Below are 72089 nucleotides of genomic sequence, written 5' to 3'. Positions count from 1 at the left end.
AACTTATTATTTATGAAAATGACCCAGGTTCAAAATCTATAATGAAAATGACCTGAAATCTACAGTGTTGGGCAGTGTCGGCATCTGATGGCCAGCACCAAAGTGAATCATCATGTAATCATTGTTTGTTGATTGGTTCGGGGATAAAAAAATGTTTTTTTTTGTGCTAACACTACAATGGGCGACACCCTTATGTATTTTTTGTAAAATATGGGTATTTCTTAGTTCAAAAAAATATTTTTTATTAGGTATCAGCGTCTAGGTGGTTGGCACAAAAAAATTTCAATATTTTGGTGTCGGCACCCATGGTAGGTAAAAAACATTTTTTTGATCCCATGTTTCTTGAAGGCAGGACCCATGTAAGAAAAAAAAAATTTGGTGTCAGCCTTCCCTCTAATGGCACTTGGGGTTCTGTCAAAAAATTTATTTTTTTCATGTCAGGCATCCCTATGCTGACACTAGTGTTAAAAAAAAAATTTGGTCCCGACTTTCTCGTTGCTGACACCAATATGCTATATATATCAACCGTGGTTAAGCATTGGTTTTCAGAAAGTGGTAACAAAGAATTTTTTTTCCTTTTTAAATTGTCTTCATGAAGAGATAAGTGAGAGGGAGAGAACAAAGGGAAAAAAAATCTAAGTCTTGAGAAATGGGGAGAAGTTGAAAGAATGTTTTATTTGTTTGGGGAGTGTACCATTACCTGGAGATTTCATTTATGTATTGATAGTTATGCGATAACGAGGTTGAAGTATATACTATCTTGAGTACCACAAAGGTTATGTTGTCAAGGGGTGGAGGTGCCAATTATGGATTACACGAGTTGGTGGCATTCTTTGCCGACTGAACCTTGTATCACGAAAACCCTAAACTTGGTGCACGAGATTCTCGATGGAGCCAATTGAAGCTCATATCAGTGTTGTGTGGTCAGAAGCTCAGATAAGAGAACTTATAGTGATTTCTGCATAATTAATAATAAAATTAAGCAACAGTGGTGTATTTGATTGAGGGCATCTGGACCTAGTCTTACAAAATGCACTGTTGTGTCATCGGATTCATGATGGATCGAAATTAAGAAAATTTGAATTTTATGAGATTTTCAATGAACCTGCTTCAAGTAGAAGATGAATGAATTGAAGAAAATACTTTTTTAAAATACATTAGCAACTGTGTAGTATGATTAATCCAAGTTTAGTTAGTATTACTGTACCTGGAGAATTTTCGTAAATTATGAAATTAATTGGGTTAGTTTTGTAAAAAACTGACCATAGTAGAGGTAAATATGTTTTCAAGCAATTTTTAATGTAAATATTAGTATGATAAAAAAATAAAGGAATTTTTTTTTAAATTAGAAGAAAATTTATTGTTCTTAAGTTCAAAAATTTTATCTGCAGTCGAACTGATATAAAATCAAGAATAATAAAAGAGGCTGGGATGCAATGTTTTAAAAATTGAAAAAAACGGTTAGAAAATTAATCATAAACATATGTTTTTATTTTTATAAGTATGAACCATAATCATAAACACATATTCAAGTAATTAAAAATAAATTAATAAAAAAGTGCTAATAATTTAGGAATGAAAAACTTAACTAAAAATAATCAAACTAAAATATAGTATTATAATAGAAGAATTTGATATTAAACCATGCTAAATCGATCTATTAAGTGAATTTTAAAAAATTAAAGTATTATAAAAAAAAAAAGTTGTATCACTTTAAAAAGAGGAGTTGTAGCTACATGACCGTCCGATCACATCAGGCATCAGGTGGTAGGCTAGTGTCAGCAGGTTGACGCCCGATGTGACCGGACGGTCACGCGGCTACTATTCCTTTTTTTTCTTCTTCATTCCCTTTATAGAGTTCCACTGGTCCCTACTTCCACTGTTAGGATTTTAACCCGATTAAGTAACGAACAAGAAAATAGCAGAATAAGTTGAGAAATTGAACACACAAATTTAATGTGGAAAAACTCCTCCAAAGAGGATAAAAAACTATGGGCAAAGATAATTTTACTATAATGGCAAAAGAACGAAGAGTACAAGAGATGGAGATAAAAACTAAACCCCGAAAACCCGAAAACAAAGAACCCACAAAACGTAAACACAAAATTCTCTAAATGTGTTATGAGTTCTAATCTCTAATGGGTGTATTTTCTAAGGTTGTAAAAGAGCCTATTTATAGGCTAAATTCATAGATCAAATAATAATAAAATAATCTAAACTAATCAGTGTTTGATTGAAACAAGTAAACAGAGTTTAACTAAAAGACTATTTTTCAAATTTGACTGAAAATAGGAGTCATATTTAACAAATTTCCACCTTGACTCATATTTCCACAACGCCATCTTTACCAAAGCCCGCCACGAGCCTATCTTGAACTATGCAGGGAATTAACTGAGTCGAATTTGTGCTTAGAAACTGGAAGACTTCTAGCCTTCGACTTGTACACTGCCAAATCAAAACTAACCCGGGTCTGATTTTCACGAACACAGTGCCCTAACTTTTCAAAACCTACATCCAAAAGAGAACCTCTCTTCAACGAAATAGTCATACCTTTTTCCCTCCTATGACCAAGTTGCCTCCGCTCAAAACAAGTTGACTTCAACTCCGTAACGGACGAGGGACGTCCGATTTCACCGGTCACTATATAACCTTCCAGAATATAAAGACTGCCGGTTCTTTTACCTTTTAACAAAACGAGAGCTCCACGGGATACTTTAATACCGCTTGAATCGATGTTGATTTTGCATCCTTTCAAGTCTAAAATACTTAAGGAGATGAGATTCTTTCGTAAATCAGGTACATACCTGACATCTGAGAGTGTCCTAATCATCCCATCGTGCATCTTAATTTTAACAGTACCAATACCAATTACCTTACTAGATGAATCGTTTCCCATGCGCACAACTCCACCTTCAATCTAACTGTATGTGGAGAACCATTCTCTATTGGGACACATGTGGAAAGAACATCTTGAATCTAGGATCCACTCGGACGTGAGCTTGGTGTTATCACTTGTTGACACTAACAAGAAATCATCCTTATTTTCATCCGCCAAATTAGCACCAGCTACATCTTCCTCGTTACTCTCAGCAACTTTTTTATTTCGCAGTTTATAATAATCTCTTTGACGTGACCTAACTTTTTACAATAGCGACACCTTTTATCTAGTTTCTTTGATGCTACCAAAACGGAAGCTTGCCTATCTGTCTTACTATCCAAATGAAGCTTATTGTCGAGTTTGTCTCTACTCAACAAATGACCCTTCACATCTTCGAACGAGAGTTTGTCTCTGCCATAAATCAAGGTCTCCTTGAAAGACTTGTATGAAGGGGGTAAAGAGCACAATAATAGCATAGCCAGATCTTCATCGTCAATATGAACCTCAACATTCTTTAAATCATTTAAAAGAGTAATGAATTGACTGAAGTGATCTCTAAGAAGCTCACATTCGTTCATGCGAAACGTAAATAGACGTCGTTTCAACACTAAACGGTTAGCCAGAGACTTAGTCGCATAAAGAGTTTCTAACCTTTTCCACAAGGCAGATGAGGTCTTCTTCATCAATACCTCCTGCAATACCGTATTCGTGAGGCACAACTGGATTGCAGATAAAGCCTTTTCATCAAGCTCTTCCCATTCTGTTTTATTTAGATTCTCAGGCTTTTTCTTGATAACAACCTTTTTCAAGCCTGATTGAACTAGAATTGCAATCATCTGAACTTGCCACAGATTAAAATTTGTCTCACCATCGAACTTCTCAATTTCAAACCTTGTTGTTTCCATCTCTGAACAGGCTGATCTATGAAAATTGAACTAGCTCTGATACCACTTGTTAGGATTTTAACCCGATTAAGTAACGAACAAGAAAATAACAGAATAAGTTGAGAAATTGAACACACAAATTTAACGTGGAAAAACCCCTCCAAAGAGGATAAAAAACTATGGGCAAAGATAATTTTACTATAATGGCAAAAGAACGAAGAGTACAAAAGATGGAGATAAAAACTAAACCCCGAAAACCCGAAAATAAAGAACCCATAAAACGTAAACATAAAATTCTCTAAATGTGTTATGAGTTCTAATCTCTAATGGGTGTATTTTCTAAGGTTGTAAAAGAGCCTATTTATTGGCTAAATTCATAGATCAAATAATAATAAAATAATCTAAACTAATCAGTGTTTGATTGAAACAAGTAAACAGAGTTTAACTAAAAGACTATTTTTCAAATTTGACTGAAAATAGGAGTCATATTTAACATCCACCACCACATTGGTTGATCCACTCCCCCCTCATCAGAATTTTTTTTTTGAATTATTTTTTGTGTTTTAAGTTTCAAGTGTTAAGGTAAGTTAATATGTTTAATATAACAATTCATTTAATTATATGTTGTTAATTTCAATGGTGATTGATAATGCTATTATTAATTATGCAGAAATCGTAATGAGTTCTCTTATCTAAGCTTCTGACCACACAGTGCTGATGATTAACTAGCCGGTAAAATGAAAAAAATCACTATATTGTCAAAATTTTAATTATAAGTTGACAGTTTATTACAATATTTACTACTTAGCTAATGAATATTTGTTTTTGTTTTTCGCTTTAATTTGCACTCTATCACGTTTTCCCTAGCTTTTATGTTTACAATTTAATGCCTGTCAATTTATAGTCAAACAATTTAGCCCTTATTTATTTTTTTTCTTTTTTATTCTTTAATTAGTTCTGTTATCTTACTTTATTATCCTTAGATTAAGATTGACTGAACTGGAAATTTGATATATTTCAATTTGGATTCATACAAGCACTTGAATATTCAATTAAAACCATTTATTTTATTTTTTAAAAAATGTTGTTTGAGTCGGTTTTTAAATAATAAAAATGATTATTCATTACTTGTGAATATTCAAGTGGTCAAAATTAACAAATATCGATTTTATTATGTGTAGTACCGAGTCTTGAGGCCTCGACTCTATGATCCGGGATATATTTCTGACAATCGGATTATACCATACTTGGATGTCGTCAGATTTGGCACAACAACATTCATTCGGATGTTCTACTTGAGGTCAGACTTAATACATGCCCTTGTTCAGCGATAACGCCCAAAGACCCACACTTTCCATTTGACGTGCGGGGATTCTATGATTGCACTAGAGGAAGTATCGATTTAACTCAGGCTCCCAGTTGGTGGAGTTGCAGCAATGAACCAAGTGGCCGATCCTTGGAGCCTTTGCTACCAACTGCTTGGATGCACCCTCGATGGTGAGGAAGGAAGATTAACCAGTTTAAGACTTTCATGGTTCAAAGAAAATTTTGAAATGTTATCAAGCAGTCCCACTGAGTCTAAGCTTATGTACGCTGCTCGAGCGTATATTTTGCAATTAGTAGGTGAGGTACTAATGTCGAACTCAAACCAAAATAGAGTCCACATTCTGTACTTGTCCTTAATTACAAATCTTAACAATGTTCAGACCTATAGTTGGCGCTCAGCAGTATTAGCGATGTTGTACCGCGAGGTTTATCGAGAAACAAAGCATGACACGTAAGATACAAGCGGTTGCCTTATTCTGTTGCAGTCTTGGGCTCTGTACAGGATGTTATTTCTGGCACTAGTGAGTCACCAACCACCTGCGTGGCCACTTGTAAATAGGTAAAAAAAAATATGAAAAGTTGGTCGTAATATAAATTTATTTTATGTGTGCGCACATGCTAAAAATTGCTATTTATTTTCAGATGGGTGACGACTCTAGGAATCGAGAGGTTTGAGACAGTGGTTGTATACCGACAAATGATTGAGGCATATTTTGGGGACCAAGTAAAACATTTTTTTTTTGAATTACAATATTTCAAATAGATTTATCTAATTTGACAATGTTATTTGCCTTATTTAACTATATAAATTATCCATACTGTACAGTTTGTGTGGATGTCATTTTCAGGGGAAGACGTTACAACTGTCATTCTAGTGTGGAACCACCAGCAACAACTTGTGTGGACTACCAATACACCGTTGATTGATTTTTCAATGGTGGAGTGGCACAATATTGATCGAGTGTTGCGACAATTTAGGTGCGTGCAACATGTCCCAGACGATCCACAAAGCTTCGACAATGTCCACTGTGTGAAAAATAGGGAAAACACGACAAGAATTGGGCAGTCGAACATCAACAATATATTGCATTGTGGAACGCCTAGTTTGAAAGGCAACCTTGGATGTAGTGTTGTATGTTTAACTGTAGGCCTTTGGTCAAGTACCAACATTGGTACATGGAGAATGAGTTGTCATATATATTTGGTGGTCAATTTATGGTAGTCCCGCCACACATGCGCTGACAAAGAGTGTCATATCCTAAAAAAATGGGGTTAGTTGATTCAGGATTTGTGAAACTGAGAGTGGTCACACTCTGATTTATAAGGTTATTATTGTGCATTTATTAAATAAGAAAGTTATTGGTCGAATGGTTAAGTGTTAGTGAATTTTCCTTGAAACCTAGGTTCAAATCTCTTCTCTTGCATCAAATTTATTTTGTGCAATTTTTCTCCAAACCCTCACAAGTGTCATGCCTTGTTTTAAGAATAAATGTTCTAAGAGTTTAAACAAAATTGAATATCTAGCCCAGCTGTTAAGTAATGTAGTTATCCCTAGAGATCTTAGGTTCAAGCTCTCATCCTCCCATTTAATTATTTTTGGCAAACTATGGTAAAGTCACACCCCAAAATATATATATACGGTTAAGAAATAAAATTAAGTAAGAAATGAGTTTCAGGCTCAACTGCTAAATGTTCATACCCTTTCCTAGAGGTCCAAGGTTCAAATCCTTCCCCTCTCATTATTTTTAATTTTTCGACAAACCCTTAATTCTAACCTTAATTACCACCCTTTTGTTCCTAATTTGGGTAAACTTCATGTACCACCCCTAGGTGTTACACTCCAAAAATGACGGATCCAAAAAGGTAAGTGAGGTATGCATATTAACTGTTTTAGCGCACTAGGTAGCATAATTTTCCCTCCCGTTGGCTTGCTGGTGAATTAGAGTATTGGTGCATACTAGCGTTAAAGTATCCACCTGTTGGCGGTATCTAAGGACTTAATTACAGGGTATCTTCAAGTGAAGAAAGAATACGCACAAGAAAGGGTACACTTGAGGAAGAGTACGCCCCATGATAAACCGTAAATTATACATATTTTTCCCCATGTTTAATGCATTTTATGGATGATTTCTCATTAGAATTAGTGAATTTGATGCTCCTAATGCTTTACTTTCATATTTTATACTTAGGAGAGTGAAAGGAATGAGAAACGGGCCAAAAATAAAGAAAATGGGCCAAAGTACAAAATCAACACTGTCTGGACCTCCTCACACGGGCATACCACACAGCCGTGTCAATTTGGTAGGCTCAAACACGGCCTGAAGTAATAGAACACGGGCGTGTCCCTGCAGAGCCCAAGTTGAGTCCAATTCGGAAAAGGCCAATTTTAAAGGTTTTTAGGCATTCCAAAGCCTATAAATACACACTAGAGGAGGAGAAAAGGGGGGACGGAGAAGAGGGGTAAGGAATTACCCCAAGGAAGCCGATTGATCCATCTCAGAAGTCGGATTCAACATCAAGACTGAAGATCTCTCCTCAATTCCCCTTCAGGAGTTTTGGGTTTTCTTTATGTTTTGTATTCTTTATTCTTCTGAGATGTTTTCTTATTTAGTTATAAACTAAATCCCCTAAATACCTAAGGGGAATGAAACCTAAGATGAATCTTGTTATTATTTTCTGAATTGTATGATAAATATTTAACTTGTTCTTAATTATGTGTTCTTAATTCTTGTTTTGATATCCCAGGATACTGATTCAAGACACGCTCTTATTCAGAGGAGGAATAGACCCTGTCTAAGAGTAAATTTTCCATAATCAAGCGGAGTTGATTGTGCGCCTAGAAATAGGGTAACAAGATTTTGCCGGATTAGGGTGAAACCTAATAAAAGGATCCATAGATCGAGTTAATGCAACCCTAGAGTGTTAATTAGAGAAAAGTCTCAGTTATTCAATCTAGGGATTAGACGTTATTAGTCTTGAATAGGGATAATAACATAACTTAGGGATTTCTACGGAACAAGTTGAATGAATAAATCACCCGATTCGGAACCAGAATAACAAGTACAGTCTAGGTGGATTTTTCCTTAGGTATTGTCTCAAGTCAATCGATTTTCCCAAAAGCAATTCCCCAATTCTTTTCTCTGTGCGTTCTTAGTTTAAATAATTAGTTAATTAAAACAAATCCCTTTTATTCTTTGGCTAGATAATAAAAAGATAGTTATTACTAGTACTTTTGGTCCCCATGGGTACGATATCCCGGTCTTGCCATTACTATACTATTGTTCGACATATTATAAATATTTATTACTTGTTAAGAATCACGCGATCAAGTTTTTGGCACCGTTGCCGGGGAACTGAAATATTAGGAACACTAAATTTCTATTACTTTAGCCATTTATTTTTCTTGCAATTTTATTTTATTTTATTATTTATTAATTTACTTTTTCTCTCTCTTGGTAGGCTTTTATAGTTTATGACTAGAAGAAACCCATCAGGACCACTACTTTTTTACGAAGAAATCGATCGTACAGTTCGTAGAAATCAAAGAGAAATAAAGCTAGTTTATGATACACGGAGAATGAACGAGAAGACGATACTCAATCCCCAACCGAAGAGATGGCCGAAAATCCAGGCGATCAGCTGCCCCCTGCAATTGCAGCTAATCAAAATCCTGCTCCACGTACTATGTATGATTATGCTAAACCTTCTTTAACAGTAACTTAGCCTAGTATAGTTAGACATACTATTGCTGTGAATAATTTTGAACTAAAACCTGACACAATTCAGATGATACAGCAGTTTGTTCAGTTTGATGGTTTTCAGGATGAGGATCCTAACACGCACTTGGTGTATTTTCTTGAATTTTGCGATACATTCAAAATCAATGGCGTTTCTGATGATGCCATTCGTCTTTGTTTATTTCCCTTTTCACTGAGAAACAAAGCTAAACAATGGTTGAACTCTTTACCACGAGAGTCTATCACTACTTGGGAACAAATGACCGAAAAATTTTTACTAAAATATTTTCTGCCAGCTAAAACGGCTAAATTGCGTAATGATATCTCTTCTTTTGTGCAAATGAATTTAGAAACACTTTACGATGCATGGGAGAGATACAAGGACTTATTGAGAAGGTGCCCTCACCATGGGTTACCGCTTTGGCCGCAAGTTCAAACATTCTACAATGGTGTGAATCCCTCGACAAGACAAATGATTGACGCAGCTGATGGCGGAACCATCAACAATAAAACACCGAAATATGCCTATGAATTCATAGAGGAGATGTCACTGAACAACTATCAGTGGCCAGTTATGAGGACAAAGCCAACGAAAACAGCCGGCGTCTATAACATCGATTCAGTCACCATGCTCTCTAATCAGGTAGAACTTCTAAATAAAAAGATTGACGATTACTTGGTTCTACGCAGGTACATCCAATAATGAGGTGTGACTCAAGCGGAAGAGGTGTGCATACAGAATATCAATCCTTCAATCCCATAACCAAAGAGGAACAACTCAACTATATGGGTAATAATAACTTTAGATCTCAAAATAACCCATACAGTAACACTTATAATGCAGGTTGGAGGAACCACCCAAATTTTTCCTGGAGAGGTCAAGAGAATCAAAAGCCACAAAATTATCAGGGTTTTCAACAGCCACCTTATCAACAAGAGAAGAAACCAAACCTTGAAGAGATGCTTTCTAAATTCATCTCGGTGTCAGAAACCCGTTTCCAAAATACCGAGATAGCACTTAAGAATCAATAAGCATCGATCCAAGGACTCGAAACTCAGATAGGCCAGCTGTCCAAACTAATCTCCGAACGACCACAAGGTAACTTACTAAGTAATATTGAACCTAATCCGAGGGAACACCTCAATGTAATTAGTGCCCAAGATAAGGAAAGATTCCTTACACCTGAACCAGAATTACAGCAAGACAACACGATAAACAAAGGACGAGAAGAGGTAAACAATAATGATCCCAAATAGGTAAGTACAAATCATGAACCTCGTGTGCCTTATCCTAAAGCGATAACGAAAGACAAAACAGAAGAACAATTCGATAAGTTTGTCAAACTCTTAAAGAAATTACATATTAACTTACCCTTTATTGAAGTTCTTTCGCAGATGCCCAACTCAGCAAAATTTTTAAAGGAACTTCTGAGCAATAAAAGGAAATTAGACGCTACATCATCTGCGGAACTCAATGCAGTCTGTTCAGCTATTCTAAAGAATGAGCTACATAACAAATTAAAAGATCCAGGGACTTTTACAATTCCTTGTTTAATTGGTAGTCTATCTGTGAAAAATGCTTTAGCTCATCTAGGAGCAAGTATAAATGTTATGCCGTATAAAATGTTTAAACGATGCGGTCTCGGTAAACCCAAACAGACTAGGATGAGCATACAATTGGCTGACAAAACAGTTAGATTTCCTATGGGTATTATTGAAGGCATTCTCGTTAAAATTGATAAATTTATTTACCCAGTAGACTTCGTTGTCTTAGATATTGATGAGGATAACGAGGTACCTCTAATTTTAGGACGACCATTTTTAGCAACTACCAGAACCATTATTAATGTAGGCACAGTAGAGCTAACACTTCGTGCAGGTGACGACGCAGTAACACTCCAAGCACGCGACTTAGTCAAAACCTCTACGACTCAAGATAATGCTATAAAAACAGTCGATGATAAAACTAATATTCAATTGTCCTTGCAGGAACTTCCTCGAACAAAGACAACAGAGACAGTTCGCTACTATCATGAAGAGGACAAAGACATCCATGAAGAACGAAGACTATGGATAGAGGAGCTAGACGAATGACGAGAACACAAACCGAGAACACATGATAAATCAAAACTACACAAAAACAAGCCCGATACCTCTCCTAATCAACTTCAGGTCGGCGATACAGTCTTACTAGATGCCGTTGATCCTCACATTGTCACTACCACACCAAATGAGGAAATCCCTCTTACGGTACTTAATATTTTTCCATTCGGTACAATGGAGGTGAGTCATCCCAAGTTCGGCACTTTTAAGGTAAATAACACCCGTTAAAACCTTATTTCAAAATTGACAGCAGGAACGAAGAGTATGAACTCCTCAAACCACCATGATCATTCAACAGAGAGGTAAGTCGAGCTTAGACTATAAATAAGCGCTTCTCGGGAGGCAACCCGAGCATTAACAAATTTTGATATCTTTATTTTTAACTTCTCACACTTCGAATCAATTAACTTAGTCTTTGAATTGCAAGGCTTTTCAGCACACACGGCCTGACACACGGGCGTACCTAAAGCCGTGGCCAAACAGGGGAAAAGAGACGGTCGTGTGATACGGCCGTGTTGAAGCAGGACATGATTTCCCCAAAACACGGGGTGTGATAAATCCCCACGGCCGTGCTACATGGCCGTGGGTGAACTTGATAGGAAAAACACGGGCGTGGGGATAGAAAACCACGGGCGTACCAGGGACAAGGCTCTATTCTATTTCTTCGACACGAGCGTGTGTGCCATTCAGCCGTGTACAATAATACACAGGCGTGCTACCATAAAACACGGGCGTGGGAGAAGCGAACAAAGCTAGGCACGATCGTGCGACATGGCTGTGTTTGACACACGCCCAGGACACACGGGTGTGTGATAGTAGCCGGGCACGACCTAACTCACAAAATTCGAAAAACACGGGCTCACCCTCAAAGTACACGGGCATGGCCCTAGGCCGCGTGACCCTCCCCTATATAAACAAACCGCTGTTCATCTTCTTCCTCCTTTCACAACCCTAGCCAAAATCTACCCTCCCCCAACCCCTAATCTCTATTCTGGCCACCATTCCCCAGATTCTCACTTCCCCAACCCCTAAACCACCCTCAAATCCACTCCTCTTGCATTAATCCCTATTTTCCCCACCCTATACCCTCTATTTTCCCACCACACGGCTTCCTCTCCGCGTCACACACCCGTGTTGGCCACCACACGCCCGTACACCGCCTTACGATAGCCTTTGGTTCACTTTCTCAACCTTATTTTTTCAATTTGTGTTGCTACATTAGTATTCTACATGCTTTGCATAAATATTGTTACTATTACAAATATGTTTTAGACAAGTTAGGAATTTTCTTTAGAATTTTCTATATTTGACTTGTTTAAGCTACTAAATAACATATACTAATTTTAGGCCTATTGCTTAACTATTGATGTATCTTGGATTTTATCAATGCTCATGTATTTTCAGGTACATTATGTCGTCATCAAGAGGCAAGAAGGCTGCGGTCCCTTCCTCAAAGAGACGTAGGGGACCGAGTTCTTCCTCGGTACGTGCTATAGCCGAAGTTCAGCACCCGTTCCTTGAATTTCCGCAAGCTTCACATGAGGAGTTATTTTAGATAATACGTGCACGACCCATCACCATAGGTCGCTGCATCGACTGGGCTACCATAGAGCAAGTCCAGCTTACTGATGCCATCCGCGCCCTCCTGTCCACAAACCTATGGGAACGGTTCTTCACTATTATCGAGCTCACTTATTTAGAGCTAACTTTAGAGTTATGCTCTCCTTTTCATTTACAGGTGGTGATGACGAACAATAATGACCCAGGCATCATTCACTTCCGATTAGGTGGTCTAGTTCGTGCGATAAGTGTCCTAGAGTTTGGAGTTGCTCTGGGACTTTACACCGATGAGTTTATAGAGGAGGAGGACATGAATGCACTACCACGCAATATCTACATCTCCCCCTCCTTGTGTTGGAAGGCTTTGGCAACACTCTCTTCTAACTACGACCCCAACCGCTCGAAGGCCTCAGCTTTCCCCTCTTCCCTATGATATCTCTATGCCATATTGGCACACACCTTGACCGGAAAGAGTGAGAGCACTGGTGTTGTCAACACCCATAATGCCTACTATTTATGGTGCATGGCGAATGCACACGTGACTGACTTGGCCTACTTCATTGCTTTCGCCATTCGCCATCAGACCGAACGACATAGGAAGGGAGTGATCTCCATCGGCCCCTACATGACGCGCCTTGCCAGACACTTCAGCCTCCTCAACATCGCGGCACAGTCATCAGCGCTTACCCTGATAGGTCAGATATCCCCACAGGGCATCACGACTATGTTACACAAGAGGATGATAGAGCGCCAACGTGGGACCGATCCTCCTCAATACCATCTCTCGCATGCCATTGACTAGGAGGATCTTGAGGACATCCCTGATGATGTTCCCCCATAGCATGAGGAGCCTTCCACCTCGCCACTTAAAGAACGACCAGTTCATGTGGCTGCTTCATTGCCACATCTTTCCGACCGACTCACTTACTTCGAGCAGCATTGCACTACGCAGTTCGAGATGATTCACGAGCGAGATCGACGACGGGACCGACAGATGGACGATATGCAGGCCATGATGCAGCAGCTGTGCCAGCACTTTCACATTTCCACTCCAGCACCACCACCTGAGGGCCCCACCGACGAGGATCATTGAATCCTCCTATTTTTTATTTATTCTTATTTTATTTTATTTATTTTATTTTTATTTTTCTTTTGATTTTTATTTTCATTTTCATTTCAATTTTATTATTTTATTTTAAAAGACATATCTATATAAGTAAATTTTACTTTTTTTCTATTTTCTGGTATTTCTAACAAGTAATTCCACTACGCTCTCTTCCATACCAACTCTTAATAAGCTCTTCATGATTCTACGGACTTTCAAGCAAAGCCACTAGGAATATTTTACAGAATAAGGAAACAAAAGGGAAATAATACCTCACGAGTGCCATGTTCAACGACCCAATTTCTTTATCTAACCAAGAACAATGGCAGCTACCACTTTCCCCGAACACTCCATCCTCAGAATCAAGCTTCATATCCATATAACAGGGAGTTTCACCTCCTTTCCTCTTATGATTTTCTTTATTTTGAATAACCTATCTCTGTACATTGAGGGCAATGTACATATTAAGTGTGGGGGGCTGAACATGAAACCTAACTTTTTGCATTATTCTCAAATCCCTGAATTTGGTCTTGTGCTTAAGTGATTTTCTCATAATATTGATAGAATGAATTCTGATTGATCTATAATTATTATTGATATGTCGTGAATTAGACCAAGGGAATTATGCATGATTATTTGATTATAGGACCTTAAAGAATCGAGCATGATAAGTTGATATTTTGAGAAATAAAATTTTTAGACTATTTCTCCTAAATTGAGGTATTATCTTGAAATCCTAAGTATACAGAAATGACATCAAAAAGCCAAATTTTTGGTGAGATTTTTGAGCCTTTTGAGCATATAGCTTTCTTTCTTGCTCACTTCTTTTGTGGTTTGAGTGTGTCAACATTGAATTGTTATTCTAAAACTTACTTCGATTATACATGTCGAGATCACACGTATGATTTGATATACTGAGATGATAAAGGCACTCAGAATTTAACCCATTTACTCCATAAAAAGCCTTCCCACATAATTAAACCCTTAGCGAACCCTCTTTGAGCCTACTAACCTTTTTCTTTTTTGATTAACCCTTATCATTAACCTATTAACCCATTGTTATTGAAATCCTCTTACTTAATTTACCTTTTTATCGAGATTAAATTTAATATTATTACCTCACTATGTTCCCATTTTTTGTTACTGAATCATGAAGTATGATTTCTGTATTGTATTAACTTGATTTGTTCTTAAAAAAAATGTAATTCTCAGTAAGCTAAAGTTGTCATGAACTCATGTAAAATAGTTCTAGATATTTGTTTGTGGTTCAGTAATTAAGTTTTTGATAGTGGAGTAACATATTGAAATTATCTCGATTCTAACCCCTGTTCTTCAGCTTGTATCCATACCTGTAACCTAAACCCTATTACAACCATGCAAAGACCTTTTGATTAGTATATCATATCATTTGTAAGTGGTGGAGATTTGATTTTCATACAAGCCTATGGTAATAACTTTTCATGTTAGACAATCGAGTGCTTAATCTTGAACCTTAAACACTTTGAGTGATTTGAGTGAATCTTTAATGAGGATGTCATCTCGTGTATATTTAGGACTAAAGTTAATTACTTAGAGGAAGGCGATTAATTATGAATTTATTATCAAAATATTCGATTTAGATTGTTTGAGGCTTTTAATGCCCCTATAGTTAAATTCTCACTGTATGATTTTCCGTGGAATAGTTTGTAACATTATCAATACTGATCATATGATTGAAAAAAATGAATTCTAGTAGTAAATGAGAGTTTTGCTTGAGGACAAGCAAATGCTTAAGTGTGGGGGTATTTGATAAACGCCAAATTATACATAGTTTTACCCCCCAAATACTTAGCATATTTATGTATGTTTACTACTAGATTTGTGGATTTTGGTGCTCTTAATCTGGTTATTTCATGTTTTGTACTCAGGAGAGCACCAAGAGTCAAAAGGAGCCAAAAGCGAGCTAAAAAGGGACAAAACGGACCAAATCAATAAGATCACACGGCCTAAGCCTTACCACACGGGCTGCTCACACGCCCGTGTCCTCTGAGGGTGTCGACTAAGGCTCTCACGATTCACACGGCCTGGCCACTGACCCATACGGCCGTGTGCAATTTAACGGATCAAACACGGCCTGGCAAACATGTCACACGGCCGTGGCACACGGGCGTGTCCCTTTTTCAAAGAGTTGTATTTTATATAGAAAAGGGTACTTAGGGAGGAAGAAAGCTAATCTAAAGCCTATATAAACACCCTAAGTGTGACCTAATAAAGGGGCCTCTTCCAGAACTTTTCGGGAATACAGAACCACACACCAAGAATTACTTGATGGAATCCAGACAATCCATCCCAAAAGCCGGAGCTACTCCAAGACTGAAGATTTCTTTCAAAATTCCTTCAGGGGTTTTAGAGTTTTCTTCATGTTTTGTTATTTTTATACTTTTGAGATGTACTCTTATTTTATTATGAACTAAACCCCTTAGATACCTAAGGGGGATAAAGCCTATGATGGATCTTGTTATTATTATCTGAACTGTATGATAAATACTTGATTTGTTCTTAATTATGTGTTCTTAATGCTTGAGTTAATATTTCGGGTATTAATTCATGATTTGATGTGCTTATGCAGAGGAGGAATAGACCCTGCCTAAGAGTAGATTTGGCATAATTAAGCGGAGCTAATCGAACGCCTAGAAATAGGGTTACGAGATTTTTTCGGATTAGGGTGAAACCTAATATGGTAGTCCATAGAGTGATTTACTGCTTCCTTAGGGGTTTTAATTAAGAAAGAAATTTCGATTAAATCAACTGAGGGTTAGACATTATTAGTCTCAAAAGGGATAATAACATAGGTTAGGGAGTCTCATGGATCAAGTCAAGTGAGTAAATTGTCCGGTTTAGAGTCAGATAACAAGTGAAATCTAGGTGGATTCCTCCTTGGGTGTCGTCTTTATCAATTGCTTCTCTTCAAGTCTTTTTCCAAATTTTCTCTTCGCTTTAATTAAATTAGTTAATTAGTTTAGATAATTAGTTTAATAAAAAAATCCTTTTATTCCTAGGATAGATAATAAAAAGATAGTTATTACTGGTACTTTTGGTTCCCTTGGGTACGATATCTCGGTCCTGCCGTTACTATACTATTGTTCGATAGGTGCACTTGCCTTTTCGTCGTGATAATAGTTAGTCTATGTTTGATCTTCATTATAAATATTTATTACTTGTTACGAATCACGCGATCAATAATTAATGAATTATTTTTATTAACCAATCTTGGTGGCAAACCAAATTGAGCCTTTTTGGCGAGTTACCTGTAAAGCCTTTAAGACGAGTTATTTGTGAAGCCCTTGTGGAAAATTATCTAAAAAACTTATATGACATATTATTTGGGAAGCCTTGGTGGTGAGGTTATCTTGGAAACCTTTGTGGCAAGTCATCTGGAAAACTTGTAAGACGAATTCTGTAACGCCTAAGTGGCGATTTATGAGTTCGCCTTTAGGGAAAAATCTGCGTATGCCTTTCAGGCATTTTTTGAACGAGTTTTCGGTAGTATGTTCAACTAGTGAAATAACCATTGCAATTCACCAGGATAGAAAGCTTGGCGTATTCAAAATCATGGGTGGTGTAAATGTCTACCAAACCTGGGAATTCTCACATTATGTATTGAAGCCATTTGGGATTCTTTTGGATGATCTAAAATATTGCATTTATCGGAATAAGTTCGTTGTTTGGATCTATTTGAAAATATGGCGTGACTTGCATTCTGACAGCCACCAGAACCAGCATAAGAATTTGCCAAGAGAGTGTCTATATGTATATCATTCTAAGGAATGTACCCAACCTCTATCTTCAAAGAGATTATGAAAAAGGATTCGTAATATGGTGTGAAATCTGTGATCCGCCAATCGAGCTGAATGTGCATAAGGGGGTCAAGCGCGGAGGTTGGCGTATAGTTATCCGCCAGGAATCAAAAATGTATCCACTAAGGTCTAAAAGGAAGTCCAGAATCCTTAAGCCGAGGAATTCAACAACATCATTTAAAGGTAATATTGGTTGGGACTCACTAAATTTCATTGAACTTACAAACATCTATTTGTAATGCAGGTTCTTAGAATTGAACCAGTGCGCCAAGATGGACCAAGCCAAGAATGCTCCAAGGTGGCAACACGAAGAGCGATATTATGCATACAGAAGGACATTTTTGGGAATATGGAAAATAGCACTCTATGCCATGATTAAGTATGGTTTAACAAATTTAAGTTGTAATGTCTTATATTTCTTTCGAGAATCTATTATAATTAATAAACGTTTCCTTCAAATATTTTGACTTAGAATAGAAAATAAATAAATAAGAAGTATGGTTTAAGTTGTAATGTCTTATACTGTTTCTCAGTATGGTTTTCACCAGTTGTAAATTTTTTGTTAAATATTTAAGTATTGTGGTATCCTATATTCGGGTCCAATAAATCAGATTGGGTATGGGGTGTTACACTAGGAATTTAACCAATTCTTTCTTAATTAGAATTAATATATTTTCCTTTCTCAAAGTTCCAATAGAATTAGAATTCCACTATCTCTTTCTATTATTTTCCTAATTAGATTTTCATATTGTCCCTTTTCAAATCCTCATAGAATTTTCTCTCCATCTTTTTATTTTTTCTATTTTTCTATTTTTTCCTTTTTTTTACACCATATTTTCATCTTAATTGTGGTTGACTATCTTGTTTTCCCAAATCAAATCATCCACGTTCAATTATTTTTTATCGATTTTGTAATTTCTATGAATAGCTTTCATATCCTTACCAAGAAATGGTAAGTACACCTCGTTTCGGTGATTGGATCTCATATTTCCGTAATATTACTATTTGATGCTAATCTTTCATTTGACTAATCAATATTTTTTGGATCTTGTCAAATCTTTTGCAAATATTGCCAATCTGGACACAAATTGTTAATTTGTGTGTAATGTCGATTACAGGACCTAATTCAGGTGCATCGGACTAGAATCAAGCGTAAGGAACGTCAACCAAACCCCTGGTGAAAGGTGTGTGTCTTTTCGAAGTGAATTGGTGGTGACCATGTGTAGGATTAGGGCAACATGGTCTCCTGCACGAGCATGTGGACACACGACCATGTGCCCCTACAAACCCTAGGCTAGTTCGTGAACCAAATGACTACAGCTATTTCACATGGCCTACCACACGGTCATGTCCTTCTTCTAAGGTTGTTTTAGCATTTGACACATGGCCACAATCTGTTACACAGCTTGGTCACATGACCGTATAACCCTTTCACACGGCCACGAGACCCTTACACGGTCGTGTGACCCCTGTTTTACAGTTTTACCAAAAAATTTATTATATGTGCAGTTTAGTCCTTGTATATTCCTTAAATTGTTTATAGAGTTTTTATTCACTCAATTAAGTCTCTGATATTGTGTTTATTTTGGAATCTATAAATTAATGACTAAAGTGCTATTGTATATAGTATGAAAAGTGAACATTACATGCCTATTGTCAATGTGATACCGATAAACTGTTAATGTCAATATTGTTACCGCCCTACTGAGTACATGTTATGCATGACATTGCCAATGTTGAATTGAATACATGTTAAGCATGTCCACTGCTAGTGTTGAACTGAATACATGTTAGGCATATCTACTGTTCTTGCATTGTTTTGTTACAAAGCATGTTATATTGCATTGCATGGTGTGGGACAATATGTATAGAGGAAGGATGGCAGTTTATCTACAAATGTTTTATCTAAAAATACTAGTGGTTTACCCATAATTTTTACAACAACGTGGCAGTTTATCTGAAAATCAGCAGTGGTTTATCCACAACCTAGTGTGTACGGATAGATGAGTTCAGGGGAACTTCCATTGAGGTGTGTAACAGAGTTGGGTAAGATTTTTCTTTTGATATACTGAAACTGCATTTTCATTCATAAGCATGTGTATACAAAACTGTGAATGTTGAAATACTATAGTGACGTGTTGATTTATAAAACTGTTATTGTGACTTTCTATACGAATGTGATTGTTTTAAAGAGTTATTATTTTGTATGATTTATCTACTATTTTACATCGATTTTCTTGTAATTGGACTCACAATGAGCTTCTTAAGCTTACTCCCCCTTTAATTTCCATCTTACAAATAACCCACCAGGTTAGGACGAGGACAAGGCATCCGGGAGGTCTTGGCTTAGAAAATTAATTTTTAAAAAGTTCTTTAGATTTGTTATTTGCAATTTTCGTTACGTAGAAAACTATATTGTTTCATTTAAATTGTGGCATGGGACATAAGTTCGGGTTTATTTGGCATGCATGACATTTATTTTGATTTAGGTTATTGAAATATGGATTACTAATTAATCATGCATAAAAATTTGGTTTCTATTAAACTTATGTTAAATATCACTTTTTCTGTTGCATAGTTACGTAAATGAGATTTGAAAAACATATAATAAGTGAAATTGACTTTTACTAAGTGAACCTTAAATTCTATTATTTTTGGGAAAATTATATCTTTTAGTAAAATAGAAAATAACACTCTAAGTTTTTCTTAAAAAATAAGCAAATGCTTTAAACAATGGTTTTATAAACCCTGATCGTTATTAGGCCATTTCAATGGCCAATATAATCTTTTGAATTTAGACTTCTCATCTAGGTCGGGTTGAGGGGGTTACAAGGAGGCTCGAGTCAAGCATGTTGTAGCCGAAGGCAATAGTCTCGTGTAACCCAACCTGTCGTGATGCCAGTTCCCGAGACCCAACATTCAGCCTCACATGGAAACTCATATCATCTAGAGATGGGCGGTTGCAGTTCTAGTCATCAATAGCAACAACCACCTTTGATCAAAGGATATCTTTGACTTGGCACCTCCATATTCACAATACCCCACCACCCCATTGATTCGACATATGATTTTACCTGTTTCTTGAATACATCTCAAGGAACATTAGATGTTGAGTGTGTCAGCCTGAGTGCGTATGATTTGGACAAATAAGATGCACCCTAATGCTGACGAAGGCCGCCGTAATGTTACACATCAGGGACAATGCTCAAGTCTCGTATAATTTGTGGTATAAGTAAAATTCAGTTGATAATTTTTTTGTAACTTTTTTTTGTACTTGTAAAATTGAGTGGAATGGGAAAAATATTTCTTCGATGCTAAATAAATATTATAAAAATATTAAATAATATTTTGAAAAATGGTAAACAAATGTTATATGAGTAAAACAAATATTCCTTAATATGATAAACAAATATTATATGAGTAAAACAAATATTCTTTAACATGGTAAACAAATATCTTACGAGTAAAAAATTTATTTCTTAATATGGTAAACAAGTATTATACTGAGTATAAAAATTTTTTCTTAACATGCTAGACAAATTTTATACTTAATATTATACCAATATTGAAACAATATTTCATCAATTGATAAAAAATTTATATTTAATAGAAACAAAATATTTCTTAAGACGCTAAACAAATATTTTGCAAATACTAAAAAAATTTTCATCAACTGCTAAAAAAATATTATACAAATATGGAAAAAATATTTCTTCATATGCTAAACAAAAATTATACGAATATGATTTACGACAAATTGATGTGGCAAATTAGGCTTTCTCAGCATACTTAAAGAGCTTGTTTTCAAGCAAACTAGCGTCTTTCACATAGTTTTTTTTGCAATTTTTATATTTTTAGTTAATAAGTAAAAATGTCTCGTTTTTACTCATTTTATGACTCAATTTGGCCAATAGTTCCATTGAGGGGTCAAACGTGTGATTGAGTGGTGCATGTTGGAGGTTGAAAACGAGCGAAATGGGACCAAAAGAAAGGGTATCGTGATATCCACACCTTCGAATCACAATACCTCCAATAGTGTAGAAGATTGAAGACACCCTTCAGTGACATCGCAATATCCTTTTTGGGTATTGCGATATCCACCATTCAAAGAAGACCCCAAAGCTTGACACGGCCCAATATGTCGCAATATCCTCTTTTTAGTATCGTGACATCAACATCGTCAGGGGAACAAACTTGGACAAAAAGGGTAGTCTTTGTCCACTTTGTCCACCAATCACCCAAGGCTCGTGTAAGGGCATTTTTGGCAATGAAAACTCATCAGAAGTCAGCTTAAAAGAACCAATTTTGGCTGAGAAGGAGAGACACACACATTAGCTTAGTTTTAGGTTTAGTTTTTTCTTAGTTTTTCTGCATTTTTTCTAAGGTTTTCATTTTCTCTTCTTTTTTAGTTTAGATTTTATTTTTCTGCATTTACTTCTTATTCTTGGTGTTCTTAGTGTTATTTAAGTTAGTTATCACGGTAGCTTACAATTATCTGTAGCTTACAATTATTTACACTTTCAGTCCTCGTGTGTTGGTTGTAAGACATTTTTAGCTTTACTTTAATTTATTTTAATTTCTTTAAATTTAAATTTGTTAAAGTTAGTTCCTTTTATGTTATTTGCTTTAGATTTTCTTGTTGAATGCTTTAGTTTCATGTTCTTTAAGTTTTCTTGCGTAAAAATTCCAACTTTTATATTTTTTAAGCTTTAGTTTAATAGTTGTTTTGTTTTTCATTTCCATGTTCATCCTCTTTATTTTTAGCATGAGTAGCTAAACCTAAAAGGGGGTTGTTTGATGGAGATATGGGTAAGCTAATTTTTGGACCAATGACTAAATTGTAATAAATTAGACTAAATCGAATAGACTTAAAAACTTAGGAACTGACGCCCCTAAGGGAATATCTAAGCAAGTGAGATCAAAAAGTAATCTTGTTGTGCACCCGTTCATTAGTCCTGGATTAACCGGTAAGATCGATAGATAAATCAAAACTAATTCGTTTAAGTTGGTAAATTTGAGATCAAAAGATAAATGGAGCCACTTAGTAATTTAAGTCCCTTGTTCGAGAACCGGTGAGCCACATCGAAATCAACCAACCACCACTAGTCATTTATTTGGTTAATTTCTTAGTTTCGTACTCTTTACAACTTAGTCCCTAGATTAGCATGATTAATTTTATTCCATAAATTGCTTGTTATGATTTGTCGTATTATAAAATCGTATCGGTAGTCGCTTAGACTCTCTTGAGTACACTATATATCACTTAATCTCCATCTTCTTTGGGTATGATCCTTAGAATACTCTAATGTTCCATTGTAACACTACAAATATTACAACTGACTTGTACGCATGGAGTAAAATCATGCTTTAAAATTTATTTTATAAAATTGTTGTTTTATGCGCACGCACGCAAAGCCGGTCAAAATACAAATATGTTAGGAACACAAAAAAAAATTAATAAAAAAATCACAAATAATAAATTAATCGTAACTAATTAAAAATTATAGAACTTGGTACTCATTGTAACATCGGGTACATCATTCTAGCTTCTCCCCAACTGAGAAGATTGACCGGCATGGCAAGTACGATGTGGGAAAGTGTTCTGACTGTGGCCAATTGTTTTGAATGGTCTGCAACGGTTAGTTTTAATCGTTTTCGTGATGTTCACGTCATCACGAATCCTTACCACTTGCAATCGACCTTTGGGTACCCTACGTAGTCCAGAGTCTAATGGCAACTCGAATGCAAGTAGAGGCACTTCCTAATTCGAGACATTTGGCAATACGGGAAATTCATTCCCCCAAACACGCAATGTACATTCTAGCATGTAGACTTCGTCGATGTATTGTTCAACATTCAGATTGGCGGACGCACACGCTGCGTGGACATGTACACATGGATATCGAAAGGTCTGGAACTTCCCACACTCGTAGCGAATGTTTCAAAGATCAAATCCATATGACCTAGTCGGTACCCTCGCGTGACTCGCGTGACAGTCAATGTACTTTTGCACCTAAAAAGTTTCTATCTCCTGGGAATACAGTTCTACATTTATCGACTGTGCCTTCCAAGTGTTGATTTCCATAGCCTTCCTAATCTCATCCACGTACACGTGCCTGGCCTCTATCTATTTCACTTGTCTCAAACCCATTTTTCACATCAATGTCACTAGCCTATAGAACGTTGCTAATAAAACAGATGAAATTGGAAAATGAGGTATACGCTTTAAGATGGAGTTAACCGCCTCTACAAGGTTGGTCATTATATAAACATATCGATACTCATCATCGTAACATTAAGCCTATTGTCACGGCTCCATACTACTCAACCACTATCGGAAAGAAGCCGGTCCCCTCACCATTTCAACCTCAAGTTTGGCCAGCCTTTACTTGAATCGGCGTGGTTCTAGCTCGTACCCTGCATATGAATTTCGATATGATAGTGTTTCAAAATATTAAAAATATTAGAAACAGGAATAAAAATAAAATATTTGAAAATATCTACAAATAAATTTAGAAATGAGATTTTTTACCCATGTTCATGATTTCTCTGCGCCAGTCTTTATTTCTGCACTCCTTGTGGATGTTTACAACGATGTGCCGAATACAGTAGATGGTCCTCCACGGAACCCTGGAATGCCTAATCGTAGCAAGTAGTCCCTTCGATCTATCACAAATAATGTTAATGTTATCTTGCCTCACAACATGCCTCCGTAAGTTCTTCAGGAAAAATTGCCATGATTCAAAGTTTTTGGACTTCATGATGGTGAAAGCAATCGACAATATGTTTTGGTTATCAACCTTAAATCATGAGTATTTGCGTATATTTACCATAAAGCCAGATACCATCAACTTACACCAATGGCTTGTAGTGGGAGAATGCCCTAACACATGGATCGTACATCCAAAACAATTGGTGGAAAACTTGTCTTCTCAGTTGTATTTCATCGTTTGGGCCTTTTGAAAGGTCGTATTTACAAATCAACCACGAATGTTGGCATATACTCCTGCATCACGACTATCCACCCTTGAAGTTCGTTGTATGACACATCCCAGTCACTATGCAATTACTTCATCTCCATTTGTTTCACCCATTATGCTTTTCACCTTATAATTGAATCGAACTTACATATCAGGACTAAGGACTGATGCAGGAATGGTGGAAATGTCTTTTACCAGAGATACGATGTAGATTATTTTTCCATCTAGTTTGCGATGGTCTTACGTCATACGTACAACCATACATGTATGGGGCTCTTATAAGTTTTTCATTATCCATATTTGAGTCCTCAACATTAATGTAGCTCGAACTTACCAATTGCATCCGCATTCAACCCTCCAACATTCCTCAACATATACAGACGATGCCGATGATACTTTGTAGTCCACCAACTCAAATACACAATCCGCCTTATTATCAAACTGTTGGCTTATGAACAACTCTCTAAACTCCAAATTGCCCCAATCAGGTAAGTATGTACTATATCTGGATATTTGGGAAACTCACGTGCTAGCATCGCATCGAGGTCTACACTTAATATGTAGGCCCCAAGAACATTTTGTATAACTATACCACGACTCGTGTTCTTGACCGAAGGGGTGTACATTTTGACCCTCTATCGCGTCTTCATCATTAATATCTTCTAGAACCTCATCCAAATCGGGGTCACTAAATTCCTAAACATCATGGTAGGATTGACCTTCATTATCGAACCCTTCATCACCAGCTGCTATAGTGCCCAACATCTCTAGATGTATCTTTAGACAAGGACCTGAGATTGGCTTATTATATGAACATCCATCGTAGTTTAAATTTTTGGGCGTTTACGATGTCCCTCCATAGCCCGACTAATCTTCCCAACAGACATTAAGATCAAAGTCAAATCCATGATGTTGACTTACTAGAAAGACAATTTGAATGGGTTCAGGATTGGTTAACTCTGTGAAAAAACTCAACTGGTCAGGAGAGCAATAAATTGTGATCATTGTGGCTACATCTTCATCAAGTTCCATATATGATAATTCAATGGATCTGTTGAAATTGGAAATTTGTAGAACAATCTTGACATCTGCTTCCCACAACAGGTAGCTATCGTTGTTGTAACACCTCTAACTCGTCTCTGTCACTGATTAGAGTTACAAAGTATTATAATACAATTCAGAACATTCAGAACATTTGATTTCAAATAGAACATTTATTCAATTGTAATTATAACAATCATTTACACATTTCATTTAGAACATACAATACACTTACGAGCCTTAAATCAACTCTACACGGCCCTAAAAACAGTTTGGGAGCAATTTGAAACAAAACAAAAATTTTGGAAAAACTTGAAAGTTTTGGAAATAAGAGTCACACGGCCGTATGACATAGCCCAAACCATGTGGACATTTGAAGTAGGGATACACGACCGTGTTCCAGCCTGTTTGCCCGTATGTCCACCTGTGTGTGCATTCAAAAAAAGGCTACAAGGTCCTGTCGTAGGTTGTGTGCCAGATCATGTGACAAACTAATTTGAGACATACGGCCATGTCGTAGACCGTGTAAAACCTGCACCTAAAATATAAATGACATATGGTTGTGTGGCGTGGCCGTCTGACAGCCTGTGTCCCAGGCCGTATGCTCCATTTTTAACGTCAAAAACAAGCCATTATATACCCAATTCTTGCACACCAAGACACACTATTCCCACATAAATTCATATGACCAAAACACCATCAAACACACTTCAAAACATACCAAATAAACAATTTTATAATACATAACCAATATGCTAACAAAGGGCACCACAAGTACAATTCAAATTTAATCATATTCAACATATCAATCATGCCAAATAACCATTCAAGAACATGCCATTCTAACATAAGATATACACTATTAACAGAGCATGCATAAGGGTCCAAATTCACATATTTATATCCTCATATGCATACCACAACCAACAACATTAATCACCACAATCTTGGCACAATTCAAAATAAGCCAAAATGCTAAAATAATCTTTTAACCCTATTACGTGCTAAAGCTCGTTATATATCATTTAATCTAAATGTTTATCCATTGTACCCTCATTGGTACCACAAGTTAAGATCCAAATAAACCAAAATACTAATTAAGCTTTACATCAATAAACACATCTCATACTTCAATTTACACAAAACGTAACCATAATGTTTATGACATATATATATCAAAATCCTATTTACGTGCCACTAATAACCAAACCAAAGTGAACAGATAATTACTGATCAAGTTGTCGGATAGTGCGATCTCCAAAGCCAATCCAATATACAGCTTGTATCTGACGATCTAAGAGGAAGAAAAACCAAAACAAGGTAAGCTTGCGTAAAGCTTAGTAAGTTCGAAATAAACTTTAACTTTAACTTATCATAAATGATGTAATTTAAACATTTTACAAGATAATTCGATATCATGGCCATGAGTTCCTTAATTACCTATACACAAGTCTCATAAAGTTATTGAGTTCATATATAACATATAACTTTATCATATTATCAAACATATGCATGAAAAGCACATTTGGTACATAAACCAACCATCACATATCCATTTAACATTTATATATCTTTATTTCAAGTACTCATTTCAAATGTCCTTTTTCCATATTTATATGCTTATAAATATTTTGTATAAACACTCCATAAAACCATTTCATATATATATATATATATATATATATATATATATTTCCATATAAGCATTTCAGATAACCATTTCATTTAAATATTTCATCTTAACATTTCATTTTCACATTTAATATATAATCATTCTCAGATATCACATTTCGTTTCAATAGTTTATATAAACATATGATCCCCAAATCACTTAATTCAATTAAACAATGTGCAAACTAAATAAATTAGACTAATCATACCCATTAATCATTTACAAGACCCAGATAGAATTAATAATGAAGATGGTTCATCATACACTTCTTGTTCTATAATAATTGAATCCAAACTAATTCATATATGTATATAAGTATCTACATTTAATCACATAATCATCAATATGAAACATAATACAAAATCAGTCTTGATACAATATTCAAATAGTATACATCAATATTTCAACATTAAACACATATTTTCATAGCTTGGTGAATTATAGCAACATTACTCAGATACTTGGGTAGCTACACTACACCAAAGGCATCAAAGATACATAACAGAGGCACAGAAGTGCAGATAGAGGTACAAATGTGCAATCAGAAGCACCAAAGTGCAATCAAAGGCACCGAAGTGCAATCCCATACAAGCGCGCGTACTAATCCTATTGGCATGCCAATTGTATCCTAATTGTTTACTACGTTCAATCGGGCATTATAATTTAATTCAAACATTCACAACTAGAAGCACTTCGTAATTTCCATATACATATAATAAATTCATCAAACTCCTTTTAATAACATATAATCGCAATATTCACCAATTATCAAATACTTGTTTCTCACTTGGACTAGTTTGAAATATTTAAGAATTTACTACTTATTAACAAAATTCCATATTAATGTAACGGCCTGTTTTCAGTGAAATCAGAACAGTGGTTTTGGGACCATAAATCTGAAGTCATAAAATTTATTTTAATATTATTTTGAGGTCTACAGCATGACAGCATGATTGCATAAAAATTTCGTTAAGAAATTCTACCATTTGTATGCTTAACTTGTGAAAAAGGACTAAATCGCGTAAAGTGCGAAAGTTGTGTTCTATTAACTAAAGGTGTCAAATAGCTATAGAAATTTAAAGTGAAGGTCCTTATATGGTAATTAGACCATTAAATGAGTTAGTGGATGTGCATGGATAGGTAATTGAGTAATTTTTAAAGTTAGGTAAGGGTAAAATGGTAAAAAGGAAATTAATAAAAAAATAAATAAAAGAAAAGCCAAAAAAAAAAGCTATCATCTTCTTATTCTTTCATGCCATAGCCTAATTTCACACTTGGAGAGGAGAAAAATTGTGTTCAAGCCATTTCCCTTGCATGTAAGTGATAATTTTTCCCCTTTTTGTTGATTTTTATGTTTCTGGAATCGTTGTAGCTTAATCTAGCTAAATAGGGGACTAATTTGAAAAATGATTGAAAGTATAGGGTTTTTTTTTCATAAGAGCATTTGAGTTGTTCTTGTTGATTATTGGAAGAAAATGAACCCTTGTTGTCAAATAAACAACTTCTGTTAAGTGAGTTTTGATGAAATTATTATTTAGGGGTTAAATTGTGAAATGTGAAAATTTTGTGTTATATGTGTGAAATTTTGGATTGTATAGGTTGATATAGGTGTATATGAAAATTCGGCTAGGCTTGGTTAAGGGTGAAATTTCATGAATTTCATTTTTCGAGCTTAGGGACTATAAAAAGGTCAAAAGTATAGGGAAAAATAGTAATTTTTCCAAAACTTGAATTTTTGGATTGAATTGAATAGAATAATGATTAAAATAGTTAATTTGATTATATAGATCAAGAAAAGCAACGACCGTAATTAGATTGGGGAAAGGACAAAGTTATCGAATAAACGATCATTTTCCGTCATACGAGTTTGAGGTAAGTTCGTAAAATGACAATGTGTATTAATATAATTTAATTGAAAATATATTATTGAATTGTGTAATTGTGATGTATAAATTATCGAATGCATAACCATTGAAGTACGGAGAAATACCGAGCCCTGTTTAAACCTTAGAAATTCGTAGGATACAAATAACATGTCATTAAGGTTACTATTTTGGTTGAAGTCTTGTATGTGTTGCGGACTCACCACAGCTCGTATGAGCTTACCGACTTACAGCTCGTATGAGCTTACTAATATTTAGCTCGGAGGAGCTTACCATTTATCGCTCGTATGAGCTTACATGTTCAGGAATTTACATATTATAGTTCAGTACACCTTGTGTGTATTACCCGTGTATCTAACAAGATTCTAAGTGGTTTAACGGGCGTAGTGTATTACGAGATAATATAAGTTAGATGTGAACTATTACAGGTAGTTACATGGAGATGAATTATATATTTGGTATATGGTAAAAATGTTACAAGTACATGGAATTCTATTACTTGTTGAATTCATGCATGATTCTCGTTTTTATATGTATATATGGATAATTTGGTGAATGGTTATGTGATAGGCTTTGGCTAAATTGAATTAAGTTACTTGACTAAAATTGTGGTTATATGGTAAGTTAAATTCTATGTATTACGAACTTACTAAGCTTAATTGCTTACTCTATTTATTTTTCCATGTTTTTTTTAGTGTCTCGAAAGCTCGTTCGGATTTAAAGACGTCAAGGATCGCATCACGCTATCAAACACTTATTTTGGTATTTTGGACTTGTTTGGTTAAATGGAATGTACAGGTATTTTGGCTAATGTGACCTATATGTCTTGTTGAGTTTTGACCATTTGAGTTGACTTGTAAAGTGGTCATATATTTTGATATGTGTATATGTATAAATGGCCTTATTTTATGTGGTGTATAGAGGTTATATTGAATGCCTTGTTTGTGAAATTGTGTTTTGGTACTAAATAGTTGGAATTGAGATGTGTATGCATGCTAAGTTTTAGGCACAAAGTCTCATATATGTATTTGACCATTTAGGTAGAATTTGGAAGCATATTGATTGTGTTAAAATGGTCAATTGATGCGATTATGAGTATCATGTTGTATGTGTGAAAGTATATGTTATAAACTTGAGATTGGTTGGTTTTTGAGTGCCTAATTATGCCATGGTTATATGCAAATTGATGTGTATAGATTGGTACCAATGTGGGTGAGGAATAAGGCTTGGAAAATGGCCTATTTTTGTCCACACGGGCAAAGACACGGGTGTGTGGCTCAACCGTGTATGACACACGGTCGTATGTCCCATGATACTTTTATAGAAATCAAGTCAGTAGCTTCACACGGCCTAGCACGCGGGCGTGTGGCTTAGCCATGTGGCACAAGTCAGTATACCCACCAGTTTTCACACGGCCTAACACACGGCCTGGCACACGGGCGTGTGAGGCCATTTCGAAGGGTACACGGCCTGGCACACAGGCGTGTGGTTTGGCTATGTGACCCAAGTCAATGAGTTACACAGGGTAGGACACGGGCAGGGACACGGCTGTGTGCCCCCATTTCAAATGCCCACACGGCTTGAAACACGGGCGTGTGATTTGGTCGTGTGAGACACACGTCCTAGCCACACGGGCGTGTGTCCCTTGCATTTTTAGAATTTTCTATGTTTTTCAAAAATTTCTTGAGTACCCGGTTTAGTCCCGAACACTTTTAAATGTCTATTTTGGGCCTCAAGGGTAGTATTAGGAACTATATGATTGTAATTGAATGGTATTTGTTTGGAATGATAAATGAATATGGAATATATGATTGTATGTTGTATAAATTCGATAATGCTCTGTAACCCTATTCCGGCGCCGGATATTGGTTAGGGGGTGTTACAATTAACTACAATCAAATCATAACATATTAATACAATACATAAATAAGGACATATGTATATTCTATACTATGAACTTACCTAGATTACGCTTTCGGTTGACTCGAAGGGACTAATCCATGATTTTTTCCTTTCTTCTGTTATTATTTTTTTGACTCTGTTCTTGATCTAATAAAAATTTCATTCAATTAATATTCTAATTAACTTAATATCATTAATTCTAGCTTATAACCCACTTTAATTATGAAATTATAAATTCACCCCTAACATTTTAACTTTTGTGCAATTTAGCCCCTAATACCGTAAATTGAAATTTTACCATTTTAAAAGAGAATCCATGTTAGCCGATTTTCTTAGGGTTCAAAAACAGCCCACACCTTTCACCAATTCACACTATTTCCCTAGAATTTTACTATTTAAACAATCTATTCCCTAACATTCAAAATCACTAAAAATCACTTAACAAAATACTTATATCTAGCTACTAACTTTAATAATTCATCAACTAAATTCACAAACACACCAAACTCATTCATGGAAAGCCCCTAAAATTTTAATGGTTTTATGAATTGACCTTTGGGCTAGCTAGATTAAGCTAATACGAATTCAAAAAATATAAAAATTACTAAAAACATGTGACAATTACATACCATGCAAGTAAGAATAAGCTTGGCCGAAAGCTTTCCAAAGTTATCTATCGAGGTTTCGGTTTGTTTTTGAGAAAATAAGAAGATGATAGCATTTTGGCATTTTGTTTCTTTTAATTTTCTTTTAATTATAAATTTAAAATTTTACCCTTTTAAAACTAATCAAATTTCATGTACTTAATAACCCAAAACCGTCCATTAATAGTTCAATTGGTATAATTTCAATATAAAATCTTCCTCATTTAATAATTAAACTATGTAATCATTATAATTCAATAATGACTAGATTTTACATCATTTACAAATTAGTCTTTTTAATTAATTAACTATCTAAACATTAAAATTTTTAACCAAATTTTAATTTGTCCTAATAACACCGTAAATATTTAATAAAATATTTACGGGCTCGGTTTACAGAAACGAGGTCTCGATACCTCCTTTTTTAAAACCACTTGACTTTAAACTATACTACTTGAACTTAACTATTCATTCAAATAACATAAATTATCAAATCAAAATTTATTATAATGCTATATTTGACTCGTAAATATTAAATAATTATATTTATGGACTCATTCATCTTATTGGTGGCTTCAAAACCATTGTTTCAGACACTACTGAAAAATAGGCTGTTACATTTGTACTGATCTTCCGTTTCAGTTATGCCAGCATTACACGCTTCTTGAATCTCATCCCCATTTTTTGGCGACTTTGAAATACGCAGCCTTCTTCAGTTGTATTTATCATTTTTCCATCGAAATGAACATACACTAACAATATCTAGTTATTCATCTTCAACAAAATTTGTTTCCTCCTAAACAAAACACTAATATTTCTTTGTTTTTTTTTTCTCTTAAACTGTTAAAGCAAAAAAGAGAAAAAAAAAAACTTAAGCAAAACATAGAAAAATTCAATATATAACCTGTTGGTGTTGGCAACGAGATAATCGACACAAAAAAAAAATCATTTTCTTTGAACACAGGTGCCGACAAATAGAAGGCCGACACCGAAAAAAATTACTGACAAAATATCAGTGCTAACAACTTGAAGGCCGAAACCAAATTTTTTTTTTAAATTTCCTCGCAAAAGATATCGATGCTAGCATGGGGAAGGTCGTCACCAAAAAAAACATTTCTGACACAAGTCTCGACCTCGAAAAACATGGGCCCAAAAAAATTTTATACCTGCCACGGGTAGTGGTGAGCAAAATTTGATTCAACTCGAAAAAATTGAAAAAGTTTGAATTTTGAATAATTTGAATCGAATTAATCGAGTTAATCAAATCAACTCGAATTTTTTTTCGAATTTCTAGTTCGAATCGATTTGAATTTTCAAATTCGAATAAACCAAATATCAAACCATTTTACTTCCCTTCCCCCCCAAACCCCCGTCAAACCCTTTTACTTGCCCCCCGCCCCCCAAAAAAAAAAATTTACTTCCGCAACCCCGGAAAACTTTTTTTCTTTTAATTCCCCCAAACCCCCCAAATTTTTTTGTTCATATCAATTTCAATTTTATCTTTAAAATAACTTTTATTAAAAATCACATTTTTTTACATTTAATATATTTTTAATTTCAAAATACATAGTGACAAGAATCAGAAGATAATTGAAGCAACTAAGCAAGCAAATAAACTAACCCGTATATAAAATATTAATAAATAAATTATGAAGGGATGAAAGTTAATAAATTTGATTACGGTGGGTGGCAGCAGCTACAAGGACCCAAAGTCATTTTTAAAATTTAACTCGAACAAATATATTCGATTCGATTCGGTTCGAATTTCATCTCACTCGACTCAGTTTGAGAAAATTTAAATCGAGTTAAGATGATAAAATAGCTTTCGTCAACTCGTTTAACTCGAAATTTTTTTATTTAATTTGATTTGATCAAACTCTCACCCCTAGCCATGGGTGTCGACACCAAAAAAAGGTTATTTTTTTGTGCCGACCACCTAAACATTGACACTTAATAAAAAAAATTTTGAACAAGGAAATGCCCATATTTTTCAAAAAGTACACCAAAAAAATACATACATGTGTCAGCCGGAATTAAATTTTTTTTTTATTATTCACCACCCAACACTATAGATTTCAGGTCATTTTCGTTATAGATTTTGAACTTGGGTCATTTTTGTAAATAATAAGATTTTTTTAGTTATTTTTGAAAAAAAAGCCGATTTGAACCTATTACAATTATATTAGTAAAACCTTAAATTTACCACAATACAAAAGTTTTATTTTATTTTTTATACATCGTAATTTTAATATTCGTATTTATTACTCCTATCAATTGTGTGTATATATATTAATAATATTGTTAATTCAAACCAAACGTTTTGTTATCTATTGTGTACTATTTTTAAATATACATTTGTATTCTAAACACGTAGTTTTTATACGCATATGGATGTGATAAAATTTCTAGTTTAGTACATGATTTTTAAATATTTTAAATAAAATTTTTAAAAACTTTTAATTTTTAATAATGATTATTATATAATTAAAAAATATTTCCTTATAATTTTAATTCAATTTTAAATATTTATATTTCACCCACAAAGTTGGGGTTTGGACACATTTTAGGAGTGGTAAAGCCCATCTATTGGGCTGGTCTTGGTTCCCACTTATAGAGAGAGACTATTGTATTAATTCAGTCCAATTCCAACTATATAATATAATGTAAATTAAATTAAATTAAAATGCAGAGTAACCAAAGCAAAGAGAAAGCAAGCAAGGCAAAAGGGAAGGAAAATCAAGCAAAAGCATCGAGTAGGAGCGGTAAACAAAAAAAAAAAAATTTGGAAATCAAAAGAATGGCGTCATCGTCGAGCAGCGGTCTAACCTTCAAGCTTCATCCGCTGGTAATCGTGAACATATCGGATCACTACACTCGTGTCAAGTCCCAGTTGAACCCTCCTCCGCTGACCTCCACCTCCGCCACCGTCAATGGCGTCGAAAACCAGCAGCAAGCTCCTCGAGTCTATGGATGTGTCATGGGCGTCCAGAGGGGCCGCACCGTTGAGATCTTCAACAGCTTCGAGCTTCTCTATGATCCCTCCACCCACTCCCTTGACCGCCCCTTCCTCAAGAAGAAACAGGAGCTTTGTATGTCTTTTCTCTTTTTCATTTTGTTCTTTTTTCCCCTTATTTTATCGGTAGTAGTACTGGCAATTTAAAATTTTTTTCCTTTGAATTGATTTTCCCAGATAAGAAGGTTTTCCCCCATTTTTATATACTTGGATGGTACTCCACTGGGAGCGATGCCCAGGAATCCGATATGCACATTCATAGAGCCGTATGTTTTCTTAACCATCCTCTCACAGTTATATATAGATAATTACTTTGTAATTTATGTTTCGATGCATATTTGATTGTGTTGCTTATTATTAAATATTTTATTGATATGGTGATGATCATGAAGAAATGGACTAGGTCTGCTTTTCCGCTTCTATTTATGACTTATTTCTACAATGGAACTATAATGTTGTAATACTTGGTTGCCTCTCCTTTTGATAATTGTTTCTCCTTGTTCTTTGTTACAGTTGATGGATATTAATGAAAGTCCTCTCTATGTGCTTCTCAATCCTGCAATCAATCCCGCGCAAAAAGATCTTCCAGTCACCATTTATGAAAGTGGTGTGTAGCCTTTCTCTTTATTTCATCCTTTTATGTTAATCAATACCTACTGTCTCTTATTCTGTGTCTGAATTTTTGCAATAAGGTGTCCTGTGTGACATTATACCATATTTTTAAAGTTTAAAGTGTAGTTGATTTCATTTTGATTAGGTTACCATCTAATTTATTCTGTCATATTGCCAGAACATGTTTTGTTTCCTAACATGAGATTTTACATTCTATGTTTGCTGAGTTGGTCTATTTGTGTTAACTTTTCTTTAATCCTGGAATGATCAACTCATTTTCTTGCTTAAAAGTAATTTCTGACCATTTATGGTGGTGATTAGAAAGGGATGACAATATCACTAACACTAGTCTCCTATTGAATTAATTCAATGTGCTTATATCATCCTGATAGGAACACTCACTGAAAATCTTGTGCAGTTTTAGGTAGCTTTAATAACCTTTACAGTTCCTCATTATTCTTTGGTGATAACATTTTCTATTCCTCCTCTTGTTGGTCTTGTCAACATAAAAGAGCTGCACGTTATAGATGGGATTCCGCAGCTTATTTTTGTCCGTTCGAGCTACACAATTGAGGTACTTTCCAAGTTTCCATTCTTATAAACCTAGTTTTCTTATAATTTTCACCAACTGGGATTACTGAGGTTGTTTCTTCCGTTTTCTCTTTTTCTTTTTCTTTTTTTTTTTTTTTTTTTTGGGGGGTGCTTAAAGACTGTTGAAGCTGAGAGGATCTCTGTGGATCATGTTGCCCATCTAAAGCCATCTGATGGAGGTTCAGCAGCAACTCAATGTAAGCCTGCATTCTACTTTTTCTTCTTAGGATTTCTGTGGAAAGTAATAATCCTATTTGATGGAAGCCTATTATTTTCTGTCATTGATGGTTACAAGTGTTCTTTTCTGTGCTTGTGATGCAGTGGCTGCTCATCTTACTGGTATACATAGTGCCATCAAGATGTTGAATAGCAGAATTAGGGTACTTCATCACTATCTTGTTGGGATGCAAAAAGGTATAAGCCTCTGGTCCTTCCGAATGTAGTGCAAATTAAATTTATTGTAATGCATGTGAATGTTTCAAACGTTCTTGAAAGAAACCTATATTTTTAGTGTAGGGTGTAGATAAAAGTTTCAAACATGGAAAATACTTGAATATAAATTATTAATTTTCCATTTCGACAAGAAATTTGAAGACTAGATTTTACAAATTGTTCTGGATTTAAAAAGGAAATGCTACCATCCTTTATCGTCTTTATGGCTTTTAAGATGTTATATATTACTTATAGAGGATAGGTTGACAAAGTTTGACTATTGTTTGGGCTATTGTGGATTACAAGGCCATGAACTAGTTCTGGTTGTTTTCCATTTCAGGTGATATTCCTTGCGAAAATTCACTATTAAGGCAAGTATCAAGTCTCCTCAGAAGGTTACCTGCCATTGAATCAGAAAAATTTCAAGATGACTTTCTGATGGTGAGTTTGTTTTCTCTGGGTCTGTTTAAGCAAGTGAAGGACTATTTGTCACTTTGTGTAGCCTAAAAGTTGATAGATGTGTAATCATACAATATACCACTTAAGATAGCTAACCATAAGAAGGTAGAGATGTTTTCTGTTCTTGTGGGCATGATTTGGTTTTTCTAGCATAACTGCGATTGACGCCTTCAAAAGTGTGGTATTTCAAAATGGGCAACCATCCTCTCAACTTATTAGTGCCAGAGTACCATTTCTTGCGGCTACCTAAATTCCATATGTAAAGATTTGAAAATCCAACCTACCTCCAGAAAGTTGGTAGAACATTCGGTTATGTTATGGTAATAGGGTCTTCTAAAACTTGTAGTTCATAGCAGCTTGTTAGCAGATTTGTAGAAGATGTTTGTTGTATGTTAATTGTTCTGTTGCGACAGTGAAAATGGAAAGATATGTCATGCTAGTCAGCAAGGGTATCTTGGAAATAAAACTGGTGTGGATCTTGACAGTTCAAAATTCACATAATCTACTTAAGTGTATTGGTATGGGCATGATTGTTGCCTACTTCAATCATTTGTGTTCTTTGGATTTAGTGACCCTCCTTTTGAGGAATTGCCTATCAATTTTTTAATCTGGCGAAGCAAATGATTAAGCTGCATTTTCATCCTTTTGGTCACTTTCATGCTTTTCTTTTTCTCACTTTTCATAACCTATTCACAGGAATACAACGACACATTATTGATTACTTATCTTGCAATGTTCACTAACTGCTCAAGGTAAGGATTATGTTTACTTTTGTTTACATAATATGCCTATTTTGGCTAAAATGATTCAGTATTATGTATTATTATGGTGATGGTGACAATGGCGTTGACGTGTACTCTTGCAGCACAATGAATGAGCTAGTCGACAAATTCAACACTGCTTATGATAGGCATAGTCGAAGAGGTGGACGGACTGCTTTCATTTGAATGTGGGTATTGTTTATTAGTAAGTTGGATTTTTGTTGGGGAGAATGGTGATGCTGTTTGTGTTTGCAGTGTTTTAAAGCTTCTTAAATAAGGTAATATGATTTGAAGTACTAGTATGGTATTAATAGGGATATTTAAACTTCCTAGAGATGAATGAAAGTGGTGACTGGCCTTACCTTGCCTGCATATTTTGTCATTTATAGACAAAAAAAACTACAGTCGCCTCAAATTTTGCCTTGCCTGCCTATTAGAATCAATTGAATTTAGGCGTTTAAGGTCATTTCAATATCAAATGTTCCAGTAATTTAAATCAGTAACTGTTTCAATGCGAAGAGGAAAGCAGCAGTGTAACAAAGAATTTCATTAAAGTGTAAACAGACACAAACAAACAAACAAACAAAAAACATTTGATGAGTACAAGGGGAAGAGAGAAACCAAAGGAGTGAATAGAAGAAAAATGTGAGGAATTACAAAGAATTATTAACAACAAAATGGGAGTGGAAGTGTTGCAACACCAAGTACTAGCTACTGTTGCAAGAAGATGGAGCAAAAACCAACCTTTTCCCTTTCAAATCAAATTCCCACAAATAATTTTGTTGCATAATGTTTCCAATAACAGAAAGTGCAGGGAAACGTGCAGGCAAAAACCCGAGGCACCTAACTTCAGCAGCAGCAGCAATGACGTAGCTATTCCAGTGTGGTTCAAACCGAGCTCCATCATCGAAGTGAATGATCAATTTTGGCACCAAACTCCCGTTGAAACCCGTAGAGTTGAAGCAATACTCCATCGGTACCCCATCCAACTTCACCCTCTGGTATTTTGAAACCGACACCTTAAGGGCTTCCATCACTGCCTGGTACGCTGGATCAGCTAGAAACGTTAGGCTAGTGCCGGAGTCGATGATTGTTCCACCGCCTTCACTTGCATCCCACACTTGCATCGGTATTTCCAACATTTTGTTCCCAACAGAGATTCCTATCACATTTACAGCATAAAATGAAGGGATGGCATCAAGTTCGAGCTTGGTGTGGCGAGTATTGCCAGACACTTTGACTTGGTTTCGGTTAGTGCCGAAGATGATGTAGTTGGTGGCATTTAAATGGCTCAAGTGATCAACGAGGCAATAAGAGAATTTGCCACCGAATGTGGCGGCAGCATTGGTTGCGAAAGAATACTTGGTATTGGCTAATCCCATGATACCATCTACGTTTTGCAAAGTTGGGCCTTGGAAAGAGTCAGTGCACCCTATTAGCACATTATGGAGTCTGGTTTTTCTACCATTGGTAAGGCCAGCACTGACGGTCTCGTTAGCAAACACTCCCATTGCAGCTGACCCATCTGAATACCTGTTTCTCAAAAAATAATCCCATCAAACCAATCCAAATTGAAGTATTAATTTTCATTTTTATAAAAATAATTTTTATATTTTTTGTCAATAACCCTACCACTAGGAAAATCAGACACATTTCACCATCACCACTAGGAATTGCTGGCTTTCCCGAAATAGGGCCCCACTCTTACAGGACTTCAATGTCCGGTTTTGGTACCAAAAAAATATTGGGTCATGTGAACCTTACCTACTAATAATAACTACCACTAATATCTTTGTGTTGGATGTAGTTAAGATAGCAATATGGGGTATTGTATCTGCACTACCCAGCCTCATCTGGTAACTATGGCTGGCACCATTTATTCTCCGATTTACAAATCTTTATTTTTGTGTAATAGATATATAATTCAACTAAAAACGTGCTGCAAATCATAATTTCTGAATCAATATTTACTATATGGACAGGTAGTGAATTTAAAAGCCAACTCTGGGGCTTCAATTGTCTGGAGGTTGGTTTAGTGCATTTAAAGCCAAACTACAAAAGAAGCAATTGACATAAATATCAGTGAGCCTTAGCAGCTATCCCAACAGCATTTACCTCCCAAGCAGCTCTAACTTTAATGCCCAATTTTAGGGTTAGGTTATTTAACTCAACTCCACCTATCGTGGAGATACGTGTCTTGGACATTGGGCGGAAATAAACAAAATCATAAGCAGAGGAGAGGTGAGGTCAATTATTTACCAACAATGTGTCGTAACTCCATTTAGAAGTTGTGTCCAAATCTAAATACTAAATCTAATATACATACCTGTAATCATAGGCGCAAGGCGTAATTGGAGTAGGGCATGTTGTGAGAGAGAAGAGATTCATGAGCTCAACTTTACACATCTCTGAAAAGCAAGGAACTGGGTTAAAGGATGAAGATAATGGAGCATGGAACACCCTCTTTCGGTTTATCCTCCCTTTGCTGGTACAACTACGATCCCCTCTCGAACATCGGTATCGACACCGGATCCACGTCAAATCACTTCCCGTGTCGACTATCAACCAGAACTTCTGCGACGGTGTCCCCACTTTGAACGACGTAATGTATTGGCCTATCCCGAAATCTCTACCCGAGGCAAGCGGCATTTTAATGGATGCAGTGAGTGGATCCTCTTCTTTGGCTCGTCTTCGGTGGGACATGATACCGTGGCGGATAATGTCATGGTAGAGAAGGTCGACCAGGCGTTGGTGCTGAGTTATAGGGTTGTTGTTGGTGAACTGAGGAGCATGCCTATGTATTAACTCTAATGTGATGGAGTTGGAATCGTGTTGATGCTGCATTTGATCAACATGTTGTTGAGCTACAACCATGGAAAACAACACCATGAATGGAACTAAAATAATGAGCTTCACCTTCATAACTAGTATACTCTCACTCTGAACAAATTAAACAAAAGGGAAGATCCAGACCAGACAGGAAGAAAGAAAGACAGAGAAAGGGAAATGAAAGTAGGAAAAAAATGCTTATTTTGGTTGCAATCTATATATACCCCTTTGCTTTAAATCTGCCATCAATTAGGATTTTTGATTAGGTTGTGCTTGCTTCTTGTAACAAATGACATACACACATATCTATATATATATATATATATATATATATTTATAGATTGTTGCTTCAAGTCTTCAACCACACAGACATCCCTTCCCACTTCTCTCATCTTTCTTTTGTTTTTTCCTTTTAATTAATTATTATACAAATGATTGTTTTAATTATGGTTTTATAAAACCAGATAAATTTAATTTAATTATTTTATTAACAAATTAATTCAATTGATAATATTTATTAATTTTAGATACATATAGATTATTGAAGTATTTGTATTGGATTGCTAATTTACATGTCAATTATAGGTTTAATACTGTTATTCAATTTTATTAATTTATTAATTTTCCTGAAATATGAAGAAGGATTTTTCGAGTTAAAGTCAAAATTATTTATAAAAATAGTAAATAATTTCCTCTACCTGTGTTGAGTAGGGTTATGTGTTCCTTCTCTCTCATTGGTTGGATTCCAAATGGCTGCCCCAAAATTCAACTCTCATATATTTTGTGTTTGACCTCAAAGAGCAAAAACTATCAAAGGGATGGAATCTAAAATTAAAACCCAATTATTGTGTATTATTGTGTATACATATTACATAGGATGTTGAATTTGGCATTTTATTAATCAACTCTGAAATGTGAAATAAACAAATAAATAAAAAGAGTAAAAAGTCAGTAACGCGGTGGCTGCCTGCTCTTCTATTAATTCGTGTCAAATTATTAGGGTAACTAAAATAATAGGACTACTTTTTTAATCAACTAATATTAGTGTCAAGCAACTCAAGCTGTTGCTTTCATTTCAATTTTCAGAATTAAATAAAATACACAATCATATCATCTAAATGTTCCTCTACTTTTGTCTACAACTCTAAATCCTTCTATTTTTATTTATGTGTCTTTAATTTACCATCTCATTATATTTTTTAAAAACAAATTACATCATTTGTGACATCAATAGTTATCTTTAGGGATGAATTTTGTAGCAAAATTTTTTTGAGTTATTTAGTCTTATTTTATCATTCTAATTTGATTTGATTTTTTTCGAATCGAGTCCAGTCAAGTTGATTCGAGTAAAATTATTCGAGTTAAACTAAAAGATAAACATGTCAAATTAAAATCTTGTAACAATATAAATATTTCTTGTTAAAGCCCATAAATTTAAATATAATTTGAGAACTCTTTGAAACCAAAATAAAGGAAAATAATACGATAAACTTGAATTGATAATTTACTTGTTTAAGTCTCAAAATTATTATTTTTATTTTTCTTTAAATTTAGAATTTTAATTATATATATTTAAAAATCTTATGAAATTTTCAATTTTTAAAATATTTAAACTTTTAAAATTATTTTGAATTTTTCAATATTTTTGTTAGAGAAATTAATTTGCTCATTTTCAAATTAACAGGACTAAAAGATTATTTACACCAATAAAAATTGTTCGAATTATTCGAGTTAATTTAATTGTAAAATTAACTAGACTTGAACTCAAGAAACTGAATTACTTAAACTTAAAAAAAAAATTAAATAACTCAAAATTCAAAAAAGAATTTTAATTTATTCAAGCCGATTTTAATGCATCTATAACAAATCGGTTGATAAACGTAGGAAACTCCTTTACCTAGAAGCATTGTCATCAACTTTAGCCACTTATACTGATATTAAGATTTGTTGCTTAATTTTACAATACAAGACAGTTTTAAAAATAATAATTAGAAGAGTCTAAATACTTGTAAACAAAATAATGATTTCATCTCCAGTCATCCTTTTAGTTAGGGATTATTGAAGAGAGATAATAGGAGACGGAAACAAGGAAATTCTTCCTCCTCTTTTTTTTTAATATCTTATCTACAGATTTGACAATGACGTTGATTTAATATTATGTTGTTAAATTAAAATCTTGAGATCATATTTAATAACTTTTATAGGGTTAATGTATTCAACATCAAATTTTAAATAAATTAAAATCATTTAAGATATATATATATAAACCCTTTAGCTATAATATCGGATGAATTAAAAATATTTAAAGGCAAAACTTAAAAGCAACTATTTTCATGTATATGGCAGAGTGCAAAACTTACAAGCAACCATTTCCAAGGAAAAAAAAAAAAAGAAGCTACTATGATAAATTGTTGCAGGAGAAACAAATTAATAAGGTCTATACTCGATTACTTCATCTTTTCTTCATTATCAATGTAAAAGAAAAATAAAATTAAGCACACATTCAAATTGGATTGGACAATAAAATCATATTTTTTAATCCTTAATCATATTGAAATGCTTTGTTTGAGATTTTGAAATTGAATACTAAATGAAAGACAATGTTGTTCCATAATCATAAATCTCAAACCCATAGTTGTTAAGGAACTTGCGTCGCATTCAAAGGTTTCACTCACATCACATGAGAAATGAGATGGGAGTTGGCTCAGCATATGCCTCTCAACTAAAAACATGGAAAAGCACAAAACGTTTCTCCTTTTTTCTTTTTCTTTTTTTTTTTTAAATTACAAAAGAACCCAAAGACTTAAGAAATTTAAAAGAAAAAGAAAAGTTGGCAATGTTAAAAATATTGGAATTCTAAATTTATTGAATATCACACACTGACTGGAAATGTGATAGTGGTGAATTAACGTAAATCCAATGCCAAATGCTAAGGATTTAAACAGTTGATTTAGTCAAGTAATGCAAAGTCAATGAATGATCCAGCTGTTCATTCATCTTAATTTTCTCAATCTGCAAACTGCACCCACCCTAAAGTAAGACATTACCATTTCTTTTCAACATAAGTTGTTGTCTGTCATGAAGGTTTTTTATTTTTATTTTTATTTTTATTTTTATTTTTATTTTTTAAATTTATAAGAAAGTTGGGACTTGTTTTAAGTCAACATTTAAATGAGTTGGCCTTCAGTACACGATAATCCAGTTTCTGCGCCAGAGATTGTGACTTGGCCACCACATTGCAATATCTTTTGTAGCCAAAACAATCTGCCTCTGGCCTTTGACCGGGACCAGAGTTTAGGGATATTATATAAAAAATAGTCTGATCCGGTCCAACGAAATGAAAAACTACTTACTTTGAAGTTTTATGGCAGCTTCTTGAGCACAGCTTTAAGATGTGGCTGAAGAGTTGTAAGATTGGTAGCCATTTGAACAACATAATGTAGATCTCCATTAACAATCTTGTAAACTCGACTTATCTCCCTCACCTGCTCAACAAAAAAAGCAATGCACTGCTGTTAATAAGGCTCCACTTTATTCTTCATATGCCATCCACACTATGTTCTTCACTCAAACTAGGCTAGAAACAAAAGTCTCAAACTGCCTAATGTACAACCGTAGATTATTAGTTAGGGTATTTTCTCTTATTTGGATTGCAGTTAATCGATCCCACTTGCAAATATGCATGCCTTTAATGATTGAAAAGAATGAGGTAGGCCGAATGAGATAATGCTTGAAAATTGGGGAAAAACCAGTCACTTCAATTCCATCATAGAAAACAAGCACAACAAATAATCAAAAGGTGATAACAAATAGGTAGGGACAAAAGACATAATGCAACATGGTCTGTCTAAACCTGAGAATGTGGGGAATATGCAAGTAGAATCTCTACATTTTGAGACTAAATGCTTTACTGAAGTGCTATCTCGTTTAGATTCCATTGATTTAATCTTCCTAATCTAAGAAGCAAGATCATATCTATCACGGCAAATGAGGAATTTGGTGCAAAGTTTTCTATTAACTTAATTATTCTACGTGTTTTCAAGAAGTTTATGCACATGAGAAATTTACTATTATTGATGCCATAGTTAAACTTTTGGTACTTGTTTAGGGTTTTCCATGCCATCCTCCACTTGTTTGATGTTTTCTCCATTAACATTCTACAAGTATAGCTTTCTCTATGTATTGGAAGTTTTCTTATCATCCGTCTAAATGTTCAAAAGTTTCAACGACTTCCACGTATTCGGGGTTATTTGTCATTGAATTTTTTTCTCCAAGTCTTTAAGATTGCTTTATGGTGTTCTCTATGCCGTGGAGGTCTTCCCATTATCCTTCCCAGCGTTTGGTGTTTTTGTGACCAACTTCCACTTATTTTAGTATCCTATCATTAGTTCTCCAAGTCTTCAAAATTATCTTGATAACATTCTCTATGTATGTAAGGTCTTCACATCATCTCCCCAAATGCTCAAAGTGTTTTAGTAATGACCTCCACTTGTTTTAGGGTTCGTATTGTTGATCCTCTCGGTCCTTGAAATTTTTTGACAAATTCTTTCTGTATTGGAGGTCTTTACATCATCTCCAAGAGTTTGAATGTTTCAATAACATTCTCCACTCAAAGGTTTCTCTCAAGTGTTGTGTTCAGGTGTTCTAATAACATCCTCCACTTGAAAGAACTTCACATCATCCCTAAAGGTGTTAAAAGTTATTTTAATAACATCTTCCACTTGAACTTCCTTATGGTCTTTCAAAGAGTCTTCAAGATTTCTTTGGGCCTTCCTTTTGTGTTATCCCTCCCTTCAAAAATGGTTGACACGATGGTTGATGTCAGTGTTTTCTTCCTCTTGAGGTGTACGTGGCTTGCACTCTTTCTTTGTGTGGCATTTGTGGCATCAATTTTGCAAGCCTTGTGACATTGGGGACCTTATCTCTGTTAGAGTTGTGTGACCCGAATCCCGTCACTTGTTAAAAAAATAAAATAAAAAGGCAAAATAAGGGGATCTGTGGGGGCAAAGTACTGATGTCCCTAATACCTTTATGTATTTGGCTAGCCTATTGGTCCACTTCTGTGGAGTTCATGTGCCCCTTCATGTTTGTTGTGGAGGAATTACTTCATTTTATGCCTTTGCTCTTTATTTGGTATAGCCATGTAAGAGAGTACTAGATTTGTTGACTTTTCTTCGGTTGACTTTTCTAACCATGTTCTCTCTTCCTCAAACGGTAAATGTGGTGGTCCAATGTGAAAAAAGAAGCTTTAGCTTTCACCTTTTCTTTCTCTTCCTTATGAGGTATGATTTAAGTCTATCAAAACTAGCAACTTGAGCTTAAGCTTTCAAGGGTAATATGGTTTAGGCTCAAAACATTCTAGGCTTAGATATGCTTAGGCCCTGAATGTTACTACTTACCATTAGTAACAGAGCATGTGTCAGCCCAATGCAGGCTTCCATACCATGCAGGTCAGATCTTATTCCCAAGGAGTGGGGCTTCATTGTGATTGTGATCTGTTACATTTATGAGATTGTCTAAGATTTGGGTGGCAATGATTCAAAATTCCGTCCTATTATCTGATAAGGTGAGCCAACTCTGCTTCGATTCGAAAAAACCGATTAAATTATCAAATGGTTCGATCGAGCAGATTTTTTGACAATGACTAAAAGGCTTGTAAATGCTAGTTTTGAATTATTAAATTAGTCATCTAACTAATATAGCTTTTCAATCTAAAGCCTAAACAAAAATCTTAATTTTTTGTGAAAAACCTGAACTTTCATTGTTTTATGATAGCTAAAAAATTGTAATGCTGTGGTTAAATGAAACATTTTAGGTGGACCCTAGTCCAGTAGTTTTTACGTTCTTATCAAACGATTTTCCACTTAAAAGTTGTGCATCTGTATTTGTGGGTGATTTGTGGTTTTTAAGCGGACTCTCAAGTCACCCAAAATTTTATACCACTTGCTTTATATGCTTAAATAAAATTAAATATTTATTTTAACTTGAACAGATCTATCGAATCTAACTTGAATTTCTTTTCATTAGACACAATTCGGTAATTTTTCAAGTCAAGTTTGGTTCACAAAATAAAATAAATCAACCTTATTAACTCAAATTTTTTTTCACTCAATATCGCTTGATTCGACTGAATACTCACCCCTAAATGTGACCTGTAAATCTATATAATGGTTCAAGTCTGTCTCTAGTACTAAATTGAGCTTAAGGTAAACATGGCCACTTGGTTCATAGCAACAAAGAGAATAAGAAATTTTCTTATAGCATAAACAACCAACTTGATAAGATTAACTAATAAGAAAATTTTATGTTGATTGATAAATAATAATAATAATAATAATAATAATAATAACATAAGGAGATAAACATCAATATAGTTCACAAAATGAGAATCACAGAAGCTAAATACTAAAGAAAAATCTAATTTCTAAAGATAACTACTTATAAGATTAGGACCCCAAGGGACTAACTTCATCACTCTTGCCATCTTTATGCACACATCATATTCCCTACTCTCATGCCTTGGCAACTACAAGCATCCTGTTGTTGGTAACTTCAAATTTCAGTTTCTAGTAACTTCATAGATTATTAAGAACCTTAAAATGTTGATCTGACATTTCATCTTTCCTTGCTCTTTATAGTTTCCCTTTCCCTGTAACTATGATATTTCAATTCCATTTGTCTAAGTTTTGACTTTTACCCAACCTGTTGTTCCGACTTTTTCACTATGTTTTCATTTAATAGCTCAATGATTTTCTTGAACATAAACACTAATTGGTTCTCAAAATAAAAGTTGTTCCACATAAATCACTATCCATTGCTAAATTGCCTTTATCATATATTTTACTACTCTTTTAATTCCCATCTAAATACTAGAACTTTTTGTGTGAAATCCTAGTTAGTTTTCTCACCAATGCCACTATTTATTTTCTTCAAACCAATGCAAACCATGTCAATAAAAAATAAATCCTATTTGGTTTTCGTATCTATATAAAATTTGGTTAGATTTTCAAGCCATCCTTCTCATCCTCAGAATCGGCTTTAACAATCATCTCCTAAGTGATACCACCAGCATGAACCATATCTATGACTTCCACGATGATATCCCATTTTATTCTTAAAATATGCAATTACAAATTGAGATCATTAGTGAGGTCAACTGTATAACACCCAATCCAAGGCTAAAGTAATAAAAAGAGGCTATGTTAATGATATCATGACAATAAAAACAAGGAGCGCCATATCTCAACGGTATATAACTCAAAATGAAGTGAAACAAGCACATAATTTAGCAGGACAACTATTCTGGATAGTTGGGAATTCCCAAGTCTGATGTGGCAGTTTCAGAAATGCTAAGTGTGTGGAATGAGCAGCAACATTGTCAAGGAACTCAAAAGAGAACAAAGTAAATTTTATTTGAATAAGTTCATTAAGATTAGTTTCAAGTAGATATAAATCATAGGCCGTGAGCAAAAACGAAAAAGTAGAACTAATAAATCCAAGGAGAAAGGGCACAGTTGCTTCTTGTATCAAGGACGAGTGTGTGGAAATGTGGATAACAAAAGTTGTAAAGCATAGTGGAGAATTATACTTTATCCAGAAGCATAAATTTGAATTAGAAAAGGGCAGGTTCTCCTTCAGTTCCATTATATTCTATCATAGAAGAAGATGTTATATCAGAACAAGAACCAACAAAGAAATTTTAGCTACTGCTTCTGTTAAGTAATTACATTGTAGCATATTAACTAATTGTCTGTGCTCATGCTTTAAAAATAATTTGCTATTGGCAAGGGCATAGATGGTTCAAGTTAGACCCAACTTCAACGAAAAAGGAACTCCAACCCCATAACTTTAATGATTACTTGGAATTTTTATGCAGAAACGTGAAAAGATGGGTATCCTAAGCTACACATTCAAACATTTCAAATGACTATTTATACTTGTTACTATTTCAAAGTGTATCTAGTGGGACATTATAAGAGCATTAGTAAAAGAATTTAAACTTACTAAGGATTAGTAAGCACAGAAGAATATCCCTTTGTGTCAACAGTTCGTATATCTAAGTCACCACTCACTAGTAAAGATAATCAAAAAGTGAGCAAAAGGATTAGGAAGACAGAGTTCATCATAGCTAGAAATGACTTTGACCAAAATTTACTTGATTTTATCACCCTGAACTCTCCCCCAACCAAAAAGCTAGGGCCAGCGAGCTAAAATGTATCAAGGGCCATGCTTGAGATGCCAAAAACAGAGGTTTTTATTCAAGATTTAGAGGTTCAGGTACTACAAACGACAAGCAGTATCACAACATACTGAACATGGAACTCCAACCCAATTTTACAAAGGAAATGTATTATTTGAAATTGAGCAAAACAAATTCAAAGAGCACGAGGAATAGAGATAGAAATGGAAAAAGAAATCATAATGATAGCAAAATATATAGCTGAGGAATGAGAAAAGAGGAAAAGAAAAGAATACCTTGGAAGCATTGGCTACGACTTGGCTATGAAGCTTGATGACATTGTCCTCTGCACTGTAGGTCCCCTTCTGATATAATAAAACATACATCAAACAAAAGAAGAAAAACGGAGGTTAAAGACAAGGGAAGAGAGAAAGGGAGAAGGGAATACGAGAACTTCCGCAAGGCCAGTGCTCTGAGCAATGACAACTTCAAGAGAACCATCAGGTTTAGGACGCCAATAACCGGACTCGGAGTGCATAGGCTGACCAGAATCGAGTTTCCAGGTCTTGTGAGAGTAGGCTATGACGGGCTTCCCAGACGCAGGGTGAGAGAAGTGAAGCTCTTCGCCATAGCGGAAGGAGTTGATGGTGGGGTATCCTCCTTCGCCTTCGCCTTTCCATGTGCCCAACAAGTAGGACAGTGGCGCAACCGCGGGGTGAATTGCGCTACTTTCTTCCTTCTTCTCCTTATCCATGGCTTTTCAAACTATTTCACAGTAATTTTTGGCATCGGGAGGTAATGAAGTTGGGCTATCGATCTGCTCTGTTTTGCCCGCCCTCTTGTTTTGTCTCACACGCACCCACGCCACTTGTCTTCATTTTCGTCTAGACTTTTTGAACTTTTGCAAAATTTAACTTAATGCATTAGTGGTAAAAACTACTCTCCCTTCCTCCCAATTTCTATATTAATTGAATTTGTACCTCTCAACAAAATTAAAGCAATTTAATTTCTATCAGTATCGAACGTGAGCAACTAATAATAATTGATCATAATATTAATATTTTATGTCTATTGTATATTTTTATTGGTATAATAATAAATTTAATTATTAATTTTTATATTTTATATAAATATCGACAAAAGTATAAATATTGTGAGCTAAATTTATTAAATCAAGACCAAATTGATAGAATATGTAAATATTGTTGAATAAATTTATTAAATCAATACCAAATTGATAGAACGTGTAAACTTTGAAGGCTACATTTGTTATTATACTAATTAACAAAAATATTAATTATCCTTTAACTGTTCACTTTCAAAATTGAGAGGGATTGAATTACTCTAATTTTTTAAAAAGAACCAATATGTTTAATATCAAAATTGAGAGAGACCAGACAAATCCTTTTACTTACATGAGAAATCAATCATACGCTGATAATGTTATATCATTTGAACCAAACCTTTTCAAGAGTATTTGGTTCAAGCTATTGTATATTCTCGTAATAATCTTATATTCCAAGATAATACTTTTTAGAATATAGATATAATTTTAAATCAACTTATATGAAATTGTGGTTAAAATTCTCGTTTCACTTGGGTTTAATATAAGATAGTATGTTAACTAAATTTACAAATTATCTAAATTTTTTTAATAAAATATAATATTTAGTAATAAAACAAAATCAATCGAGATCGATGTATTCAGATAACAGGATAAGATTTGTACTTGAATGGAAATAAAGATATGATTGTAACAATACTACGTTAAATGTAAGATTTAGGTTTCTGTAACGAATTTAAGAATACAAACTTCTAGAATCCAATGGAATTGCTCCATGATATTGGATGGAATTAATTTAAAAAATCATTGCAAATTTTCACCTCTTTAGAAAAATATTACAAAAGTAACTATCTTCAGGACTTAAGTTATAGACATTTTAGAAAGCCTGCCGTGCAGTCTCTAATGTGAAAAACTACAAAGGGAAATCAATGGAAATATCCAAAAGTCCAATATCTCCTAACGCACACAATGGAAATTTCACCATGTTCATAGTTCATACAGATTAATGAACTCAACGTCTTTGATTTCACTGAAATTAGGTACTTTATAAAAGACAAATAACACTCTAAACATAATCGAGACTTATTTGTTTCAATCAAATAAAGTGTCCCGAACTTCAACTTATTATAATGTTTATGTAGGATTCAATACATTATTTGTTTATAAATCTATAGAACTGGCATGCATTGCAGGACATGTACTAGACCTTATTTATTCGCAATTATAAATAAAGCTAAAAGATAGACGAGAGGGCACACAATACACGCATGCTTTACAACTTTGGTTTCACATACATTCTGTTACTCAACTCCTTGGCTACTGCTTCGATAAACTCTTCGGTATTTAGATACTGAGACCTACTAACCCTGCAAAACACATGAATTTATTTTCACATACACTTGCCTAAGGTGCAGCAAAACTTTTAGAAAGCTAGTAGAGAGAACTTACTTAGGACCGTGAATCAAAAGCGCAAGATCTTTTGTCATCTTCCCAGATTCAACTGTTCCAACACAGGCTGCTTCCAGTTTTTGAGTAAAATCTAGCAGTCGATCATTGCCATCCAACCTTGCCCTGCATATACATTATATTGCCTAAGTGCAATTGTCATGTCTCAACTCTCAAGCAGTATTAAAATTTAGCGTTCTTAAGGTAGTGTATCGTTTCATACGGAAATTCCTTGGCAAAATCTTGGAATTTCATACAAGCGTTTTAAACAAACTGCATTTGAAGTTTAAACTGTAGCGATATAATTTCCATGCAATTGGATCTTCTCTCGATTTTGCAAATCTGAAGTTCCAATGAGGAATATATCTTGGCTTCTGTGCCTCAGATAGAGGATGCTACGTTCTCAACTGAAATCTAGGTGAACTACTGTGTCGTCTGGCTGATAAGCCTTTTTCTAAATGGGATTTGATACTATCTATTGAAGAATTTGCCATTTAACATCCAATCAATTCATAAATTGTCGTTAATGGGTCGCACCATCCCATTAAATTTATTTTCCTCAATACATCCAGCCTTCAGGAAATTCTTGATTAAATTTAACAAAATATTGTTGTTTGCAACAAAAGCTACAAGAGATTTTATTTCAAGAGGGTTATTAATGACCAGAGACATTTCCTGAAGAAACTGCTCCCCCAAACAAAACTTCACTCAATTCAAAAGCTTACATTTTTTGGTGTTGCCATAAGATTTAGAAATTATCCACATCTTTAACGCAAAAGACCTTGCTTCTTACCAAGGATCTATGGAGGGCATAACAACTTGAAGAAAGCAGCATCTTTGCCACATTTAAAATGTAAGGTAAAGTTTATCAAAGATGTTCTAGACAATGAAATAGTATTTACCAAATATGAAGGGTTTCAGAAGTTCATAATCCAGTGGAAGGAGCCATCAGAATCAGATTATACATGAATTACCGCAGCAGTATTTCAGAATGTAATTTCAACCTATAATAAACATATATTGCTTTCCATCCTAGGCTCAAGATCTATATCCAGATAGGAAGAAAAGAAAGGACTCGGTTTATAAGAGAACAAAAAATCTTCACGTTAGGAAAAGAAAAGCAAGTTTTCACTTGGAAAGGGAATAGAAAGGTCATCGGTATATGAAACACAGAGCCACAGACATGCTGAAGCTCCTTGTTACAGTAAAAAGAATATATATATATATATGAAATAGGTTTTATATCAGAATTCAGAACCAAAACAGGAATGAAAAGCATAGATAAAATCATATCAGAGGAAGCAATGGTAGTTGTGACACTGCTCCAACTAGAGAGGCATCAGGATATCAGATATCAAAAAGAGAAATAGAAGAAAATACAGGAATGTGAGGCTAACATGGGCATCACAATCTTTGTTTTGCTTGTAAAACTGTCAATCAAACCTTAAATCAGAGGTGAAAAGAGGATGGAAATAATAAAGGCACTGGCTGCATGTGAAACAGATGAAGCTGAACAGGTGGAAGGGTGCTATCCTGAAGCCTGAATTGGTGGATCAAGAAGAGCATCAAGGAAGACACTGAACCTACAAGACAAGTTTAGCTATACTACTGGAAAAGCAATTTTAAGTAAAAAGTAAAGAACAAGGTTGTTGATGCCATGAGTAGAGTGATCTACTTAAGTAAAGGGATTATTCAAAAAGCAAAGATTTTCGGCTTCCTACAAATTGATTAAGAGATGTAGCACAATCAAAATCGGGTGGGGCAATGGGATCTATGCATGGTCGGTCATAATCTAAAAACTCAAAATATATCTCTAAGTAATAGAAAACCTAATAAAACCTCAAGGTGATGCTCCATCAATGTAACCGGAGTTAAAACTAATTTAGATAATCTGACTTATTTATCACGCCTTATTGTATCTAGAAGTTCAAGTTTAAATTATGCAATCTATCATCTGTGTTAGAAAGTGAATGCTTAAGGGAGATGTTAGTCGTTAATTATTGTCTTGCCATTAAAGATGTTAATTATTATTTTTATAGATATCTTAGCTTATTTTTATTAGGATATCTTCTTTAATTAAAAGTATCTTTATGGTATTAGGAGTCTTCCTTTATTTAGAGTCCTTATTTAAATTTCCTTAGCTTATAAGTGTAGAAAAAGGGGTCAATATTTATTTATTTATTTATTGAGAAGATCAGATTTAGTTTTTGTTTATTAGGAATTAGCTATTGTAATTTATTCACTTTCCTGTTTTGTTGGGATTCCTAATTAATAGGAATTCTGTTTTCTATTTTAGTGGACTGTGATTCCAGCCACTCTTTAGCCTATATTAGGTTGTAATAGGATTCTACTAAGAATAAGAAAAATTCAGATTTATCTTCAATAAGTTTTTTATTCAAACAAGCAAACCTATGTAATCTCTATTTAAGAAGCTGATTACAATAATAAAACTAAGTCAGATTAACTCATCTTAAGAGGTTTAAGACTCTCTCTAACAAGTCTACAGTAAGGGACTCCCTTTGAAGAGTTCCACACATTCACCATGAAGGCATTTGCGCAGAAGAAATAGAAACAAGGGAAAAAGCCTCACTAAGTTAAACAATTTTCCTATAAATCGTCTGTGACTTGATCCAGAACTCAGGACTGTAACAATTTGGCCTCAAACCCAGACACCACAGACGATTCCAACCTTAGAGAGACTTTGATGCAAAACTAGAAAAAGGGAATTCTACAATGGCTGCAAGCATTGAAAAGTTGGAAAATAAGCTATCGCAACAGTTGTCGTTGCAGATACAAGAATTGATAGCTTCCAACCAGAATCCTGAAAGGGAAAGAGGGTTTGAAAGAGGTAACAGCAGTGTCAACAAAGCTGGTAGTTGACCAAATAGACAAGAGAACAGGGCAGAGTCAACAAGTGGCTCAAGAATGGTGTCACAATATATAAAGTTAAGACTTTCCAACCTTTGACGGAACGAAAGATCTCTTAATTTGGCTACACAGGTGTGAGAAAATTTTTTCAAATAAAAAAGACAACTAAGGTAGATTAAGTGCGATTGAGAGTGCTTCACATTATGGGAGACACACACTTGTGGTTTTACCTGATGGAAAAGGAGGAATTCTATCTTTCTCATTGGTTGCCTTCAAGGAGTACTGTATGATCAGATTTCGGCCACCGATGAGTGATAACCCCCTGGGAGAACTGATAGAATTGAGACAGACAAGAACAGTAGAGGAATACTAGTGCCGATTTGAAGAGCTGTTAGCCCGTACTGAATCTGTGCGAGTAGATCAACAAGTTGCCCGTACTGAATCTGTGCGAGTAGATCAACAAGTTGACATATTTACCACAGGGTTGTCAAGTTCCATTCGGTTAGATGTGGAGATACAAAAACCTCCAATTCAGGCGATGAACTAGACAAGAACTTTTGAGAAAAAAACAACAGTTAACAGACCTATTGACTTAGTGTCAAAAGCCAATTCGGATGGGAGCCGGGCATCAAGAAGAGACTCCAGTGCCAGCAAGACAAACCGTCCCTTTTTTAAAAGGTTGACTTGTTCAGAGATGCCAGAATGAAGAGACATGGATCTTTGCTACGATTGTGACAGTCCATACTCGTTCAGGCACCAACGTAAAAACTTATTTTGGTGGGAGAGAAGATCCTAACGATATTGCACAGAATCAAGACTCAAGAGGAGGGTAGGGAAACTAAATCTTCTTGCATGCAATAACAGGCCAAAAATGCACGAACTATTCAATCTCAAGCTTGCGGACAAGCTCTTTTTCTTAAAGGAGAGTAATGTTAGACATCAATTATTATCTTGCCACTGAAGACATTAATTATTATTTTCAGAAAGATTAGCTTATTTTTATTAGGAGAATGAGATCTTCTTTAATAAAAAGTATCTTTATGATATTATGTGTCTTCCTTTATTTAGAATCCTTGTTTTAATTTCCTTAGCTTATAAGTCTTTAATTCAAACAAGTAAACCTATGTAACCTCTATTTAAGTGGCCGATTGGCAGAAATAAAATTCAGATTAAATCAATTTTAAGAGGTTTAAGACTTCCTCTAAGGAGTCTAAGGTAAGGGACCCCCTTTGAAGAGTTCTACACATTCACCATAAGGCATTTGCATGGAAGAAACAAAAACAAGGGGAAAAAGCCCCGCTAAGGTAAACGATTTTCCCACAAATCGTCCAGTGATTCGGTCCATAACTAGAGACCATAACAGGAGATTAACATGGACAAAATTGTGATTGGACAAACAGGTCATCTATGTCAAAGGTGCTTGAATGCAATTTAAATTACAGTTTAACAATAAGGATTATTTTGGACTCCTTTTCCATTTATATCATAATATATTTTGTTTTGTGGAGAGCATCAAACTTAGTTAAGATACTATTGACTATTTAATATGATCAACTTTGTGTCTATTACACAGTATAATTTGAATTACTAAGAAAATTTTATTCAAGTAATATATCTGCAAACAAGGGCATTATAGGAAATTTATTGACATGCGTTAACCATCCTATTTTCTAAAATGTTGGTCCAACAGCCTAGGAAAATTGTTTTCCATGAAAAATTGCAAATGATTCCAAATGCAAGGATTTACATTATTGTGTATTTTCCTTCACATTATTGTTCATCAAGAGTTCCTAGTTTCCAAGAGAAGTTAACCCAGACTTAAAACACCACCATCATAAGGATTCCAAGCTTTTCAGAAAATAAACTACATACATTCAATAACTAGATTAAGAATAACAAATCACTACCTGTGTGCAAGGCCTCGTGACCAAGCAAAAATTGATGCTATGCTGTTAGTGCTGGTTTCACCTCCTGTTTTATGAACACGGTAGTGGCGGGTAACTGTGCCATGGGCTGCTTCAGCTTCAATAGTCTTTCCATCTGGGCACATCTGAAAAGGAATCAAATTCCTCATAACCAAAAAGAAAATACAAGATAATGGTTTAAAATCAAAGTTCTGGGATTTGTCATAGTAGTCAGCGTTGCGAATATAATGAATTTTTTCAAAGTTGTACAATGCACCCACCTTATAACCAAACATTTTCCATTAGTATTCGTAAACCGTGATGACTTTATACTAATTTTGTTTGTGATAAAATAATTATATAACTAATTTACAAATTACAATAATGCAACGCTAGTAAAACCTCTATGTAAACTTAATGAATTATTGATCAATGTTAACATAAGAATTGTTTCCTTGTAACTATGATTTTATGCTAACTGTCCAAGTATGCTTGCAATTGAAACATCTATCTTCTAAGAGATGATGGATTGCTTCATCAGTATTATATTTATACCACCCCCACCCCCCCCAAAAAAAATGAAAGAGAAAAGGAAAGACCCGCCAACAGCTCACAAAAACACAAATTCCCTAATTGTTGTTACATTGTGGGTGCTTGTGCATGGATTTTTTTGTCTTTTTTTTTCCTCTCTTTTATGTGTGAGGCCACTATGTTGCTCTGCATACGGGTAATGTTTTCTTTCTGTCTAAGCATGAGTGTGGTTCAAAGGGAGAGAGAGACTATACCAGCACTGATGTCATCAACCCAAGTGATCCAAACCCTGTCCCATGCCAAAAAAAAGTGCTTAGGAAATCAACAAAAGAAATCAAGCATAACAATAAAACCTTTGTTAGAGATATCTCAATGAAATGCTTCTTACTTTCACTTTCAGGAAGCAATTGATCATGATTACATATGAAGCAGATGTAATAATTTTAAATTATGATAGACCTTGGGCTAAGAAGTCACTCTGCACATCTCCATCATAGTTTTTGCATGCCCATACATAACCTCCTTCGCTTTTTAGAGCATAAGCAACCATATCATCAATAAGCCGGTGCTCATACCTACAACACAGCAATATAAGCATTGTCAGTGTAGTTACTCCAACTAAGAACAAGTGCAAACTGCAATGGGTAATGTATCTCACCAAATACCTTCTGCCTCAAACTTTGATTTCCATTGAGTTTCATAAACTTCCTGGAATATGTCTTTGAATCTTCATAAAAAGAAAAACATTAGAAGATATCACCAAAACATAGGAATACATGGTAACAAAGATCAAGTAATAACTCAGAATGAGAAAAAGATCATATAATACAAATGCAAACCTTCCATCGTAACTCTTTAGAATTGTATTTTTTGTGCTCAGATAAAGTGGCCATTTCTTCTGGTAAGCAGTAGTCATTGAAGCCTCAGCAAAAGCACGAATAGACTGTTTCCAATTCAAAGCCATAATAATAGTTAATTGCTTCTAGGAACCTGTTGGATCATACAATCAGCAAAACATGTTGAACATGTACCTCATCAGTGTTGTACATCGACAAAGCTACACCGCCAGCACCTTTGAAGTTGAAAACCTCAAGCTCCTTCTTCTCATTACTCTTATCAGGAACTGCAAAAATTGAGATTAATGAGATAAAATAAGATAAATGAAGATTGATTCAGGTTTTCTTTTACAGAAAATCTGCAATCTTTGTCAAAATACAAAACATGAATTAACAGAATCTCTCTATTAAAAATACAAGATTACCGAAGACAAGCATAAGTTTTCCAGATTCCTGTACAACTAAATCAGTTGCTCGGTATTGATCGCCAAAAGCATGTCTTCCGATGCAGATTGGCTTGGTCCAACCTGTAATGTTTTTGATGAATAAATACAAATAACAGTAATAGTAAGAATAATAAAACAGATATATTAAGATGAAGTCTCAAACTTGGGACAAGCCGAGGGACATTTTTGCAGATAATTGGTTCCCTGAAAACAGTTCCTGGAATCACCAAAAAAAAAAGAAATAATTTTAGCTGTTTCAAAACCCCCCAAAACAAAAGCAGATAATAATAACCAAAAACTGAGAACAACATGATACCAAGTGAGAATCACCAACCATTTAAAATGTTTCGAATAGTCCCATTTGGACTTTTCCACATTTCCTTTAAGTTGAACTCTTTAACACGACCTTCATCTGTCAAAAATCATACAGTACATCACTTTGATAAACCCTCTTTAGTCAATCTAGACAGTTGCAGTCCTCTTCCATGGAGACATTGTTAATAATGTGTAAAATTACTAATTCCATTAGGAAAACACCATTACCGTGATGATATGAGATATTTTACAATGCAACAACATGAGACATGGAAACATTTTCACCTATTCTGCTCCTTACAAAAATTAAAAAAGAAAAAAAGCATTGTCCAAATTTCTTTTTTTTTTTTCTTTTTTTCTACTTTTCCACTGTATTATCTCTCATTTCTTCCTCTTCCCTCTCTTCATAGTAGGTTGAGGCCTTGGAATTTTGAGATCTCAATTGTGAATCCAACACTTGCCCAAATTTGAATCCCACACTTTTTTAACGACTGATTCTGATGGTAACTTTCATATTTCAGGTTCGAGTCTCACCCTTCAAATTTGCTTTGGATAGTTAGCTAGTTAATTAGATAGAACTAAGTTATTTGTTGAGTTAGATGTTTAGTTCAGTACAAGTAATGATTGATTTTATTGGAACTCTTGAAACTTCGAAAAGAAAAACGAAAAGAAAATAGGAAACTCATACCTGGAGTTATGGTTGCACATTTAATTGCTACATTATACCTAAAAATACAAATACAAAAGTAATTAATGGCAAAGCAAAGTAAGCAAAGATATCAAATATTGCATACAATTACAAACATATGAACACTGATTTCAAAGCCATACTTAAGAGTAGCTTCGCCACTTGCGATGGTAACTTCATCATTCGTGGCATCACGATTATGAAGACCAAGGTCAAAATATTTTATATCCAACTCCAAGAAGGGAAAAATTAGCTGACAACATTCAACCAAAAACAGATGTAAGAAAAAAAAAAAACCTCAAAAACAAACTGAAAAAAAAATACCTTTTCCTTTATAGATTTCCAAATAATACGAGTCATTTCATCTCCTGCATTAGAAAGGAAGGAAGAATCAGCGGTTAAGGTAGAGAAACAAAAAGCGGAAAGAGAGAATTCGGGGGATTGGAATCTCACCGTCCATCTCAACTATTGGATTCATCACTTTTATCTTAGTAGGGAATGCCATGTCGATTCGAATTTACTTGAAACGCCCACTCACCAACACCTTCTCAGAGGTTTGAAATAAAGATCATAGGATATTGATTCTGCAGAACCTCAGCTTCTCATACGCCTTCCTTATGTGGCCACCGTCCAGACAAATGATTCAATTCCAAAAAATAGGTCAACTCAGTCGCAGAATGTTTCTTCGACCCCTCAGCAAGTAGTCCCCATCGGTATCACCGATACGGTTATTATTATTTTTAAGGGGGGGGGGGGTGTGAACTGCAACTAATCACTTTTTGTCCTTTTATTCAATTTCATTAGTAGTGTTGGTTTTAGAATTGCTATAACAATAAATCTAGGCCTCGCATATTTTATCAATTTATTATAATTTTAAAAATTAATCTTGAATATTTACACATTATTCCAATTTAATCCTTATTTTTTTTACAGAATTTAATCCTTATTTTTAGAAAATTTAAAAAAAAAAATTTATATCTTCATATTCAAATCATGACCATATATATAACAAATTTAGCTCCATCCCTATTATGATCTTCATCTTCAAATCAAGATTCCTATCAATCAGATTGCCTTACCATTTTCTAGGCTTTGAATTTGCACTTGAAATTCATCATTTTTTATCTTAATCTTTGAATAAGAACTAACAGAGATGAAATTGTAGTTTTTAAGCTGGTTACCTTGTTCACTAATAAATCAATCTTCGGCGCCATGTCTGTCACAGAGTGATCATCACCAACCTTGGACTCAGTTTCATCCTTTCTTTGTTCAATGATGTTAGCCACTTTTGGTTCCATTTTTTTTCTTCTGCAATTCTCGATTCATCTCCAACAGGTTTATTGGAGAGAACATTTCTTGAAAGAATCCAACTTTTACAGCAGGTTTAATTCACTGGAACGAAATAAAACTGTAACAGAATAGAGCTGTAATATAATAGACCTGCTCATGGGTCAGGCTATCCGGCCTGGCCCGAAGGCCCGCTCAAAATATGGGAAGGTTTGGGCAAAAATATAGGCCCGAAAAATGGGCTTTGACAAAAAAATGAGACTCGTTTAAAAAATAGACCAGGCCTCAGGTAAGGTATTTTTGGCCCAGGCCCAGCCCGGCCTGAATTCACTAAATGACAGAAAAATTCTGTTTTTTTTTTGTTTTTGAATGTTATTTTCTTATTGTTTTCTCCCTATTTTGCTACTATATTAATATTAGTTACTCCTATTTTGTTGTTATTATTTAGATATTGTATAAAACTTATTTTATTATTAATTTTGTTATTATTTTAAAGACATTTGTTAATTTTATTATTATTTTAGAGGTATTTGCTTATTAAGTTGCATCTATCTTAGTGTTATTTAAGTCTACATATTTTTAAAATTTATTTTTAATTTGTTGGAAAATATTTATTTTGATTTTTTTAGTATTTTTAATGTATAATATATATTTAAAATTATATAAAATAATATAAAAATAAATACTGACGGGTCGTATGGTAGGGTTGGACCCAATGAATGGGCCTAAATTTTTAGTTGAGTCTGGCCCAAACCCAACCCGGCCCGGCCCATGATCACCTCTATAATATAATAGTCATTATGTGGAAAAGGAATTGGAATGAAATTAAATAAGCATAATAATAGTTTGGCTGGATAGAATTATTATTGTTATTACTGTAATAGTATTCATATGTTTAAGTGTGAAGGATAAATATCTAAAAGAAAAAAAAAACTACAATGACAAATATATTAAATCATATTTTATATTTTTGAAATTTAGAAATAATATTTTATATTAAATTATATTAAAAGATTTTTTGAAATTCATTTTCATCTTCCTGTACAACATTTTACAATAGAAAAAGCATCAATTGCATCATTATATCTGCATTCATTTGGTTGTTTCTGCTCAACAACCCTGATTAGTTCTCCATTTGACCCTAGTTAAATCACACTGTCCCACCATTTTCTCCCCTTATCACAAACCAAAAGATTTAACTCATCAATCTTTCTTTATCCTCATAATGCAACCCAAGCAACATATAATTCCTAAAAGTCCAAGACTAACATATAATTCCTAAAAATCATGGGTCATTTTCCCTTTTTTGCTTATGAAATATAAATAAGGATGGTGAATGACCCATGATTTATATAACGATGGTGAAAGAGCAATGCAACCCATCTTTATTTATATTTCATAAGAGAAAAAGGGAAAAAGACCCATGATTTATCACAAAATATGTCAAAATCATTATAATTTCATTTCATAATGCAACTAGCCATTTACAACTTATAAGTGGCAAAACACAAGTATATCATTTCTGGAGAAACCAGAATGGCCGACTTCTCAATGGTTGCTTCATCTAAAATCACAAGCAAATTCGAAACTATTTGAAAAGAAAAATTACATCAACTTTTCTACAGATAATTTGAGACTAGACATCATAAACCGGCAGTCGCTCTTCAATAGAAACACAACAAATTGGACACCTTTTGCACTTCTCATAATAAGTGTTGAGAAAGAAACAACATTATTAATAATTAAAGAAAACAGTTCCACATCCTTTGATAAGAAATGAAAATATTACACACTATATGTCAAAAATATGTTATGCCACTAAAAAGTCATGTAAATACCATAATAATATATTTTTGAGTATATATGATGCCTAAGCCAAAGCTTTCACAGACATCTTTGCATTAACCAATAGTTCAATACTAAGAAAACAACCAGAATGGAAAATAACATTGTCAGTATTACAAAGGTAGATGCAAATACCTGCAGAGAACATGATATCTACAAGGAAACAAATATTACAACCAAAATGGAAAATAACATTGTCAGTATTAAAATGGCACAATTTCACTAGGAGAACTTTCCTTTATCTTTCTTGATCCAAAAGAAAGACTCCATTAGCCTTAACCTTTGGTTGTGATCGTCGCTTTGTAACCAAAACCAATAAAGCTAGCTACTTTCTTTGAGAATGCTTTGTTCATATATTCTTGTAAATAAACTATCTACACATGCTTGAACCTATAAACTATCTATATTACTTAGACTAGGGTATGAGTGTTTAATACAAATAAATATCCAATACGAAAATGAGTGTCAAACATATGTACTTAAAAAGAAAAGGGTAAACTACACCAACAATCACTCAACTTTCAACTCAGTCACTAAACTTTAGGAAAATAACAAATCAGTCACCCACTAACATTTTCGTTTACAGGCCTAATGGAATAGGTGACGTGGTCCGTTAACTAGCTGACGTGGCTAGTTAACTCGCCACGTTGGAATTGAGCAGTCGAAGGGACATAATTTTGAGGGGAAAGGGACAAGTAGAAAAAAAAGGGGGGGGATATTGAAATTTAAGATAGGCTGGGCAGAAGCAGAAGAGGAAGCAACAAAAGAAGAAGAAAGATCTTAAAATGAATTGTTCGGTCAAAATCAACTAGACCATATAAAAGTTCAATTCAGTTCAATGGACCAGGCTCCCCAGAGTCGGCTTACAATCTATGATTACATCCTAGTAGAGCTTATTTTGTATCTACTTAAACCATTTGGGATCCGCAACTTTTCTGGCGAACTTGTTTTATCGTATATTACGTATACCCCCTTATTTAAGGAGTCTCTTCCTCTTTTCACTCTAACTAGGTTGAAACATAACCTTGGCATCACTCATTACTGTCCTTGGTGAATTTTCTCATTATCCTTGTGGTCTATGTTACTTAGACACACCAAACTTATTCATTCTTGTGACTTATCACCTCAGTCACACCACAAACTCCACTTAAATCCCTTGTCCTCCATTTTGAACAGTGAACTTTCCAAATATGATCCCTATGTTTTACGTCTTAGCAAACTTCATCATGTTTACTATCCCGTCAGACTACCCCATGTTTACTGTCCTAGCGGACTGTACTGTACTGGTTTCCATTAGCCGAGATATGGTCTTCCACCTTAGACCTCTTTTGAGGAATCGTTCCGTAAGGCCTTATCGCTACTGAAATGTCACCCCATAGAGCTTGATAACTGCTGTCACGGTGTTGCTCTATGGAACCTAATAACCACCATCATGATGTCATCCCGAAGGGCTTGTTTCACATTTCACCTTGATGCTCGAACACCTAAGTGTCCCTTGCAAGCGCCGAAATGCACATCACGACTACACTTAGCAACATCGTATGGTGATTTTTTAACAGAATTCTATTTTCCCTATTCCTCCACCTATTCCTCCATTTCACCATTCCAAACTTTGATGTTCAAACACAACAGTGTCCCCTCCGTAAGGCCCGAAACTTTGCACATCATAACTTACACTCAACAACACCATATGGCGGTATTTGACAAAAATTTCTATTCATCCTAACTTCATTTATCCCTTCAACACTTCCCACCACACTATGCATATATTACTCAAGCATATAATGTGATTTATCATTAAACAAACATTACGCTAGATTATCTACCATAAAACAATCAACAGTCAACTGGCGAAAGCTCACACAACCTACTCCTTCTTCAAGTATATACACACCATACCTTAGGCAACCTCAATACATCACCAATGTGATACATGTAAGTCACACAACACCATCTATCATCCAAATGCAAGGTACAAAAACTCACATTACTTCCTTATCCTTGTCAACTTAACTTGTCTTAACACCGGAGCCTCTTTTGTCCTGGCAATTAAACATGACAACCATTTATCGGTTAAACTAAAGGAGTTCAACCCTTAAAACCCAGAATCGATCATTATACAAAAGTTTTTAAGAGTTCTTACTCTACTTATTTATTCAGTCCACAAGTACAGAGAGGTAAAGAAGCTTACCAGTTCCTCAATTTCTCTACTACTAGACTTTAATGCACAGGACTGTTGGAACATACAGAGCTTCCTTCAGCTACATCCTCTTATTCTCTAGAGCGACTGAAGAAGTTGATATTATGGAGAGAAAATGTGTGAATAAAATTGAGAAATTTCGTCTCCACACACACATATATATACTCTTATGGCACGATCTTTATAGATTGGCACAACTATTCATCCTTAATCATTTTATCTCACATTATAGAACCAATTGATTCCTATCTAACTAAATCAGAACTGAGATCCAACTAACCACAATTCAGCCATTAAAATTTTAAAATTCCTAGTGAAGCCCGACATTTCACTAATCCTTTCAATTTAATCCTAACTTTCTTAAATTTTGGGTCAATTAAAAATCAATCGAGTGTTACAAAAATAGCAAAGATGGATGGTTTTATTCTGCCTCACACACAGAACTCTCGTCACTTGAATGTATGAGAAATTCATTCTCATTTTCAATAAATTTATGATTATTGGTAACTTCATTTATTATTACGAAATATTGGATAAGTTTTAGAGTTCATCAATTTACAATGGCAACTCTATTCAAACAGTTTGTTGATTTACGATCATAACTTTAGTTCATTGATTTACGATCATGAACACCTCATTTAGAGTTCGCCAGTTTACATTCACAGTTTATTCAAACAATTTGTTGATTTATGGTCACAACTGACATTCTTAAAGCTCGTTGATTTACTATCGCAGCTTTAGTTCATTGATTTACAATCATAAACAACTCATTTAGAGTTCGTTGATTTACGAACGTAACTTCATTCAAACAATTTTTTGATTTACGATCACAGCTTTAGTTCATTGATTTATGATCATGAAAAACTTATTTTGAGTTCATCAATTTACGATCGTAATTCCATTCAAACAGTTTACTTAAGAGTTAAACCAATTGATATTTTTTAGAGTATGCAGATTTAAGATCGCATCTACATTGAGCAGTATAATAATTTACAATCGCGATTGGCTTTGTTGTTGGTTAGTAATTTAATATTATAACTTAATTCAACAACTTAGTAAGGGAAATTCATATTTAGTTATCAAATGTTTAAGACATAACTAAAAGCTAGTCTTTTCATTTCAAAATAGAATGAAAGAGTACAAGAAATACATAAAAAATGAAATAAAGTGTTTGTACTTGCATCATTAGGGTTAACACTATCTTCTTCCACTTCTACCTTTTCATTCTCATCCCTTTCACATCCAGTAATGGGGGCAACACTGGTTTCAACAAGGTTATCAACAAGAAAAAATCTATTCGAATTTTTCCATTCCTTAGCGAACTCTTTCCAAGCAGGTTCAACAGGAAAGTGGATGTCAAAGCCAAGTTAAGCATCTGTAAGGTGAGTAGTCCACCACTGATACGCCTTATCTTTTAATAACAAGACAACACACCTCAAATAGTCACTTGGTAAGCAGATCATCTCGTCAAAAACTCGTTGTGTATTTTTTATTTGCCAAAACTGATGTGTCAATTTAGTCTCCTCATTACATTCAACATGCTTATTTTTGAGCAATTTATATGGTTTTTATCATGTTTTTACTTAGTTTTCATTTTTAGCTTTAATAAATGAAAAGTTATGTTTTTAACACTTTTAAGACCCAAAATGGCCAATCGTGCTATAGCGCACCAAATTTTGAACATCTGTTAGATAAATTATATCAATAATTAAGTCTCTATATTTATGGTTAAGTGTTCTATTTATGTGTTTGAGATCGAGAGTTTGAATCTCTCTTTTTGAATTTTTATTGTTTATTTTGGTTTAACCTCTATCCTTGACCTCTCGACTTAAGCTTATTTTTACGTTAATCTGTGTCAAGAATGAGCCTCCTGGTTCAATGGTTAAGCTTCTGTATACTCTTTGGTCTAGTGATTGAGTCTCTGTTTAAGCGAAGAGGAAACTATATGTTTTTACTACTCTGCAGAGTTAGTTATTCTTATTATTTTTTATTTTATTTTCTTAATTTTAACTAAATTGTTTCTTTCCTTTCTTTTGTTTTCACGTTCATTTCCATTTTTTTCTTTTTTCTTTTTCTTTCTTTTATTATTATTCTTCTTCCATAAACTCTAAAGTTTCGTTATTGATTTTTTTGCTACTATGTTATCGGGGAAGTTGCATATTATGTTGTTTGCCAACTGAAAAGTTAATTGCATGAGTTTTTGTTTTAAAAATTCTGTTAGATGGTTGTTCTTGTTTAGTTTTTGTCAAAATTGGTTTTCTACTTAGTTTACTCAAAATTTTTGTTTAAGTGTTTGATTGGCTTCCTTTTCAAGTAAATATCTTACTGGAATCGTTCTTCCAATGCACTAGTTCTATTTTTCACAATTTCGTGCAAGGTAAGCATTGAATTTTGAAATGGGGTTTTATGTCGAAGCTTTGCAACATAAGTTTTGGTTTTGTATGTTAATTCTAGTGTTTCGTTGAGATTAGTTATGTAATTGGCCTTTGGATTGTCGTTTTTAGGCTTTGGATTCACCTTGGTTGATTCCATGTCAAAACTGTGTCAGGTGTGTAATGAAAACACCGAATCTTATGAATGACAAAAGCTGAAAAACATGGTTTCCGATGCCACACGATCGTGTGCTAAGTTGTATGGTAGGCCGTGTGAGCCACCTGATCACGTGTCAGACCGTATAACTCACTGTTTAAAAATTTCAAGCACACAGGCTAGAGACACGGGCATGTGTCTAAGCCGTGTGAGATATATTGTGGGTTAGGGATTACACAGGCATAGGCTAGGCCGTATGCTAGGTCGTGTAACTCACTATTTTGAACCAAAATGCCATATAGTAAGCCGTGTGTGGAAATGAAATGGGCCAGATAGATATGTGCTAGGCCGTGTAAACCACACAGGCCAGCCTACCATGCCGTGTGAATCTACACGAGCGTATGGTCCTAAATTTGAATTTTTTTATTAAGGCTATAAACATCATTCTAGATTGACGTAGGCCTACTGTAAGTTCCATATGATCTGATTTGGGCTATAAAACCCATTACCTGATAATTTGTTTATGCACAAACTGCTATTTATATGTACAATCAATATGTGGACTGGTGAGTAAGTATATTCTGTATTAAATGAGTTAATTTGAATCTGTAAACCTGTATGCTTATATCTGATATCTGAAAAATCTACATCAACATTGGGATTACAAATGATTAAAGGAGGAAGTGTGGGCAGTCTAATAATCTGCCAACACTGGTGGCTAAGCCACGTATATATATCTGATTCTAGTGATTTATTACACCGTGCTCTACCAGTTAGTCTGCGACACTTTAAAGGTGACAAACGATAATTATGCGGTGTGTAGGGATGGATGGGTACTCGATACCCTTTTGATGTGTAGGGTTGGACGGAGATGGTGTGTAGCGGATGTGGTAGGAAACCTATATCTATATTTGTTATAATTTGTATCTGTAATTGATATATATTTTGTTCTACTTTCGTATCTGATTCTGTGAACTGTTTGAGTAATGAGAAACTAAAAATCTACATAATAATTTATACTTAATAAAATTTATAAGTTACACACTGTGTTGGTAAACTAATTTTGTCTATTTGACTGAATTTTAAGTAACCCACCGACTTAGGTGGCTCGGTGTGGCGGAAGCTCGGTCATCTTCGTTGGATTATTTTTATTTTTTATTGAACTTATGCTATTCTGTATGTTTTACCTTGTTTTTCTATTATTTTTAAAAACTATTGGACTGGGTTGTTTATGTTGTTTTAATGGTTTGGAAATTTTTAAGTTTTTATTATTTAAGTTGATTTTCTTCAAATTAATTTTTATAAGACTCCAGATTCGTCTAGGTCAGGCTTGGGGTGTTACATGTGCCATAGGGAACTTAATAAGTTGATTAAGTGTTGTAGGGAGTCAACAGTAGCCTAAACATGAAGAAAACATCACTTAGAATAGGGGTATCGTGATATCGAAGCATAAAAGTCGTGATACCCTTTATAATGCTAAAATGAGGAGAATAAAGGTCACATGCAATGGTATCGCGATACTATATACCAAGGATGGATATCGCGATACCGAGACCCACAAGGCCCCAAATTTTAATACTAAATTGGGTATCATGATACCTAACCCTGGATATCGCAATACCCAAGCTTGAAGCAAAAAAATGACTGCAGGGGTAGTATTTGTCCAACGACCACACCAATCAAAATTAGATGCCTAGGGACATTTTGGTCCAAAAGTTAGGTTGAAATCATTTATTTAAAGCCACTTTTGGCTGAATGAAAAAGATGAGCTTTTCATTTTTGTTTCTATCATTTTTTTCCTTAGTTTTAGGTTAGGGGTTAGGGTTTCTTTTCTTTTTCATTTTATTTGTAGTTTAGTTTACAAAGCTCCTTAGTTTTAGGGTTTCTTTCATCTTTTAGCTTAGGAGTAGGGTAGTTTTCTTCTCTATAGTTTTATGGTTTTAGTTTATATTTCTTTCTGGTTTTACTTAGTTTCCTAGTTGTTAGTCAAGTTAGTTTTTGTTGAAGTTTAGTTTTATTTACATGTTAAAGACTTTAAACTTTCTTGTAATCAATCTTTAATCTTTTGTTAATATTATTTCAATTTTCTTTAGTTTTAATTGTTAAAGATTCTACCTTCAATGTTTCTTGCTTCTTACCTTGCTACTAGTTGGTCATCTTTACTTTGCTTTTAGTTTTCTTCATTAAAAATCCAATCTTTTATCTTTACTTTCTTACGTTTGATGTTTATGGATATATTAGTTGTTTATTTCATGTTTATTAGCTTTAATATGGTAATAGGTAACTAAACCCTAGGGGATTAGTTGATAGAGATGTGGGTAAGTTGATTTTTGGATAAGGGACTGAATCATAACAAATTGGACTAAATTGAATAGAACTAAAAACTTAGGTAATGACACCCCTAAGGGAACATCTAGACAAAGTGTGACCAGAAGGTAATCTTATCGTGCACCCGTTCATTAGTCCTGGATTAACCGATAAAATCAAACGATAAATCAGACCTAATTTGTCTAAGTCAATAAAACTGAGATTGGAAGTTAAAATGGAGTTACTTAGTAATTTACGCAATTTATGTCCCTTTTCTAAAAGTCCAGTGAACCATATCAAAGTCAACCAACCACTATTAGTTATTTACCAGATAATTTCTTAGTTTTTTTTTCTTTTTGTAATTTAGTCCTTATGATAGTTAGTTCAGAAATTTGTGTTAAAAATCTCTATTTATGCTTTGTCATCATATAGAAATTAGTGAGTAGTTAGCTAGATTCCTTTCTTGCATGTATTTTTTAATTGAAATTATTAAATCGCCAACTTCTTTAGGTTCAGTCCTTGGAATACTCCAAGTGTTCTATTGTACACTTACAAATATTACAACTAACACTATACGTTTGCAATAAAATTGTACTTTCAAAATTGTTATATATATTTATTGTTTTAATGTACACGTGTGCAGTCGACCAATTTTTCCAACCAAAACTCAACTTTAGCAAGATCTTCATCTCATTTCCCTCAAAATTCCTTTTATATTTTAGATTTTATCGATTGGATGTTTGTGAAAATTTATCAAAATCTTGAGGACGCAGGGGTGCTAGGGAAGGCACAATAAGGGGTAGAGGTTGCAGAGCCACAGGGTAAGTAAGTTTAACTCGCATGATATAAAATTTAGTGGGCGAAGAGCCAACATTCATTATATACAAACAATTGAAATAAAAAAGTTTGAATCCACTTTTATATGATTTAATACAAGAGACTAAAACCATAGGTAGCCCCGAAATGATATACATGTTACAATGGAACAATGAATGGCTCACAAAAAAGTTTGCTAGCTGGCTGAGTCCCTTCAAAAGTCCTCTTTCTCAACAGATCCTGAAATGGTAGGTAATAAATATTATGTAAGTTCATAATAAACTGAGTGAGTTCCAAAGATAAATAATAAACATTTTGTTAAGGTTTTCAAGAATTGAAATTTAGATGGGCTTTTACCATTCAGCAAAACCAACAACTTACACATGGATACACCAACTTAGTTGTATAAGATCCGTTAATGGATTCATAACATCAAACAATTTAAGGTTTGTTAGTGGATACTATCCACCACTAAATACAATTACCAGTAACTTAACTTTCGTGCGAATACTAGTTAAGTCTAACCATAACCATAGACAATTTCACATCACAATCCAAGTTAGCTCACATGCGAATATTTTTCACTGTTAAGCACAATTCAAGCAAATACCCATTCATTTAAGTACTATTCACATACATTAAATTTATGTAACATTTGCATGCTTTGCATAGACTATTCATGGACCCCTTCCTTGCGTTAGCTTCTGATCCACATATCACTCCGAAGAGTCATGATTTCATATTCACAGTAATACTCCATTAAGCCAGTATTTCATATCCAACTGAACCTCTGCAAATCCTCCTTGTTAATTCGAACACTTACGTGTCCTCCTGCAAGTTCGAGGAATTCACCAATCACGATTTGCATTTACATACTATACCGGATGTAATCTCATTTTATATCATAATCTCCATACATATCTCCCATCACATCTCAACAGTTTCTACCATTACCCCCTTCCACTATTTCGAATAGAGAGTTTGTGTGCCAAGGAAGACTATCCATTCAAAACCATTCATGCATATACTGTATTTATCATTTTAATTTGTTAACACAAAAATTCACAATTGATTGTAAATAACATACTTATCAGGAAGACAACACTATCAAGGAATTAGATGAGATTTAACAGGAGCACGAGTGAAAGGAACTCACCAGAGATTACCAGAAAAGATTTGCCTAATCTACAAGGTCAATTTCCCTTTGCATTCAAGCCCTCTCCCGTTTCTTTAGCTAAATAAGATTAAACACTCCTTTAAGTACATAAATAGCTAAACTTTTAATGTAAAAACAAGAATCGGAAACATGCAAACATTAACCCGAAGAAAGTTTCCTTCCCTCTAACCTCTAATAGAAACCTTTATAAATGGTTCCTATGACTGTATCATCCCCTGATAATAAACTAAAGGACCTAAGAATTTACCAACAGTTGGCTTGAGAAAGGTCAATCAAGCTGATGTTACCTTCTTCACACTGTAAGAATACTTTAGGTTTCCTTTTGAAAGAACAAGGATGAACAGAGAAACAGAAAGTAAAGTTCTTCTCCGTTAATCTTTCATCATATTTATATAGGAATTATCCCATAATCCTAGTATAACAAGTTACCTAATCACCTTTCATGCACACATGATTCCACTAATCACATATGGTTCCACTAATCAAACATCATTAACGAGTTTTTACAAGTGTCATGAAGAATGGCACGTTCTTTACTAAGAGTTTAACAAATAACTGTTATTTGTCCCGCCTACTCCAAATTAAAATATTGAACAATTAACCAAGCTATAAAAGAACCTGCCACTGGTGTGTTCACACATGGGAGAACTTGCCAATGCAGAAGTTCGTCAATACTAGAGAAACGAAAGTTCACTAGATGACAAATCATAGCAAAATAATTCGCCAGACGATTCCGCCGCAACATCAGTCTAATCTTGCTAATTAGACGGACTAACTTACAAGAGTATGCCATCGTGTCAGCTAGTCAAATACGAATTCTAAGCCTTGAAGTATGACAACTTGTATACTTTAATGTAAGTAAAAGGCTGAGTTCAAACAAATAAGGAACTGAAAGCTGATGCATTGGGTAGACGACTTTTGTAATATGTAGCATCATCCACAATAGTGGATTTCATAGCCTAAGACACGGGTAAATGATATTCTCTCATTAGTATTATATGATAGATGAAAAATAAACATGGTCATGGGTTATTTGTCTTTGTGATAAATAACTTGATTACTATTTGATAGTAATTGACTTTTCATGAATGAAGATGTAATAATTACCATAAGATAAATTAGATTCATATTTGGAGAGTGAATTTATCCCAAAGAGTTGAAGGATATCTAATGTGGCTAACACACTTATGAAAATGTCATTGGACGAACACTGATCGAGTTACTTTCCTAATGGTATGTCATTAGGGAGGACTCAATCACGATACTATAGTAAAATAACTTTGCGACTAAATAAGTTTATAATTAATAGGCGAAAAGTTAGAACTTAATTATAAATCATTTAAGCCCTAATCACATATATCCAATCAGTTCCTCTACGAGCTCATTGAAATAAGAAATGAACTG

General features: G+C 34.4%; 4 protein-coding genes, 1 long non-coding RNA gene and 1 other non-coding gene across 7 annotated transcripts; 2 read left to right on the top strand and 4 right to left on the bottom strand.

Moving 5' to 3' along the window:
* Positions 1 to 9132: 9132 nt before the first annotated feature.
* On the bottom strand, positions 9133 to 9239 carry LOC128287438 (small nucleolar RNA R71). Its single transcript, XR_008278138.1, has one exon. It is a non-coding gene; the product is annotated as a small nucleolar RNA R71 (small nucleolar RNA).
* A 24958-nt stretch (positions 9240 to 34197) lies between these two features.
* LOC108464325 (COP9 signalosome complex subunit 6a-like) lies at positions 34198 to 37834 on the top strand. Its single transcript, XM_053024094.1, has 9 exons — positions 34198 to 34640; positions 34742 to 34830; positions 35078 to 35171; positions 35689 to 35750; positions 35886 to 35964; positions 36089 to 36181; positions 36540 to 36640; positions 37355 to 37410; positions 37524 to 37834. Exons 1-9 carry the CDS (start codon positions 34235 to 34237, stop codon positions 37603 to 37605), a joined length of 1062 nt encoding a protein of 353 aa, XP_052880054.1. The 5' UTR covers positions 34198 to 34234; the 3' UTR covers positions 37606 to 37834.
* Positions 37835 to 37947: 113 nt separating this feature from the next.
* On the bottom strand, positions 37948 to 40571 carry LOC108464324 (aspartic proteinase NANA, chloroplast). Of its 2 annotated transcripts, XM_053024093.1 has the most exons (3): positions 40473 to 40571; positions 39746 to 40283; positions 37948 to 38952 (listed from the first exon to the last, which is right to left on the bottom strand). In XM_053024093.1, the coding sequence occupies exons 1-3, from the start codon at positions 40492 to 40494 to the stop codon at positions 38127 to 38129; spliced, it is 1386 nt and encodes a 461-aa protein (XP_052880053.1). In that variant the 5' UTR covers positions 40495 to 40571; the 3' UTR covers positions 37948 to 38126. The 2 variants fall into 2 exon arrangements, with proteins under 2 accessions (XP_052880053.1, XP_017620059.1); XM_017764570.2 differs by lacking the exon at positions 40473 to 40571 and having other exon boundaries at positions 39746 to 40341.
* On the top strand, positions 39169 to 39848 carry LOC128286693 (uncharacterized). Its single transcript, XR_008277315.1, has 2 exons — positions 39169 to 39660; positions 39758 to 39848. It is a non-coding gene; the product is annotated as an uncharacterized LOC128286693 (long non-coding RNA).
* A 2827-nt stretch (positions 40572 to 43398) lies between the features above and the next one.
* LOC108461234 (peroxynitrite isomerase Rv2717c) lies at positions 43399 to 49335 on the bottom strand. The gene is made up of 3 exons (XM_017760994.2): positions 48876 to 49335; positions 48724 to 48792; positions 43399 to 43733 (listed from the first exon to the last, which is right to left on the bottom strand). The coding sequence occupies exons 1-3, from the start codon at positions 49179 to 49181 to the stop codon at positions 43611 to 43613; spliced, it is 498 nt and encodes a 165-aa protein (XP_017616483.1). The 5' UTR covers positions 49182 to 49335; the 3' UTR covers positions 43399 to 43610.
* A 1158-nt stretch (positions 49336 to 50493) lies between these two features.
* LOC108464309 (isocitrate dehydrogenase [NADP]-like) lies at positions 50494 to 59347 on the bottom strand. Its single transcript, XM_017764540.2, has 15 exons — positions 58978 to 59347; positions 58849 to 58892; positions 58668 to 58777; positions 58525 to 58562; positions 57856 to 57933; positions 57685 to 57738; positions 57501 to 57602; positions 57271 to 57362; positions 57079 to 57182; positions 56898 to 56966; positions 56699 to 56814; positions 56494 to 56528; positions 55712 to 55854; positions 50940 to 51062; positions 50494 to 50857 (listed from the first exon to the last, which is right to left on the bottom strand). The coding sequence occupies exons 1-15, from the start codon at positions 59027 to 59029 to the stop codon at positions 50764 to 50766; spliced, it is 1254 nt and encodes a 417-aa protein (XP_017620029.1). The 5' UTR covers positions 59030 to 59347; the 3' UTR covers positions 50494 to 50763.
* Positions 59348 to 72089: the final 12742 nt, after the last annotated feature.

Source organism: Gossypium arboreum, chromosome 13 (genome assembly GCF_025698485.1).
Source record: "Gossypium arboreum isolate Shixiya-1 chromosome 13, ASM2569848v2, whole genome shotgun sequence".
In the NCBI taxonomy this organism is placed as follows: domain Eukaryota; kingdom Viridiplantae; phylum Streptophyta; class Magnoliopsida; order Malvales; family Malvaceae; genus Gossypium; species Gossypium arboreum.
The sequence above is the reverse complement of the archived record's forward strand: the minus strand, read 5'-3'. Positions and strand labels throughout refer to the sequence as shown.

Bases quoted from the DNA above. Each gene is read 5' to 3' on its own strand.
- LOC108461234 (XM_017760994.2), bottom strand. From the start codon at position 49,181: ATGGATAAGGAGAAGAAGGAAGAAAGTAGCGCAATTCACCCCGCGGTT. The intron at 48,793-48,875 runs GTATTCCCTTCT...TTATTATATCAG, and splicing joins CTGGCCTTGCGGAAGTTCTC to AAGGGGACCTACAGTGCAGA. The intron at 43,734-48,723 runs GTATTCTTTTCT...TTTGTTGAGCAG, and splicing joins TCGTAGCCAATGCTTCCAAG to GTGAGGGAGATAAGTCGAGT.
- LOC108464325 (XM_053024094.1), top strand. From the start codon at position 34,235: ATGCAGAGTAACCAAAGCAAAGAGAAAGCAAGCAAGGCAAAAGGGAAG. The intron at 35,751-35,885 runs GTACTTTCCAAG...GGGTGCTTAAAG, and splicing joins GTTCGAGCTACACAATTGAG to ACTGTTGAAGCTGAGAGGAT. The intron at 37,411-37,523 runs GTAAGGATTATG...GTACTCTTGCAG, and splicing joins ATGTTCACTAACTGCTCAAG to CACAATGAATGAGCTAGTCG.
- LOC108464324 (XM_017764570.2), bottom strand. From the start codon at position 40,341: ATGAAGGTGAAGCTCATTATTTTAGTTCCATTCATGGTGTTGTTTTCC. The intron at 38,953-39,745 runs GTATGTATATTA...TTTGAGAAACAG, and splicing joins CCTTGCGCCTATGATTACAG to GTATTCAGATGGGTCAGCTG.
- LOC108464309 (XM_017764540.2), bottom strand. From the start codon at position 59,029: ATGGCATTCCCTACTAAGATAAAAGTGATGAATCCAATAGTTGAGATG. The intron at 57,934-58,524 runs GTATGAGTTTCC...GATTTTTGACAG, and splicing joins ATGTGCAACCATAACTCCAG to ATGAAGGTCGTGTTAAAGAG. The intron at 57,739-57,855 runs GTTGGTGATTCT...TGGTGATTCCAG, and splicing joins TATTCGAAACATTTTAAATG to GAACTGTTTTCAGGGAACCA.